Source organism: Engystomops pustulosus, chromosome 8, assembly GCF_040894005.1.
Source record: "Engystomops pustulosus chromosome 8, aEngPut4.maternal, whole genome shotgun sequence".
Taxonomy (NCBI): domain Eukaryota; kingdom Metazoa; phylum Chordata; class Amphibia; order Anura; family Leptodactylidae; genus Engystomops; species Engystomops pustulosus.
In genome coordinates this window covers 10,658,892-10,730,980 of record NC_092418.1, presented here as the reverse complement: position 1 = coordinate 10,730,980, position 72,089 = coordinate 10,658,892, and the positions used below count along the sequence as shown (strand labels likewise).

The 72,089-nt window shown below is 41.5% G+C and overlaps 1 protein-coding gene and 3 pseudogenes across 1 annotated transcript; all 4 read right to left on the bottom strand.

Moving 5' to 3' along the window:
* Positions 1-25,382: 25,382 nt before the first annotated feature.
* Positions 25,383-26,876, bottom strand: LOC140076098 (E3 ubiquitin/ISG15 ligase TRIM25-like; annotated as a pseudogene).
* Positions 26,877-30,640: 3,764 nt separating this feature from the next.
* On the bottom strand, positions 30,641-38,999 carry LOC140076097 (E3 ubiquitin-protein ligase TRIM39-like; annotated as a pseudogene).
* A 6,519-nt stretch (positions 39,000-45,518) lies between these two features.
* On the bottom strand, positions 45,519-47,446 carry LOC140076096 (nuclear factor 7, brain-like). The gene is given in 2 exon segments (XM_072122602.1): positions 45,519-47,340; positions 47,342-47,446. Coding segments are annotated over 2 exon segments (1,494 nt in total). The 3' UTR covers positions 45,519-45,951.
* Positions 47,447-66,082: 18,636 nt separating this feature from the next.
* On the bottom strand, positions 66,083-67,576 carry LOC140076095 (nuclear factor 7, ovary-like; annotated as a pseudogene).
* Positions 67,577-72,089: the final 4,513 nt, after the last annotated feature.

The window sequence follows — 72,089 nt, the reverse complement described above, 5'->3', positions numbered from 1 at the left end:
TCTGTGTGTAAATGATGTATGATGTGTATATACTGTATGTGTGTCTGTATCTATGTGAGTAAATGATGTGTATATACTGTATGTGTGTCTGTATCTGTGTGTAAATGATGTATGTGTATATACTGTATGTGTGTCTATATCTGTGTGTAAATGATGTATGATGTGTATATACTGTATGTGTGTCTATATCTGTGTGTAAATGATGTATGATGTGTATATACTGTATGTGTGTCTGTATCTGTGTGTATATGATGTATGATGTGTATATACTGTATGTGTGTCTATATCTGTGTGTAAATGATGTATGATGTGTATATGCTGTATGTGTGTCTGTATCTGTGTGTGTAAATGATGTATGATATGTATATACTGTATGTGTGTCTATATCTGTGTGTGTAAATGATGTATGATATGTATATACTGTATGTGTGTCTATATCTGTGTGTAAATGATGTATGATGTGTATATACTGCATGTGTGTCTGTATCTGTGTGTGTAAGTGATGTATGATATGTATATGCTGTATGTGTGTCTGTATCTGTGTGTGTAAATGATGTATGATGTGTATATACTGTGTGTGTCTATATCTGTGTGTGTAAATGATGTATGATGTGTATATACTGTGTGTGTCTATATCTGTGTGTGTAAATGATGTATGATGTGTATATACTGTGTGTGTATCTATATCTGTGTGTGTAAATGATGTATGATGTGTATATACTGTGTGTGTCTATATCTGTGTGTGTAAATGATGTATGATATGTATATACTGTATGTGTATCTGTATCTGTGTGTGTAAATTATGTATGATGTGTATATACTGTGTGTGTCTATATCTGTGTGTGTAAATGATGTATGATGTGTATATGCTGTATGTGTGTCTGTATCTGTGTGTGTAAATGATGTATGATGTGTATATACTGTGTGTGTCTATATCTGTGTGTGTAAATGATGTATGATGTGTATATGCTGTATGTGTGTCTATATCTGTGTGTAAATGATGTATGATGTGTATATACTGTGTGTGTCTATATCTGTGTGTGTAAATGATGTATGATATGTATATACTGTATGTGTGTCTGTATCTGTGTGTGTAAATGATGTATGATATGTATATACTGTATGTGTGTCTGTATCTGTGTGTGTAAATGATGTATGATGTGTATATACTGTGTGTGTCTATATCTCTGTGTGTAAATGATGTATGATGTGTATATGCTGTATGTGTGTCTGTATCTGTGTGTAAATGATGTATGATGTGTATATACTGTATGTGTATCAATATCTGTGTGTGTAAATGATGTATGATGTGTATATACTGTATGTGTATCTATATCTCTGTGTGTAAATGATGTATCATGTGTATATACTGTATGTGTGTCTATATCTGTGTGTAAATGATGTATCATGTGTATATACTGTATGTGTGTCTTTATCTGTGTGTGTAAATGATGTATCGTGTATATACTGTATGTGTGTCTATATCTGTGTGTGTAAGTGATGTATCGTGTATATACTGTATGTGTGTCTATATCTGTGTGTGTAAGTGATGTATGATGTGTATATACTGTATGTGTGTCTGTATCTGTGTGTGTAAATGATGTATGACGTGTATATACTATATCTGTGTCTATATCTGTGTGTGTGTAAATGATGTATGATGTGTATATGCTGTATGTGTGTCTATATCTGTGTGTAAATGATGTATGATGTGTATATACTGTATGTGTATCTATATCTGTGTGTAAATGATGTATGATGTGTATATACTGTATATGTCTATATCTGTGTGTAAATGATGTATGATGTGTATATACTGTATGTGTGTCTATATCTGTGTGTAAATGATGTATGATGTGAATATACTATGTGTGTCTATATCTGTGTGTGTAAATGATGTATGATGTGTATATACTGTATGTGTGTCTATATATGTGTGTAAATGATGTATGATGTGTATATACTGTATGTGTGTCTATATCTGTGTGAGTAATTGATGTATGATGTGTATATACTGTATGTGTGTCTATATCTGTGTGTAAATGATGTATGATGTGTATATACTGTATGTGTGTTTATGTATATGCTGTATATGTGTGTATATGATGTATGGTGTGTATATATACTATATGTATGATTTCTATGTTATTTTAGTAAGCAGCTTCTAGTGCCTTTTTATTGGTGACAGGTTCACTGTAAGAGTGTATCAATGTGTGTATGAGAGTAAAACTTTATGCGTGTGTATAAGTTGTGAGACACTGAAGGGGTTAACTGTGGATGGGCGGTATGTTTCCCCTAGGTTTTGCTATTATGCAAGGCCTTAGTGCTGAGGTGGTGTTGTCCAGCACCTTGGACACAGGTGATGGGAGCAGCCTAATCAGTGTGCATAAAGTGGCTGAGCAGAGCTAAGAGTGTGGTCTCTCTCTGGAAGGAGGCTGGAGAGCACACAGCACTGACCTCTGTGCCTGGAGCAGCCAAGTGATTTTCTTAGTGGTGAGTCAGAGAACCATTGTTTAGTTAGCACCCTGACGGGTAGGATATTATTTTGTTTTGGATGCCTGAATGTGAAGGCTGTTTTATTTTGATTCCTGCTGAAATAAACGCAGGCTAGACCTGTTTTGGACTAAACCCTGGTGTCACTGTCTTGAACTGCATCACAGCACCCCGCTATCACGGTCTCTACTGGGCCAAATCTCCCACATATGGTGGAGGATGCGGGCAGTTCAAAAAAGACACACACCTGAAAGGCTCGCTACATCCTGCAACATTGCATGGCCTGGGTGAAAGCAGCAGGCAAAGTGCAGGATAAAGCCAAGATGGAGGACTTTATTAAATACCTGCAAGAGGAGGCCAGGGCTAATCGACAGCTGCAGCAAGCCATGCTCCAGCAGCAGGAGGAGAGGTCCCGCCAGCAGCAGGAAGAGTCCCAGGCTAATCGACAGCTGCAGCAAGCCATGCTCCAGCAGCAGGAGGAGAGGTCCCGCCAGCAGCAAGCCATGCTTCAGCAACAACAGGAAGAGTCCCGAGCCATGTTCCAACTGATGATGGAAAAATTTTCTGCCGTTATGGCAGCACCACAAGCGACGACTACTGAGGGGTCCCATACTGGTCTGCAAGGGTACCCGGTTGTCCAGCGTTCTGCACGGGCTGCAGTACAAAAGGCCTTACAAAAAATGGCGACGACCGACGACGTGGAGGCGTATCTCACTGTGTTCGAGCGAGTAGCTGAGCGAGAGGAGTTACCGGCTGAGCAGTGGGCAGATGTCCTGGCACCGTTCCTGACCGGCGAGTCGCAGAAGGCTTACTACGACCTGAGTGAAGCGGAGGCCCGTAAGTACCCCCAGCTAAAGGCGGAGATTCTGGCTCGTCTTGGGGTCACCGTTCAAGTTCGCTCCTGCCGGGTCCACCAGTGGGCTTACTCAGAAAAATTACCCCCACGCTCCCAAATGCATGACCTGATCCATCTTGTCCGGAAGTGGCTACAACCAGAGGACTGCACCCCAGCACAGATGGTAGAGAGAGTGGTCCTCGACAAGTTCACCCGTTCTCTGCCCTCTCGGCTCCAGCGGTGGGTTGGACAGGCCGGTCCCACAAAAGCTGAGGAGCTCGTGTCCCTAGTAGAGAGGTATCGGGCTACGGAGGACCTTCTACTTACCTCTCCCACACGAAGCAGTGCCAGTGACAGGGTCACCAAACCATCTGGTAAGACTGCTACTGCGGAAAAGGGGAGACATGTCAGGTTGGGAGGGGGTTCATTGGGGGGCGTGGATTCCCAGAAACCCAGTGAGGCTCGTGACAGAGGTCATGGCCGTATCCAGTGCTGGCGATGCCATGAAATGGGCCATATTGCTGCCAACTGTCCACTGTCAGTGGAGCCAATGGACTGCAACCAGACCCGGCGAGTGTCACTGTTTGCCCGGCCGGTTCTGGCAGCCGAGTCGATCACGGATGCAGAACCCCAAGTGTGTATGGTCACAATCGGGGGTCACACAGTGGAAGCCTTGCTAGACTCAGGGAGTCTGGTCACCCTGGTGCGGGGAACTTTGGTTGATCCTGGACTATACAGTGGGCGGAAAGTGGGAGTGTTGTGTATACATGGGGACACTCGCGAATATCCCACTGCTGTCATCAACCTACATACCCCTTGTGGTACTATTACCCATGAAGTGGGGGTGGTGGGGACCCTCTTTCATGAGGCTATTATCGGCAGAGACTTACCGGTGTTTTGGGACCTCTGGAGACGAAGACCCACCGCAGGTGCTGTTGCAGATAATGGACATCACGTGTGTCCGGCCTTGGCCCCTGAACCCTTTGAGGCCAATGTACCCACACCAGCAGTAGGGGTGACCCCATGTGATGAATTCTCTCCCCTAGAGGTCCTAGCTGGTGAGGTCGAGGGCCACGAGGAGGTGGCCAACATGCCGGACCTTGAGATTTCCCATGAAAATTTTGGGGCTGCACAGCTACAGGACCCTACCTTGTTTAAAGCACGGGAGAATGTTAAGGTGATAAATGGGGTACTCCAAATACCAGGGGCTGACAAAATATACCCCCGAATGGTGATTGTTGGGGAACTGTTGTACAGGGTCGACCAGATACGGGGTGAGGAGGTTGAGCAACTTGTAGTACCCCAATCTCACCGTAGGCTGGTGCTAGAGTTGGCACACAAACATGTGCTGGGAGGGCACTTAGGTGCTGAGAAGACCCGAGAGAGGATCCTGCAGAGATTTTTCTGGCCCGGGGTGTGGGAGGAGGTAAGCCGGTATTGTAGCTCCTGCCCTGAGTGTCAACTTACTGCCCCGGTGTCCCACTTCAGGAGTCCTTTGGTCCCGCTACCAATCATAGAGGTGCCATTTGAACGGATTGCCATGGATCTGGTTGGCCCCATAGTCAAATCCTCAAGGGGGCACCAATACATCCTGGTTATCCTGGACTACGCTACGCGGTTGTGATACAAATGTGAAGCATTTGGAGTGTGAATGATAATTACATCAATTAGAATGTGACAATGTGGCCTATTAAGTTTCTAATAAAGACTTTACAAAATGGAGTAAAACCTTGTTCTTTGTCTCATCCATGATGTGATCACGCAGTGTTAAAAGCGAGAATCACGCGCTGCACATACCAGCGCGTGATCATTGATACATATGTTACAAAATGATGATGTGACAGTATCTAGTACGGAATAATACCTTTGTTCATTTCATGTTACAAAATGATGATGCGGCAGTATCTGAAATAGATGGTGCCTTTGTTTATGAAATGATATAAAAGCAAGGGGATCCTGACAGGGGGCAGGGACTTTTCCAGACTCTCGAGTGGACGCACTTCGGTCTGTGATGTTGATCCGGAATTTTCCTTGCCCTGTCGAGGTCCCCCGTCAGGATAAGTGATGCTACAATATCCGGTAATGTATTGATGCTTACTTTCTAATTAATATGTACTCAGTATATAAGCAATAATTGTTAATCTGTTATTCAGCAAATAAAAATATTACTGTTTAAGATTAAATTTGTATTGACCGTAGTTCCTTCCTAATTAGTATATTAGTGAGCGCAGTAAGTAGGACGCTAGGTCCACCTTATTTTTGACAGGCAATACATTAATTGGCGTAGTCGGCAGGATTCCGTATAAAAACGCTGTGTTAACGGTCTGTGAGAACAGGCCCAGGCTGGATATTCCGCAAAACTGTCCAGAAACTTTACCGTATGCAGCCCTATTGCACGGGTCGGTGGAGTTGAAGGATAGGTGGGATTGAAGGAGCGAGTGGAGTGGGCTCACGGATAACACAACAATATACGGGAGACTGTAACAAAAGAACCAAAGCCTTTGCAAACATTCTGAGATTATAGGGTGGTTGTAAAGAAGGTAGGGAACCCCTGTGCAAAATTTGACCTCTTGGCAAATTGCCAAAATTTTCGATCTTTTGGCACCGAGCCAAAACATCAGAAAATGTTCAGGAAGCGAAAAAATCACACCCCAGAGAGAATAGAAGTGCCCGGCTGGTCTGAGGCACCATATTCTATCTTAGCACAAGAATTAGGAACATCAGGGTTAGCTGAACCCTGGGAAAGTAAACTCAAAACCTGTGAACCCGTAGATCTAGTGAAAACGCTAGAAGGGGTCCCCGCAAAGGTGGGTGATGCAGTAGCGTTGGGAAGACGCATATCGCGCGGTGCATCAAAAGAATCAACTTCTGTTAAAGAAGTGCTCTCAGCTAGAACAGAAAATAATCGAGCTGGGAGGTCAGAAGGTGGTGTTAGAATGTAATACCAGGCTTCTGAAAGATAAGTTGGAACACTATCAAGGAATAGCTGAAAAGGCAGCAGTTAAAGTAGCCCAGAATAAATATAAGAAAAGAAGAGGGAAGGTGAACAAACAGAAGGTACACAAAAGCATTGCAGTAGCATCAGTAGGAGATTGGGATCCCGATAAATGGGATGGTGATATATGGGATTCATCTTCCTCAGGAGAAGATTTCCCGGAGTGGGAAGATCCCCCAAATCCCATCATTGATCTCCCTGGATTAAAAGCTAATCCAGTAAGAAAACGTTCAGAAAGAACTGAACACGGGATGGAGCAGGCAAGAGATGCCGGAGGAAATTTAATGTTTGATGAAAATGGGGTCGCTATTTTGGTGCCTGTCCCACCGCAGACCCGAGCTCGGACGTTTGTAGAGGATTTCTCTCAGTCCGAGGTGGATAGTATACTCAACCAATTCAAACAGAAAACAGGAGAAAGTGAGATAGCATGGATGGTGCGTATCAATGAGCAGGGGGCAGCGGGAGTCACCTTTGACCCCCAGGACATTGTGAAGTTTCTTACTTTACCAAGAGACCCTACGATACAAAGGGCAATGAAAACATATTTTGCTTCAAACCCCCAGGAAAATAACCAAAGCTTACTGATACTGATGGCAAGATGTATGATGGATAAGTATGTGACTGAGGCAGACATACCAGTGCCAGATAAACCCTGGTTTTCCCTGAAAGATGGTATAGAACGCCTCAAAGAAGAAGCGATGCGCAGCGCATTGCCGGTTCTGGGAGTTGATGATGACTTCTTGAATATGCCTTTAACTGCTAGCATGAGAAATAGATTGGTAAAATCTGCCCCACAAGCCTATAAAGCAGTCATCCTAACACTGACTGTGGCTATGACTGGAGAACCAGTGGGAAATGTGTTAGGCAGAATGAGAGACCTACAGGACATGGGGGACTGGAAAGAACCCTCTGCACCTACCTCTCATCCAGGTAATAAAAAACCTTACAACCCAGGATACCAAAACAAAAGTAAGGAAGGGGAGGATCGGGTATCTCGAAAAGAGATGTTCCAATCCCTCCTAAAAGCAGGAATTAAGAAAGAGACCATAGATGGAAAAGAAACTGGAGAACTTTGGCGTCTTTACAAACAAAAGGTGCTGTCTGCCAAGAAAGCATCTAAGACCCAAGAAAGGAGTGACGCCAAAGTAGCAACAAAATCTAAACTGGAAGCCCCAAAGAAAGTAACATGGGAAGATTTCCAAAATATCTACCCATGGAAAGAGATGCAGGAGGCAATGGCCATCCATGCATCGGCTCCTGTCCCGGAAGACAGTGAGGAAGAAATAGCATAGGTAGCCAGCCAAGCCCCCATATGGATAAAAAGAGATGATCGTCCATATGTCAAATTAGGAATCCATTGGAAAGGGGGCAATGTACAACATGTCCCAGCATTAATTGACACAGGGGCGGAGGCTACCTTAATACATGGAAATCCCAATAAATTTAAAGGACCAAAGGTTCCAATTGCGGGACTAGGAGGAAAAGTCATAATGGGAGTGCAAACAAAAGTTGCACTAAAAATTGGCAATCTACCCATTCGAAATTATTCAGTGCTAATAGTCCCTGTACCCGAATACATCTTGGGTATAGATGTACTCAAAGGAATGACCCTTCATCTACAAGAAGGGAAATATGCATTTGGGGTTAATAAATCCCAGATCCAGATGAGACCAATACTGGTGGGAAAAGTAAAAATGCCTCCAGTACATGTTCCTCCTGCTGCCAAAATGGTAGCAATGAAACAATACCGCATACCCGGAGGACATAAGGAAATAACTGAAACAATAAAAGACCTGGTGGAAGCAGGGGTAATGAGGCCCACCACCACTGCTTGGAATAATCCGGTATGGCCTGTCAAGAAAAGTGACGGCTCATGGCGGATGACAGTGGACTACAGGGAGTTAAACAAACAGACTCCCCCATTGACAGCCGCAGTACCAGACACCATAACAATAGTGGAGACTATTCAAAGCCACTCAGGAACTTGGTATGCTGTGATAGATTTGGCTAATGCATTCTTTACTATTCCCATTGAACAAAAAGCACAAGATCAGTTTGCTTTCACCTGGTTAGGTAGGCAATATACCTTCACCAGGTTGCCACAAGGTTGGTTGCACAGTCCAACCATCTGTCATCGAGTTGTGGCTGAACATCTGGATGAAATTACACTTCCAGCTGGAATGCAGTTTTCTCATTATATCGATGATATAATGATACAGGGGAAAAGCAAAGAGCAAGTGGAGGAACAATTGAAAATTCTTCTGGCCCATATGCGAGCAAAAGGTTGGGAAATCAATGAGGCCAAAGTCCAAGGACCGGCTGAGGTAGTGAAATTCCTTGGAATTCAATGGAACAAGGGGCATAGGGAGATCCTTCCCAAAGCCCGACAAAAAATTATTAATTTCCCGACCCCAAAGTCTAAACAAGAAACACAGTCCTACATAGGACTATTTGGATTCTGGAGACAGCATATCCCACACTTGGGACAATTACTGGCTCCCTTGTACAAAGTGACCCGGAAAAAATATGAATTTCAGTGGGAAGAAGAACAACAAGTTGCATTCGAAGCTGCTAAAGAAGCCATACAGCAGGCAGTGGACCTATGGCCTATGGCAGCTGGACAGGTGGAATTGCATGTGACAGTCCGACATATGTATGCCACCTGGTCTCTTTGGCAAAAACAGGGAGGAAAAAGAGTTCCTCTTGGATTTTGGAACAGGAAATTACCAGATGCTGGAGAAAAATACACGCCCTTTGAACAACAGTTGCTGGCATGTTACTGGGCTCTTGTTGAAACCGAACAACTGACAATTGGACATAAAGTATTGATAAGACCAACAATACCCATAATGCAATGGGTACTGTCAAACCCAAAGACCAATAGGGTAGGACATGCTCAGGAACAAAGTATCATAAAATGGAAATGGTACATTTCTGAGAGAGCCAAAGCAGGAGAAGGCGGGACCGCCTCTCTGCATGAGAAAATAGCAGAAATCACAGAAGAAGACAATCCTCCAAAAACCACACAGGTGATGGAAGAATCACCAGTGAAATGGGGAAAAAGCTATGAAGATCTCACTGAAGAACAACAACAACATACTTGGTTTACTGATGGCTCAGCCAGGTATGTGAGTGGGAAGAGAAAATGGAAAAGTGTAGCCTACAATCCCAAATTAGGTAAACATTTGACAATGGAAGGAGATGGCAAGAGCAGCCAATATGCAGAGTTATATGCTGTTTTCCTTGCACTAGCATTTGAGAAAGGTGGAATGTGTCATCTGTATACTGACTCATGGTCAGTAGCAAATGGATTGGCTACTTGGATGATGGGTTGGAAAAAATACAACTGGCTTATTCATGGGAAAGAGGTATGGGGAAAAGAAGTTTGGGAGCAAATCGAAGAGATAGTGCAGCAAACTGTAACTACTGTATTTCATGTGGATGCTCATGTGCCAACTGACTCACTTGAACGTTTGTTTAACTCTGAAGCAGATAAAGCAGCAGCAATCAGAACGGCCGAACCCGCTAGTGGAAACCACGCAAGTACCGGTGAGATTCAGGCATGGCTTCAGGGTACAGCCGTTTGGGCACACAACAAATCAGGACATTTGGGAGAGAAAGCCACTTACAGGTGGGCACAAGAGAGAGGAGTGCCCCTAACCATGGACATTATAAAAGAGACAATTTTGCAGTGCCCCATATGTCAACACTCACAGAAACGGGAGGTTCCACACACTGTAATGGGGCACATAGCCAGAGGACAATTACCAGCACAGATATGGCAAATTGATTTCATAGGGCCCTTATCAGAAAGCAGAGGGTGCAAATATGTTTGTACCGCAGTAGACACCTATTCAGGACTGATGATAGGGTTTCCCTGCAAGGCCGCAACTCAATGGAGTACGTTGCGCACCCTGGAAATGATCACACAGTTCTATGGGGTGCCTTTACAAATACAGTCAGATAATGGGTCACATTTCACAGGACAACAGGTGAAAGATTATGCCCACGAGAACAACATCCAGTGGGTGTATCACATGCCATATTACCCACAAGCTGCCGGTTTAATAGAACGCATGAATGGGATGTTGAAGGCACCAGACCGATATATCAGAAGAATATTAGTTTATGAACGTTGTATCTTTCTTTCTTTCCTTCTAATTATATATCTCCTGCCAGGTGTGCACCACCAAAGTTACGTATGTTTTAATCTTAGGGGAGAGGGAAAGTGTAGGAGAAGTGGCAGTAAAATGTAACTTTTATTAATTATAATTAAAATTAAAAGTAGAAAATAGTTGTGAACGAATTTTAACAAATAGGAAAAGTTCAAGGGATGTTTTTCCCCTTCCATGCAGAGACTGACCCCTATAAATTGACTTGCATGGATTCCCTTAAATTGAGGGATTTATTTGAGGGTATCGTGATCCAACTTCAAGGATATTATTAATGGTGTGATATCCAGTGTTGATTGTGTTTATACTTTGTTCCTCATTCACAGTGTGACAATGTTGCGACTTGTTAGTTTCACAGCCTCTTATTGTGGATAGTTAGTCTGTTATTTTGCAACAGTGTTTGTTATAAACCAGGCATGCACAGACTATTGTCCTGCACACACCGTGTATGACAGTTGCAGCGTCTGGTGTTATATTAGTGTGGCATCGATCCCAAATGTTTTAGGAACGATGTTCACACAGCTAGTTTTGCTGCTCAGCTACTGCTGTGTCCCTAAAGACAGTCAGTGTAGCAGGGGATTACTGCATTGATGTGTTAATGAACCAGCAGCACTATCTCACTCTTTCTGTAAGTGTCCGATCACTGTGTAAGATCGCGGCTGTTTCTCTCCTGCTGCTCTTATATCCTTATCTGTCACTAGGATCACTCGCTATTTCTGTGAGTGTCAGGTCACTGTGTATGATTCCAGCTTAACTATTTCTCTCCTGCTGCTCCTATATCTTAGTCTAACACTGGATTCTCTCACTGCATTTCCCTCTTAGCATATGTAGAACTTTCCCTAGTAATACCCTACGGCCGTTTCGCCGCCATGTTGCGGCTTCATCTGGGGGTGTCGGCGCCCGTTTGTTGGCGCTTTTTATTCCAACCAGAGTGATTGATGTCTCTCAGCACCAATCAGGTTAGATTGTTTTTCTAGTTCATTTTGAAGCATTTTCTTTTATTTTTAATGGCATTTTCTGATCAGAAACTGACAGTGTCTTGATAGTGGTAATCTTCTTCTGTGAATTTTTGTTACAGAAGACAGACTATAATCATAATCATAGAAGATTATGCTTTTAATGTATACTGTTTTATTAATCTGTTTTTGTATATTGCGCTCTCATCATAAGAATTTTATTGATGTTGTATATTGTATATATCTGATATTCACATTTTGTTGAGAAAATATCGAGTAGTGTGGGGATTTTCAGGAATACTCCCATTATCTGATATAAGATGGACAGAGGTTCTGCAAAAAGGAAATGTCTCCTTTTTGTTAAGCAATACTCCACTATGAAGTTACTGATGGGAGTTCATAAATGCCTTGTTGTGGTCAGAGGTTCTTATGTCAGACCTCGTACTTGGCAAATAATTACAGGAAGCATCCAAAATTAAAGGATTCGTTAAGTCCTTTTGGACTAACTGAGTTCATTTTGAAAATCCACTCGCTTTCTTTCTGAAGGAGGATCTTATCCAGATCTCCTCCTCTAATGTTTAATTTTCTCTGGCAGATGGCCCAACCTTTTAGTTCGTTGATTTTTCCTTTGTGGACCACATTCATGTGCCTGGCTACGGGTGTTGGTTGAAAAATTATTTTTTCTTTTCTGCATTTCTCTTCCTCTTTTGTATAGTTTTTTATTTTATTTAGATGTTCTCTCATTCTTATTCTGAGTTCTCTCTTAGTTTTTCCTACATAATGCAGGTTACATGTGCATTGTAGTATGTAAATGATGCCTTTAGATGCACACGTGATGTGGTCTTGTATTGGGATTAAGTTTCCTTTGTCATCAAGAAAATCTTTCTTCTTAATAAGAATTTGACACCCTGTGCATATTCCACATGGGAAGAAACCTGGGTATTTAGTTTTCTCGGGGGGTTTTTTATTATGTACAAAATGACTGCTGGTGATCTGGTCACCTATTGTAATGCTCTTCCTATATCCGCAGCTTGCTTTTTTACTTATCCACCTCTTTAGGTCTGGGTCTGATTGTAAGATCTCCCAATGTTTTCCCAAGATGGTTTTCATTTCTGTCCATTGGGTGTGGAATCGGGTGATGAATCTTATTTCTTCATCTTTTTCTTTCTCTTTTACTTTGAGTAAGGTTTTCCTATCAGTTCTTAACGCTGTGTTATACGCAGCTTTTATTGATCTATTACTGTAGTGACGTTGTATCAGGCTTTCTTTAAGGTTTTTCGCCCCTTCTTTAAATTTCTCAAAAGTGGAGCAGTTTCTCCTCAGCCTCAAGAATTCTCCTTTTGGGATGCCTTGGATAGTTCTTGGTAAATGTGCACTCTGGGCATCCAGAATGCTGTTGGTTGCCGTCTTTTTTCTGTAAAGCTCGGTTTCTATTTTTCCTTTATCCCCTTGATATATGGTGAGGTCTAAAAATGGTATTCGGCTTCTACTGGATTCTACTGTAAGTTTGATGTTAAATTCATTCCTATTCAAGGCCTGGAAGTATTCAGTGAGTTCATTTTCAGTCCCTTTCCAGATGCATACAACATCATCTATATAACGACGCCACAAAACTATATGATCTTTCCATCTTAGGTAGTTCTCTTTAAAAACAACTTCTTCCTCCCACCATCCTAAGAATAAGTTTGCGAACGTCGGTGCGCACGTGGCGCCCATGGCCGTTCCATGGATTTGTAAATAGAAACGGCCACAGAAAGTAAAAAAGTTTCGAGTCAGAACGAAATTCAGGAGTCTAAGTAAAAACTCTCTGCGGATTGGATTATAGTCAGGGTCTTTCAGGAGAAAATACTCGACCGCTTTACAGCCCAGATCATGTCCTATACTCGTGTATAGGCTTTCTACATCACAAGTTGTCAGGATTTCGTCCTCTCCTAAACTTACGCCATCCAGGTCTTGTAATACTTGCATGGTGTCCCTAGTATAGGAGGGTAACTGGTATACATAATTACGGAGTTCGTTGTCGAGCCATTGGCTTGCCTTTTCTGTAAGGCAGCCAATGCCCGACACAATGGGTCGTCCTGGGGGTCGCTCTAAATTCTTATGGACTTTGGGTAACATGTAGAACGTTGCCACTTTAGGTTGTTTGTTTTCCAGGAAGTTTTTCTCCTGTTGGGTTATAGCTCGATTTGCCATCCCTTCCGCAATTAGGATCTCATATTCTTTTAGAAATTGTGCACTCGGATCTGCCCACAGTGCTTTGTAGCATTTTTTATTGTGTAGTTGCTTATTAGCCTCTGCTATATAGAGATCTTTTGGCCACAGAACCACGTTCCCCCCTTTATCGGACTTTTTAAAAATTACACTGTCTAGGTTTTTTAACTCTTTGAGAGCTTCTCTCTCCTTCTTTGTCAGATTATCTTTAAAGTTATCTTCTTGAAGTGCCATAATGTCTGCTGTTACTATGTCCAAAAATACTTTGACATGTGGACTTTTGTCAAAAGGGGGCATTCTTTGAGATTTGGGTTTTAGTATTTTCTTTTTATATTGCTTTGAGGTTTCTGTTTCTCCATTGTCTTGGTCTGAGATCAGATTCAGTAAGATGTCTAGATCTGTATCTGTATTTTTACTGTGAAAATTTTCAGATGACAGAGATTCCAGACATTCTAAGGCTTCTCTTTCCATATCTGTTAAATTTTCAGCCTGAAATTCTTTCGATTCTGACGTGAAAATCTTTTTATAGATTAATTTTCTTCCAAAAAGATGTAAATCCTTTATACATTCGAATTTGTTGAGACGTCTGGGCAGACAGAAATTCAGGCCCTTCTTTAATAGGCTTGTTTGTGCTCCTGTTAATACATGTTTTGAGAGGTTTATTATTTGCATAATATTCATACCAAATTCTGTGTCATGATTCAATATTTCCCTCTTCCTCTCCCTCTCGATCTCCCTCTGTGGTAGTTCTGACCTCTTCTTTGTTCTCTGAAGCCCCATTTTAGACGGTCCCTTAAAAAATGTGAGGGTCCTTCTAGGGAGGAAGATATTGATTGGGTATTAGAACTATTTGTTTGTGGTGAGGGGTCTTTTGACTTTTCTCTTCTGTTGCCTTCGTTCTCTGATTCTGTATCTGTACCTGAGTAGTCGCTGGTTTCTACTTCACTAACTTCATGGGGTTGGTCTTGATCTCTTTGATGCTGCACTCTTTCAGATTTTTTACCCCAATTATAGATCTGTCCCGTCTTGTAATCTTTTTGGTCTCTTTGATATTTGCGTCTCTTCTTATCTTTAATTTTGTTTTCTGCTCTTTCTATTTGGGCCAGAGTTTTCTGCAGTTTGTCTTCAAAATTATCGGTGGTTTTACCAATGTTTTCTATTTTTTCTACTGTACTGCTAATTTGAGGTTCTATTTGTTCTAAAATGTGTTTTTCGTCTTCGATTAGAATATGCATAAGTGTTCGGGAGCATTCTACTAGGCTATTTTCCCACTTCTTTTTTAATTCTGGTTTACTAAGCTCATAAGTTGGAAAAATTGGGATTCTGAGGCCCCTCGTAGTGAGATTTTCTGTGAGATATTGCTCCAATGTCCTTTTTGTCCACCAAGCTCTCGATTGCCTAATGGACAGGTCCTTGAAATTATACAGTAATTCGTCTAGTGCTTTCTCTGGACTGTTTTCTCGATTATTGACCTCTTGTGTCGAAAAGAAGTTATTTGCTTCACTGATCTGATTCACAAATCTCTGTTTTACTCTGTCAGCTAGATTATAAGTCGCCATTGAGTTATGCAGAAATGCTATAGATAATAGTCTTCTGAAAAGGAGGTGTGTCCAAGCAGGACACTAAATGGGTAACAGACCGATATATCAGAAGAATATTAGTTTATGAACGTTGTATCTTTCTTTCTTTCCTTCTAATTATATATCTCCTGCCAGGTGTGCACCACCAAAGTTACGTATGTTTTAATCTTAGGGGAGAGGGAAAGTGTAGGAGAAGTGGCAGTAAAATGTAACTTTTATTAATTATAATTAAAATTAAAAGTAGAAAATAGTTGTGAACGAATTTTAACAAATAGGAAAAGTTCAAGGGATGTTTTTCCCCTTCCATGCAGAGACTGACCCCTATAAATTGACTTGCATGGATTCCCTTAAATTGAGGGATTTATTTGAGGGTATCGTGATCCAACTTCAAGGATATTATTAATGGTGTGATATCCAGTGTTGATTGTGTTTATACTTTGTTCCTCATTCACAGTGTGACAATGTTGCGACTTGTTAGTTTCACAGCCTCTTATTGTGGATAGTTAGTCTGTTATTTTGCAACAGTGTTTGTTATAAACCAGGCATGCACAGACTATTGTCCTGCACACACCGTGTATGACAGTTGCAGCGTCTGGTGTTATATTAGTGTGGCATCGATCCCAAATGTTTTAGGAACGATGTTCACACAGCTAGTTTTGCTGCTCAGCTACTGCTGTGTCCCTAAAGACAGTCAGTGTAGCAGGGGATTACTGCATTGATGTGTTAATGAACCAGCAGCACTATCTCACTCTTTCTGTAAGTGTCCGATCACTGTGTAAGATCGCGGCTGTTTCTCTCCTGCTGCTCTTATATCCTTATCTGTCACTAGGATCACTCGCTATTTCTGTGAGTGTCAGGTCACTGTGTATGATTCCAGCTTAACTATTTCTCTCCTGCTGCTCCTATATCTTAGTCTAACACTGGATTCTCTCACTGCATTTCCCTCTTAGCATATGTAGAACTTTCCCTAGTAATACCCTACGGCCGTTTCGCCGCCATGTTGCGGCTTCATCTGGGGGTGTCGGCGCCCGTTTGTTGGCGCTTTTTATTCCAACCAGAGTGATTGATGTCTCTCAGCACCAATCAGGTTAGATTGTTTTTCTAGTTCATTTTGAAGCATTTTCTTTTATTTTTAATGGCATTTTCTGATCAGAAACTGACAGTGTCTTGATAGTGGTAATCTTCTTCTGTGAATTTTTGTTACAGAAGACAGACTATAATCATAATCATAGAAGATTATGCTTTTAATGTATACTGTTTTATTAATCTGTTTTTGTATATTGCGCTCTCATCATAAGAATTTTATTGATGTTGTATATTGTATATATCTGATATTCACATTTTGTTGAGAAAATATCGAGTAGTGTGGGGATTTTCAGGAATACTCCCATTATCTGATATAAGATGGACAGAGGTTCTGCAAAAAGGAAATGTCTCCTTTTTGTTAAGCAATACTCCACTATGAAGTTACTGATGGGAGTTCATAAATGCCTTGTTGTGGTCAGAGGTTCTTATGTCAGACCTCGTACTTGGCAAATAATTACAGGAAGCATCCAAAATTAAAGGATTCGTTAAGTCCTTTTGGACTAACTGAGTTCATTTTGAAAATCCACTCGCTTTCTTTCTGAAGGAGGATCTTATCCAGATCTCCTCCTCTAATGTTTAATTTTCTCTGGCAGATGGCCCAACCTTTTAGTTCGTTGATTTTTCCTTTGTGGACCACATTCATGTGCCTGGCTACGGGTGTTGGTTGAAAAATTATTTTTTCTTTTCTGCATTTCTCTTCCTCTTTTGTATAGTTTTTTATTTTATTTAGATGTTCTCTCATTCTTATTCTGAGTTCTCTCTTAGTTTTTCCTACATAATGCAGGTTACATGTGCATTGTAGTATGTAAATGATGCCTTTAGATGCACACGTGATGTGGTCTTGTATTGGGATTAAGTTTCCTTTGTCATCAAGAAAATCTTTCTTCTTAATAAGAATTTGACACCCTGTGCATATTCCACATGGGAAGAAACCTGGGTATTTAGTTTTCTCGGGGGGTTTTTTATTATGTACAAAATGACTGCTGGTGATCTGGTCACCTATTGTAATGCTCTTCCTATATCCGCAGCTTGCTTTTTTACTTATCCACCTCTTTAGGTCTGGGTCTGATTGTAAGATCTCCCAATGTTTTCCCAAGATGGTTTTCATTTCTGTCCATTGGGTGTGGAATCGGGTGATGAATCTTATTTCTTCATCTTTTTCTTTCTCTTTTACTTTGAGTAAGGTTTTCCTATCAGTTCTTAACGCTGTGTTATACGCAGCTTTTATTGATCTATTACTGTAGTGACGTTGTATCAGGCTTTCTTTAAGGTTTTTCGCCCCTTCTTTAAATTTCTCAAAAGTGGAGCAGTTTCTCCTCAGCCTCAAGAATTCTCCTTTTGGGATGCCTTGGATAGTTCTTGGTAAATGTGCACTCTGGGCATCCAGAATGCTGTTGGTTGCCGTCTTTTTTCTGTAAAGCTCGGTTTCTATTTTTCCTTTATCCCCTTGATATATGGTGAGGTCTAAAAATGGTATTCGGCTTCTACTGGATTCTACTGTAAGTGAGTGATCCTAGTGACAGATAAGGATATAAGAGCAGCAGGAGAGAAACAGCCGCGATCTTACACAGTGATCGGACACTTACAGAAAGAGTGAGATAGTGCTGCTGGTTCATTAACACATCAATGCAGTAATCCCCTGCTACACTGACTGTCTTTAGGGACACAGCAGTAGCTGAGCAGCAAAACTAGCTGTGTGAACATCGTTCCTAAAACATTTGGGATCGATGCCACACTAATATAACACCAGACGCTGCAACTGTCATACACGGTGTGTGCAGGACAATAGTCTGTGCATGCCTGGTTTATAACAAACACTGTTGCAAAATAACAGACTAACTATCCACAATAAGAGGCTGTGAAACTAACAAGTCGCAACATTGTCACACTGTGAATGAGGAACAAAGTATAAACACAATCAACACTGGATATCACACCATTAATAATATCCTTGAAGTTGGATGTTGAAGGCAGCCTTGAAAAAATTAAATCAATCAGATACCTCATATGGCCAATGGAGAGATAATTTGAGTGAGGCTCTTCAAGTGTTAAACAACAGACCAATCACTGATTCCATGACCCCTTTAATGAGGATGCTCACTCCCAATTTACAGGTACATGCTAATCAGGTCATTCCCACCGCACTCTGGTGGAAAGTGCATGAGGAAGCAAGGATCCCTGAAAGGGCTACCCCACAATCAGCAGGGTTAGATCTCTGTTCTGTTGAGACCTGGGTAATCCCATCGGGAAAAGTCCAGATGGTGGCCACTGGTTTGGGATGTAGCATACCACCGGATCACTATGGCCAGATAGCTACCCGATCTAGTATGGCACTAAAGGGAGCTATAGTGGTGGGAGGAGTAATTGATGCTGATTATCAGGGAGAAATCAAAGTGTTGATCAACAATCAAGGTCAGGAGTCCTTACTTATTACAAAAGGGGAAAGGATAGCACAAATGTTGTTAATTCCCATAAACCTATCTCTGGCCCAAGAGGGAACTGCCCCAACTGAAGTCACACAACGGGGAGACAAAGGTTTTGGCTCTAGCAACATAACAAATGTAGGAGCAAAAGTTTGGGTCCAGAATAATCAAGGACCACCATCACCAGCAGAGGTGATAGCTGTAGGAAAGGACCGCACACTTCTTATAATGCGACCTGGTAGCGAAAAATGGGAATATATCCCACAGGAAAAGTGTTATTTGCGGGAATAATGCTATTTTCTTGCTAACAGGTTCTATGTGTGCTAACATTTGGAATCCTTGGAGGCGGGTATTTGGGTGTCGATGGATGGACACCAGGAAGACATCTCACTACGGAACAGGTGTGGCCGCACAGACGTCCAGGAGATTGGAATGTATACAACCTCACGGATAAGGGACCAAGTTGGAACCAGATCCTATTCTCAGTTAATCTTAGTTTGACGGATGAAAGAATATGGTATTATGGGCCTCCTAATGAAGATTTATGGAACTATCCGGGAAGATATAAATGGCCTTATATGGTGTTCACCAATGGATCTGGAACTGTGACAATACAGGCGGAGGACGCAATATACTGTTGGACAGAAGGGATTGATAAAGCTACAGGGTTGGGGAAAGTAAATAATTCAATATGGAACCATTACATGAGTAAGGCACATAATACTACAGAACATACCTTTAATCTGACGGGAAGTATGATAATAGCTTGTGCCAATGCTACCAACCGACAAGTAAACTTTCCTCCCAAACAGAGATATCCACCCTGTGATAATTCAACAGGAGCTTATAATGGCACTGGACCTTGTTCCGGAAAATGGGGAGGAATTCCCGGATGGAGGGATTGGATGTTGGTATACTTGAATCAGGCCTATAAGACTGATCCAGGACACATGAAAAGGATTCCATCATCATGTGTGAAAACTGGAACTCAATCTCGAAAGACTGTGGTTTCAGTGATAGTGACATTTCCATCTGATGTTATTTGCCCTGTCCGGAGAAGAAGGGCATGGTATGACACCATATTGGGAGGGGTGGGAGCTGTCACTGGAACTTTGAACTCTTTTGATATAGAGACTTTAGCAAATAGAATGAGTAATGCGGGAAAAGGTATACAAGATGTTTTAACTTTGCAAGGACATGGATGCCTACAATATGGCGTCCATGGAACCAAGCTTTGGGGATAGATGCATTTTTGTTACAAATGAAAACTGCTTCTGATTCTTTTATGTTTGAAGTTGATTCTAATGTATCTAAAGTTTTTAATTGGACGGTGTGTACATTGCAGACTATGTATCAAATGCAACAAAAGACGAAAATGCAAACTCAGTTAATGACTGGGAATGAACAGGTATGGAGGACCGTGTTTAATAACACTATACCCAACACCTCATGGTTAAAAATAGAAACATCTAAAATGATATGCAATAACACAGCTTGCCAAGGTATTATCAATATATATAATGTAACCAATCAACAGATAATGTGTAGATATGTAGTGTTACCATTTATATTGGGAGCTCCAGGTCATCAATGGTTCTGGATGCCTAAGATGAATGGTTTATATCTTGATGATAATAATAAGACTTATGATTTAAGTTTGTGTGATGATACTCTGGACGGTAAGATATGTCGATTACACTCAACAGTGTATGAACCATGTCTCTTACAGAGTACAGTAAATGTATGTGAATTTACTATTTTGCCTACTACCTTCAAAATGTTGGTGGAAATAGGATCCCAAGAGATTTGTGTGATTACAGATACTCCAGTTATAGCAGGTATGAAGGTTCCCTTTGCTGGGTGTTTACAAAATGTTTCCACCTTACAGTGGGAAAACCAAACATTCCTGTTAACACATGATTTAGATATACAAAAGACGGTTTATTGGAAACCTAATATATTAACAACAAATAACTGGGATCTGAATCTCACTAGATTACAGAATATTATTACTAATTCTGAAGAAGGTCAAAAGATGATAAAGTCATTGAATAAAACTATACAGCAACATGTAATTAGCACTACAATTGTAGCAGGAAAGATTGTTAAGATGGGTTCTTCCATCCAAGAAGCTACATCACATCACTGGTGGGACATTTTCCTGGGATATTCTCCATCTGCAGAGAGGATGTTAAATTGGTTGATACATCCTGTGCTTGTAATTGCCATTATTGTAATTACATTATTTACCAGACCACGAGTTGTCATGGTCAACTACAGAAACGTTAAATAGTCTACATTGTCAAGGACCGATTGTGATACAAATGTGAAGCATTTGGAGTGTGAATGATAATTACATCAATTAGAATGTGACAATGTGGCCTATTAAGTTTCTAATAAAGACTTTACAAAATGGAGTAAAACCTTGTTCTTTGTCTCATCCATGATGTGATCACGCAGTGTTAAAAGCGAGAATCACGCGCTGCACATACCAGCGCGTGATCATTGATACATATGTTACAAAATGATGATGTGACAGTATCTAGTACGGAATAATACCTTTGTTCATTTCATGTTACAAAATGATGATGCGGCAGTATCTGAAATAGATGGTGCCTTTGTTTATGAAATGATATAAAAGCAAGGGGATCCTGACAGGGGGCAGGGACTTTTCCAGACTCTCGAGTGGACGCACTTCGGTCTGTGATGTTGATCCGGAATTTTCCTTGCCCTGTCGAGGTCCCCCGTCAGGATAAGTGATGCTACAATATCCGGTAATGTATTGATGCTTACTTTCTAATTAATATGTACTCAGTATATAAGCAATAATTGTTAATCTGTTATTCAGCAAATAAAAATATTACTGTTTAAGATTAAATTTGTATTGACCGTAGTTCCTTCCTAATTAGTATATTAGTGAGCGCAGTAAGTAGGACGCTAGGTCCACCTTATTTTTGACAGGCAATACAGCGGTATCCAGAGGCGATTCCATTAAGGAACACCTCCTCCAAAAATATTGCTAGGGAGCTGTTCCAGGTATTCTCACGCACAGGCCTCCCCAAGGAAATCTTGACTGACCAGGGTACCCCATTCATGTCTAGGGTAATGAAGGAGATGTGTAAGTTACTGCAGGTTAAACAGCTCCGCACCTCTGTGTATCATCCTCAGACAGATGGCCTGGTCGAGAGGTTTAACAAGACCTTGAAGGGGATGCTAAAGAGGGTGGTCAGCAAAGATGGGAAGGACTGGGATTGTTTGTTGCCCTATTTGATGTTTGCCATACGTGAAGTTCCCCAGTCCTCCACGGGTTTCTCACCCTTTGAGCTGTTATATGGCCGTTCCCCACGTGGGCTTTTGGATGTAGCCAAGGAGACCTGGGAACAGGAGAGGACCCCCCACCGTAGTGTGATAGAACACGTCTCCCTTATGCAGGACCGCATAGCGGCGGTAATGCCCCTTGTAAAGGAGCACATGACAAGGGCACAAGAGGCCCAGTCTAGGGTCTACAATAGGTCAGCCAGACTCAGGACCTTTAACCCAGGCGACAGAGTGCTAGTTCTGGTGCCCACCGTTGAGAGCAAGTTCTTGGCAAAATGGCAAGGTCCATATGAGGTCATGGAGAAAGTGGGGGAGGTAAACTACAAGGTATCTCAGCCGGGGAGGAGGAAACCCGAACAGATATACCACGTGAACCTCCTAAAGCCATGGAGGGAAAGAGAGTCCCTGATGGCCGTGGGAGTAGAAAAAGCGTCTGTCCCCAAGAAGGGGACACCGGAGGTAGGTGTACCCGATGCCAAGGCGCCTGAAGTACGGATCTCGGAGTCCCTCTCCAGGGCCCAGATTCAGGAAGCGAAGGAGTTTGTGCTCCGAAATGTGGATGTGTTCTCTAAGTTACCGGGACGTACTTCAGTCATCAAGCATGACATCATAACCGAACCCCACATCCGGGTGCACCAAAAACCCTACCGGGTCCCTGAAGCGCGCCGGCTTGCCATATCCGAAGAAGTCAGGCAGATGTTAGACCTGGGGGTTATCGAGGAGTCTAAAAGTGACTGGTCGAGTCCTATTGTGTTGATTCCCAAACCTGATGGTTCCGTACGGTTCTGCAATGATTTTAGGAAGTTGAACGAGGTGTCCAAATTTGATTCTTATCCCATGCCCAGGGTTGACGAGTTGATAGAACGACTTGGACAGGCTAGGTTCTTCTCCACCCTTGACCTGACAAAAGGGTATTGGCAGGTACCCCTTACTGACGGGGCCAAAGAGAAGACCGCTTTTGTTACCCCTGACGGGCTTTTTCAGTACGTGGTACTCCCCTTTGGGCTACATGGGGCTCCCGCCACATTCCAGAGGTTAATGGATCTCGTGCTAAAACCTCACCGGAGATATGCCTCGGCCTACCTGGATGACATCATAGTTTATAGTAACGATTGGGAGAGTCACCTGGCCAAGGTGCAAGCAGTGGTAGACTCCCTGAGGGCAGCAGGGTTGACAGCGAACCCCCAAAAATGTGCACTGGGTCTGGAAGAGGCCCGTTACCTGGGGTACCGTATTTGGCGAGGTGTCATCAAACCCCAAGTAAATAAAGTGGAGGCGATCCAGCAGTGGCCACGACCTATGAGCAAGAAGCAAGTGAGGGCTTTCCTAGGCATAGTGGGCTATTATCGCCGATTTATCCCCGATTTTGCTACCATAGCGGCACCCCTGACTGACCTGACCAAGGGTAGAAGGGCGGTGATGGTAAAGTGGAGTGAAGAGGCTGAGGGGGCGTTTCAGCGACTTAAGACGGTTTTGTGCGAGGGACCGGTACTGATCAAACCTAACTTCACCAAGACCTTTATTGTGCAGACTGACGCTTCTGACGTGGGCTTAGGGGCTGTCCTATCCCAAGTAGTGGAGGGTGAGGAACATCCCGTGACCTTCCTGAGCCGCAAGCTCACACCTCCTGAGAAGAACTATAGCATAGTTGAGAGGGAGTGCTTGGCGATCAAATGGGCTCTGGAATACCTGAGATATTACTTGATAGGGCGACAGTTTACACTAGTGACCGATCACTCTCCCCTCACCTGGATGAGTCAGGCTAAAGAGAGGAACGCCAGGGTCACAAGGTGGTTCCTAATGCTGCAGAATTTCAAGTTCACGGTGGAACATTGAGCAGGAAAGCTGCATGGGAATGCCGATGCCCTGTCTCGTACCCACTGTCTGATGGCCAAAAGTGTTCGCCCCCACAGGGTCAAACAGAGGGGGAGGGTATGTGAGACACTGAAGGGGTTAACTGTGGATGGGCGGTATGTTTCCCCTAGGTTTTGCTATTATGCAAGGCCTTAGTGCTGAGGTGGTGTTGTCCAGCACCTTGGACACAGGTGATGGGAGCAGCCTAATCAGTGTGCATAAAGTGGCTGAGCAGTGCTGAAAGTGTTGTCTCTCTCTGGAAGGAGGCTGGAGAGCACACAGCACTGACCTCTGTGCCTGGAGCAGCCAAGTGATTTTGTTAGTGGTGAGTCAGAGAACCATTGTTTAGTTAGCACCCTGACGGGTAGGATATTATTTTGTTTTGGATGCCTGAATGTAAAGGCTGTTTTATTTTGATTCCTGCTGAAATAAACGCAGGCTAGACCTGTTTTGGACTGTACCTTGGTGTCACTGTCTTGAACTGCATCACAGCACCCCGCTATCATGGTCTCTACTGGGCCAAATCTCCCACAAAGTATATAAATGTGCATGATTTTACAAATATGTATATATATTTTTTTTAAGGTGAGGGGGGGCCCCATGCAGAAATCTGCTGTGGGGCCCAGCCTCTCCTAGTTACGCCACTGTATGACAGTTTGACGCCCAGTCCTGCTCCCACCATTAGCGTGGGAGCAGGAGAAACTACAACGACATCTAAAGACGTTGTTCTAGATTTGGGAACTGTGTCTTCTGATGTCTGAAGTCAGCGGCCAGTCCTAAACAAGTTGATACTGGAGGAGTAATCACATGGGCACCATACAGATTACATGAATTGCTGACATCAGTCAGGTCCGGCTATTCAGAATTGAACAGAAGTTTATTGAAATATAATAAATCAAATCACACAATCAGATCTCATAGAAATATTTTATTGGAATTAAAATAAAGAAGAATTTAGTAATCACATAATACAAAATAGATCTGATCAGGATGAACCCCCACGCACTAGTAACGCTCCAGCAGCATATCTGGCTTCTGATGTCCATCAATAAAATATTTCTAAATTTTTAGATGGTCAAATAAATTAAGAAAACTCATTACTTTCAATAATAAGAATTATGTAGTCATTGGTTATTTCATCTTATTTTGTACTTTTGTGGGGATCTGTAGTTTAAACATCATCAGATCTTTGAGAAAAAATATTATAACCTGCAGCCACCCCAATGCTGATCCCTCACAAAATGCTCTGATCTCAGCATTGCCCTGCACAACAAGCCCCTCCTCCTTCATCTGAGTGACGGCTGTCACAGTCTCCCGATTGGACAGCATAAGAACAGACCAAACTGCTATAAAACATATATTTAGTAAAACTTCAGCAAACAATTCTAGACAAAGCTATTAAAGAATCTAGGAAGGTAGAGATTCACTTTAAGGCTTAACAACTAACATTTTACTGTAATTATTTCACGATCCTGACAGTGCCATTCTTCTCCACATAGAAAGCGGCATATAGCGGCTCGGTGAAGGAGGCGGTGAAGGTGTGTAAGTGTCTGATGGGGTCACACAGCTGATAGAAGGACAGACGCCCGGCCTCATAGTCCAGATAGATCCCAACAACCTTCACAGGAGACTCTGATTCTAGAGGTGTATGGATATTATTATGACTTGCACATAGGGTTTGAGAGAAATTAACAGCCCAGGATTTCTTATTGTAACCAATAAAGGATTCTTCACCCCTCCACTTCCTCTCCAGACTTTCCCCGGCCACTCCAATGATCCATGTCTTGACTTGACTCACATCCACCTCCCAGTAATGTCTCCCAGAGGAGAAGCAGCAGGAGCTGAACACCTGACCAGACGTTGACCTCTTGGGCCCATCGGGTCTGATCTGTGACGTTGCGTTATATGAAGCAGATCTGAGACTCCTTGAAACAACGATGTTATTATGAGCTGAGTTTTTATCCAGTAATACCTCAGATTTTTTAATCACTGGGAACTGTTGTTTTCTTCTCATATTATTCAGATCATCAGCAAAGCGCAGCAGTCCTCTGTATAATATCTGTGACACTATGACATCATCCAGACTCTGAGCTTTTCTTTTAGCACCGAGAACATCCCAGCTCTGATCAATGATGTGACCTTTGGTTAAATCATCTCGTAAGAAGGCCAATGGATCTGTGATATTACATGACTCCTCAAATTGATGAATTTTCTTGGTCAGCTCATCCTTGTGTAGCTCCATCTGCCGGATCATGTTAGAGACTGAGGTTGACACTTGATACTTCTGTCTGGAGATCTCACCCAGGACTCTCCTTTCTAGATCATCCAGCTTCTTCCTCAGATCAGTAAACAGATTAGTGACTTTCTCAGTGAGTCCAGATAATTTATTTTCTTCTTCTACCCCATGATCTGTGAGATTCTGGATTCTTCTTCCTGCTTCCATTTTTTTAGAGTTCATTTTCTCAGCAGCAGATCTCAGGTTCTCCTTCTTCTTCTCAGAGGCCACATCCAATATCTCCACCTCATGTCCCTTGTGGTCTCCAGCCACCCAGCAGGACACACAGATACAGGTGGAATCCATAGGACAATAGTATTTCAGCGCCTCCTTGTGTGTGGAGCATTTTCTTTTTCCCAGTTTAACATCAGGATCAACCAAAATATGTTCTGAGGACTTACTGTGTCTATGTAAGTGTTTCTCACAGAAAGAAGCCTCGCACTGCAGACATGTTCTCACAGCCGGTTCAGGAGAATCGCAGTAGGTGCAGCAGACTCTGGTCTCCTCCATCTTAGGCTGAGTAGATAAATTCTCCATTATATTCCCAAGATTCCTGTTCTTCTCCAAGATCGGACGTCACAGATGCTTCTTTCTGCAGTCAGGACAGGAATATCCTCCAGCCGCCTCCTGTACATCCAGCGCACTCACAATACACGAGCAGCAGAAGTTGTGTCTCATCTGAAGGATTCAGGAGTGAAACATCATCTTATATACAGTAAGAGGGCGGAGAGTCCTGCAGAAGCACCAACCCCTGCGGTCCTGGGTGTGACTGTCAGACCTATTCATAATGAAAGGGATTTACATTCTCATTGTCTTTATGTGTATTTCCCCCATTCACCTGCACTGAGAGCCGGGGGAGCAGCATCAGCACCTGAATGACTGGAGACGTTACTATTGTGAGGGTAACGTCAGGGCGGGGGTCTCACACCTTTTCAGGGTGTGGTGGAGAGTTTCACTTTCATCTGATTTCATTAATTATAATTAACCCTTTCTGTGGGAAGATTGAGAAAAAAAACTTTAACTACACCTTGTTATTGTGTTTTAAGTATTGTGACATTGAATGACCTTTTCCTTCTTCTACAGGTCACTACGATTATGGAGATACCAAATATGTGCAGATTGTACATAACTTTATATTATTTGGTCTCTATACCCGTGTCGTTGCCTATTTTAGTGGATGAGATGGAGTTTATATTCATTCTACTTGTTGTTTTATTGGAATTTTTTATTATATTTCAATACTTTTTATTTATTATATTAGAGCCATTATAGTCCTGAAACCCCCCCCCCCCCCCCATTTGTTTTCTTTATGTGTTTTTTCCCTTAAATTTTTTGGACTGTTTTTGTTGTCTAACAAGTAGAATACATTTAAAAAATCTAAGCAAAAACATACAAGATACGTGAAATGTTATTTTGGGGGTCATTATGGTTGTGGTGATTTCGTAAATGTATACATTTATTTTTAAAACTTAAAAGCCTTTTTATCACCAACACTTGTTTTCAGCGTCACTTTAGATGATAATAACTTTGGAGAACTTTAATTTAAAAAAGTGATTTTGATATTGTTTTTTCATGGCACATTGAACTTTATGTTAGCAAAAAAATTTGAGTGATATTTATTAGTCATTTATTAATGAAAACAGGGTGAATGTGGTGAAAACAAATTAAATATTAACATTTATCATACGTCTGCTTTATGTGGGGTTCACTTTTCCCACTATCCTTTTATCTTATGAGGTTGGTAGAAGGGTTGTAAGTCAAACTGCAATTTTCTGCATTTTAATAAAATTTCAAAAGCCATTTTTTAGGGACCAATGCAGTTGTGAAAGGGCTTTGTAAGGCCTAAATTTCACAAATTTCCCAAAAAATCAGCAAGTTTTCAAAACTGCTCATCTTACACTATTCAAAAAACGTATAGAAAATTTGTAAAACCTTTAAGTTTTTCACGATAGTTAAAATACAATATTGATAAAATTTAGAAAAATTTTCAAGAAAAATTGGGTGACACATTTTTCATGTTTTTATTAGTGATTTTCCTTTTTCACTTACTCCCACAATTTACACACATACACTAATGAAAACTTGAATATGTCAGTATTATATTTGTGGCCCTAAACTGCTGTAGGAGCACATGGGGGGAATAACAGCACAGTGGAAACGCCAAACAAGTGACCCCATTTTGCAAACTGTACCCCCCAAGCAATTTATAAGTGGGTATAATGATCATTTTTACCTTTTTGCAGAATTATACAACAAAAAGAAAAAATATTTATTTTTCCAAAAAGCTATTTTAACCCCTAATTTTTCATTTTCACAAGGGGTTAGAACAGGAAATGCAGACCCAGTTTATTAGAAAATTTCTCTCAAATATGGCAATGCATATAGGGTCATAACCTGCTGTACGGCCCATGGCGCGGCTCAGAAGGCAATGAGCATTATTTTTAAAAACTGCAATTTCTCTGTAATGGCGCCGTTTCTGGGCACAGCATGTGGAGCACATCTAGTATTCATCAGGGGTATAAGGGGTATTTTGAAGAAAAAAATGAGGATGATAAATTGCTGCCGCAAATCAAATTTTCCAATGCAATTAATACAATTTTACTCTCCCGAAAGTAAACATTTTTTAATAATGTGGGACTGTGTGGAAAATTTCAAATCAGGGATAGTTACAGAGACCAGGGTCAGAGGAGCAGGGAGGGCAATAAAACGGTGTCTCCCTTCGTATGCCATTTTTGCTGCATACCAGCAAATGAGCAGGATAATACACATTGACCGTCTTATATACTAATACATAGAAAACTAATGTCTTACACGTACCAGCGTTTCAGAGTGAAACTTCCATCTCTGCACATGCGCACCTAACCTAATATGAGCCGGAAGTTCCACAAGTCGTTTGTTTTCTATGTATTAGTATATAAGACGGTCAATGTGTATTATCCTGCCCATTCATCGTCCTATGTTTGAGAAAGGGTCGAGTACCCGAAATGCGTCACAGAGGACCATTATATTAAGCATGTCCTTAATTTTTTTCTTTGATAAAATCAATAATAAAATAACAAAGTAATCAGTATTTTTTTTACTATTTGGAGTATGTGAATTTCTGGGGAAGTGCACTGTCAGCGCCCCACGACAGCTCTTGCCTTTTGTCCACTTTGTCTTATGCCATTTACTGGACCCCCAGTGGTGCCTCCGCATTTTGAGCTGTGGGAGCTGCACAGACAGTGACACCCCCTACAAATACACCTAGCAGATTGGACCCACGTTGTCTATATTACTGATCCCCATGCTTGTCTGAATTCACCAGGTGAGCACCTCTAATTCTCCCTACGATACAGCTGGAAACAGCAGACGTTATCACCCGAGGCGCCGTCCTCTGTTGTCTCCTTTTTTCTGCTATGTCCTGACATTGGATGTACATAGTAAAGAGCCTTGCAACGGCTTGCTCAAGATTGATACCCATAATCTAACACTTATGGAGGACTGTGGGGATGCATCGCTCTCTATCTGTATCCAGTGTTTTTTAACATTTAACATCACATAGTAACATAGTAGGCAGCAGCCCCCCCACTGGTGATCCTTCATGAAGTGCCCTCAGCTTTTGTCAGTGACTTCCCACACAAACCCCCCTTCCTGCTCTGAGCGACAGCTGTAAAAGTCTCCTTATTGGCCACAGCCATCACTCAGAGCAGAAGGCAGTAATGGTGGATAAACCCTCTGCAGAGAGCTGAGGGGTCTACACTGTCCATGACTGCATTCTCAACAAAATCCCTGTTATTATCCCAGTACATATCCCATGAGAATTGATGAAACACTTTCCTGGGTTTGATGACCTTTTCCCTATCTTTCTGTGCATGCAGCTCACAGGTAGATCTATGTGTATCCATGGTAACTGACAATAAATAAACCTTGTGTGTTCTGATTTAGCCGTCATCCCTCCTTTCACCTTCTTCTACAAGGAGGGACAGATGGAAGAATATGGAGTAGGATAAAGATTTTTTTGTTTGTTGTCTGATACCATAGAGACACATAATTCTAAGAAAGTGAATCCATCAGTCAGACACATGGAAAAAATAAATTGGGCTTTAAAACTTTTTATTGTTTAACTGTTTATTTCATCTTGTTAAAACCATTATTATGGGACCATAGAAAGGATATAAATCTAAACAGACAAACAATAGACATTTTTATCTATTCCTCGTTAGTAGAAGAAAACTATTTCTGATCACAAGGCAACAGTAATCACATAAGACATCAACAGCAAATTAATAAAGTACAAGTGAGAAGAACAGTATTATCTATCACTTATTTTTACATCTATGGAGGAAATCTGGAGCTTTGGCACCAAAAGAAATGTCCATTAATATATATTCAGTAATGAATCAGCACAGAAATAGAAATGAGAAGATCTTAGAAGTCGGATATTTAGTTTTACATTTTACAGCCACAATTTTGCTAAATTATTTTAAGATTGTGAGGATACAATTGTCATACATACAGAGGGCGGCATAGAGCGGCTCGGTGAAGGAGGCGGTGAAGGTGTGTAAGTGTCTGATGGGGTCACACAGCTGATAGAAGGACAGACGCCCGGCCTCATAGTCCAGATAGATCCCAACAACCTTCACAGGAGACTCTGATTCCAGACTTGTAAATATATTATTATGAAGCACACCAAGGCTATTAATAACCATCAAACCCCAGGATTTCTCATTAAAACCAATAAATGACTCGGTACCAGTCGCTTTCCTCTCCAGACTATCCCCGGCCACTCCAATGATCCATTTCTCCGCCTGACTCACATCCACCTCCCAGTAATGTCTCCCAGAGGAGAAGCTGCAGGAGCTGAACACCTGACACGACTCGAACATCTTGGGTCCATCAGGTCTGTTCTGTGACGTTGCAGTATAAGAAGCAGATCTAAGACTCTGTGATATAATGATGTTATCATGAGCCGAGTCTATATCCAGTAATACCTCAGATTTCTCCATCACTGGAAACTGGCTCGTTCTTTTCAGATTATTCAGATCCTCCACAAAGCGCAGCAGTCCTCTGTATAATATCTGTGACACTATGACATCATCCAGACTCTGAGCTTCTCTTACATCTCCAATGACATCACAGCTCCGATCACTGACATCAACTTTGAATAAATCTTCTTGTAAGAAGGATAATGGATCTGTGATATCACATGACTCCTCAAATTGATGAATTTTCTTGGTCAGCTCATCCTTGTGTAGCTCCACCTGTCTGATCATGTCAGAAACTGAGAGTGACACCTGATCCTTCTGTCTGGAGATCTCACCCAGGACTCTCCTTTCTAAATCATCCAGCTTCTTCCTCAGATCAGTAAACAGATTAGTGACTTTCTCAGTGAGTCCAGATAATTTCTTTTCTTCTTCTACCCCATGATCTGTGAGATTCTGGATTCTTTTTCCTGCTTCCATTTTATCCAAGTTCATTTTCTCAACAGCAGATCTCAGCTTCTCCTTCTTCTTCTCAGAGGCCACATCCAATATCTCCACTTCATGTCCCATGTGATCTCCAGCCACCCAGCAGGACACACAGATACAGGTGGAATCCATAGGACAATAGTATTTCAGTACCTCATTGTGTGTGGAGCATTTTCTTTCCTCCAGGTTAACATCAGGATCAACCAAAATATGTTCTGAGGACTTACTGTGTCTCTGTAAGTGTTTCTCACAGAAAGAAGCCTCGCACTGCAGACATGTTCTTACAGCCGGTTCAGGAGAATCGCAGTAGGTGCAGCAGACTCTGGTCTCCTCCATCTTAGGCTGAGTAGATAAATTCACCATTATATTCCCAAGATTCCTGTTCTTCTCCCAGATCGGACGTCACGGATGCTTCTTTCTGCAGTCAGGACAGGAATATCCTCCAGCCGCCTCCTGTATATCCAGCGCACTCACAATACACGAGCAGCAGAAGTTGTGTCTCATCTGAAGGATTCAGGACTGAAACATCATCTTATATACAGTAAGAGGGTGGAGAGTCCTGCAGAAGCATCAACCCCTGCGGTCCTGGGTGTGACTGTCAGACCTATTCATAATGAAAGGGATTTACATTCTCATTGTCTTTATGTGTATTTCCCCCATTCACCTGCACTGCGAGCCGGGGGAGCAGCATCAGCACCTGAATGACTCGAGACGTTACTATTGTGAGGGTAGTGTCAGGGCGGGGGTCTCACACCTCTCCAGGATGTGCTGGGATGGAAACTAGACCTCAGTTTCATCTTGGCTTATTGAATAATGTTTATTAACACTTTCTGTGGGAGAATTGAGAAAAAATAACTATGTTTGAGCCTTGTTGTTGTATTTTAAGTATTGTGATATTGAATGACCTTTTCCTTCTTCTACAGGTCACTACGATTATGGAGATACCAAATATGAGCAGATTGTACATAACTTTATATTATTTGGTCTCTATACCCGTGTCGCTGCCTATTTTAGTGGATGAGATGGAGTTTATATTTATTCTACTTGTTGTTTTATTGGAATTATTTATTATATTTCAATACTTTTTTTTAATAGAGAAGGAAGAAAATATTTTACTTTGTTGGAGGTTTTTATTTTCCAGGGTTCATTGTGCAAGTTTTGGGTCTCTGTCCTGCTATAGAAATCTAAATATGGGATTATTCTCCCTGCAGTATAATATGTCCCATCACTATAGATTTATTATATTAGAGCCATTATAGCCCTGAACCCCCCCCCCCCCCGTTCTTCTACACTCTGAATTTAGATGTCTATTAATGCTACAAGTGCCATTTGTTTTCTATGTTTCATTTTTCCTCTACTTTTTTGGACTATTTTTGTTGTCTAAAGCTGTAAAAAAAAGTAGAATACATAAAAAAATATACATACAAGATATGTGAAATTTTATTTTGGGGGTCATTATGGTTGTGGCGATATTGTATATTGTATATATTTATTTTTAAAAGTTACCCAAAAAAACCCTTTTTATCACCAACACTTGTTTTTATCTTCACTTTAGATGATAATAACTTTGGAAAACTTTAATTTACCAAGTGATTTTGATATTGTTTTTTCATGTTTATTATGTTGTATTTATGAAAACAGAGTGAATTTGGTGAAAATTTTGAAAAAATAGCTATTTTCAAAATGTGAAATTTCTGCTTTTCCGACAGATATTCATACCACCAAACAAATGAACTTATTAACATTTATCATACGTCTGCTTTATGTGGGATTTACTTTTCCCACTATCCTTTTATCTTATGAGGTTGGTTGTAAGTCAAACTGCAATTTTCCTCATTTTTAATAAAATTTTAAAAGCCATTTCTTTAGGGACCAATGCAGTTGTGAAAGGGCTTTGTAAGGCCTAAATTTCCCAAAAAATCATCAAGTTTTCAAAACTGCTCATCTTACACTATTCAAAAAAACTTATAGAAAATTTGTTAAACCTTTAAGTTTTTCACGATAGTTAAATTACAATATTGATAAAATTTTGAAATTTCTATATTTTTTTATATATGGTATTGATATATTCAAGAAAAGACAATTTACACATATACACAAATAAAAAAATGAAAAATGTTGTCACCCACTTTTTCTTAAATATGTCAGTATTATATTTGTGGCCCTAAACTGCTGTAGGGGCACATGGGGTTTGAAGGAACAGAGCGCTGTTTGACTTTTAGAAGCAGATTTAGTTGGGATTGTTTTCGGGGACTATGTGGCATTTGGAAAGCCCCTGGAATAACAACACAGTGGAAACCCCAAACAAGTGACCCCATTTTGAAAACTATATCCCCAAGGAATTTATAAATGGGTATAATGATCATTTTTACATTTTGATTTTTTGCAGAATTATACTACAAAAAGCAAAATTATTTATTTTTCCCAAAAAAATCTATTTTGACAAATTTTTCATTTTCACAAGGGGTTAGAACAGGAAATGCAGACCCAGTTTATTAGAAAATTTCTCTCAAATATGGCAATGCATATAGGGTCATAACCTGCTGTAGGGGTCCAGGTGCGAATGCAATGAGCATTATTTTTTAAAACTGCAGCATGTGGAGCGCTTCCAGTATATATCAGGGGTATAAGGGATATTTGGAATAAAAAATGAGGATGATAAATTGCTGCCGCAAATCAAATTTTCCAATGCACTTGGGTCAGAGGGGCAGTTAGGGCAATAAGACGCCGTCTACCATCGTATGCCGTTCTTTCTGCAGACCAGCAGTTCTGTGAGAAAGGATGTTGTTAGTTTGAAAATATTTTCCCAGGAAATGTCGTCAACAGAAATGTAAAGGTCCAGCTCACATTGCTCCAGACATGGTGAGGCTTCTGTATGCCACATCCCCTCTATAGCTTTATATGCTAGAGATATTCCTTTCGTTGCTTTAAGTCTATTAAAGATAGATATTGATTGGGGACCCCAACATTTCTCTGGTACCACAGTTAGAAAGTGTCTAATGTGTAGGTACTTCTAAAATTCTTTTACAGAAATATCTAATTTTTCACAAATAATTTTGAATGGTAATAAATGGGTTTTACCCCATATATCAGCTATAGAGTTTATTCCATGTTCTATCATACATTGTAGGTCCAGATCTTCCAAAAAACCTGTAAAATTTTGCAAGGAAGGTCCCCAATTTTCAGAGTAAATAGTGAAGGTTTCTCTGTGTATAAATCCCATATCTTCAGCGCTGCTTCGGATGTACATAAGACAAAGTGGAGAAAAGGCAAGAGCTGTGGTGGGGCGCTGACAGTCACTTCCCCAGAAATTCACATACTCCAAATAGTCAAAAAAACATCTGATCACTTTGTTATTTTATTTAGATTTTATCAAAGTAAAGAATAAAAGAAATTCTTAATATAATGGTCCTCTGTAACGCATTTCGGGTACTCGACCCTTTCTCAAACAAAGGACGACGAATGAGCAGGATAATACACATTGCAAGTCTTATATACTGTGATAATATTACACTCTACAGTTTTACAACCAGCCAGGAAGAGTCACTGGACAGTGCGTCTCTGCACCCCAGTGAGTGTGTTTGATCAGAGAAACGTGCAAAGGTGACGAAATTAACACCTTAGGCCAGAGTGGTTCAGGAACAACGGGGGGTTAAATAACCAGCAGACTTTGGTTTTTCCTCCAAAACCTCGACAATGGGAATCTCATAGCTGTCCATAACTGGGGCATAATTCATAATTATGGGTCCCCAGTTACACAGGACAGTTATGGGGTCTAGACACACTCCTGGAGCGAAAATCTGAATGTTAGCAGCCAATAGCAGAACACCCCTGATATTAGGCTAAGACACCCCGAGTTTGGTATGTGGTTGATGGGAATAACGTACCCCTTTTATTTGAAAGCCATGGCACAATTGTGCCATCTTCTAATCAAAAGTTATGTTGATAAAAACCCAGACCCAAAAAGTACCTCACTGATAGGAGGGGGATAGAAAATCCCCTGGGGGGTCAAAAATCCCCTGGGTTTAAATTAGTGAAGCAGCCACATGGGGTTATTCAGTCTGGAGGACTCTATAAACACTAGAAGACTGGATAGATGTCTATGCCCAGTCCTCACACAAACTTAAACTCCCACGGTAGTCAGCTCCAAACTTCTCCCACCTGACAGTGGACCGGCCAGCTGCGCTTGGAGTGCCCAAGGCAAAGGCATATCCTTGCAGAGAAGAAAACAGAAGAAAACTCCAGCGCAGGCTCCTTGGTCTTTATAAAATCAACTTTATAAAATCAGATCAAGACTAAGGCTTTTTAGCCAAAACGCGTAGATCAGAAACTATTGGGGCAGATTTACTTACCTGGCCCATTCACGATCCAGCGGTGCGTTCTCTGCGGTGGATTCGGGTCTTCCGGCGATTCACTAAGGCAGTTAGTGACATCCACCAGGTGTCGCTGCTGCGCTGAAGTCCGCCGAGGCCCGCCAGAGTTCACGATCCTATACTTGGTTAAGGTAAGTGCGTGTCCCGCGACACTTTTTTTAAAAAAATGCGGCGGTTTCTCCGAATCCGTTGGGTTTTTGTTCGGCAACGCCCCCGATTTCCATCACATGCATGCCGGCGCCGAGGCGCCACAATCCGATCACGTGCGCCAAAAACCCGGGGCAATTCAGGGAAAATCGGCGGAAATATTCGGGTAACACGTCGTGGAAAACGTGAATCAGGCCCTTAGTAAATGACCCCCATTGTGTTTTACCTGATGTACGTCTATGCTGTATGCTGAATAAAGAAAAGTTGATTTTATAAAGACCAAGGAGCCTGCGCTGGAGTTTTCTTTTGTTCTCTTCTATGCCCAGTCCTCGGGTCAAAGAATTTCTTATTATTTCACTAGCAAGAGTTTTTTGTTTCCTTTGTCCTAACTGTAAGTATCGTATGTGTATTGTTTTTAATCTTTTTCATTTTATCTGACAATTTTATTCTTTGAGTGTTATTTTAATAAGTCTCTGCTTGTAGCCTTAAAGAATCTGAGTCTCTGAAGGGAATCACGTTACCAGAGGTCACTGTTAGTATAATCCATGTAGTAAGCGTTTGCATGTTCTGTGTGAATTTATAGTTGTAAAAGTTATAAGTAGTGAGTGCATGTGCTGTGTAATCATCAGGGTGCATTGTCTGTGTGGTTGAGGTGCCTACGGCCTTCTTTGCGTAAGCAACTCCTGGTGGTGGCAGTGGATTGGCTGGGTGCTGAGATTGTGTGGAGTAAATTTTGCGTTAGGAAGCCATTTTGTGGAAGTGGGCGGAGCTTAAGGGCTAAATTCTTGGACTCCATAGAGTAGGTATACATATACTAATACATAGAAAACAAATGATTTACACGTACCAGCTTCTCGGAGTGAAACTTCCATCTCTGCACATGCGTACCTAACCTAATATGAGCCGGAAGTTCCACTCCAAAACGCTGGTAAGTAATTTGTTTTCTATGTATTAGTATATAAGAATGTCAATGTGTATTATCCTGCTCATTCGTCGTCCTATGTTTGAATTTCTGTGGAGGTGTACTGTCAGCACCCCACGACAGCTCTTGCCTTTTTTCCACTTTGTCTTATGCCATTTACTGGACCCCCAGTGGTGTCTCTGGATTTTGAGATGTGGGAGCTGCACAGACAGTGACACCCCCTACAAATACACCTAGCAGATTGGACCCACATTGTCTATATTACTGCTCTCCATGCTTGTCTAGCGGTTCTATGAGCCTACTAATCAAGGATTCACCAGGTGAGCACCTCTAATTCTCCCTACGATACAGCTGGAAACAGCAGACGTTATCACCCGAGGCGCCGTCCTCTGTTGTCTCCTTTTTTCTGCTATTTCCTAACTTTGGATGTACATAGTAAAGAGCCATGCAACGGCTTGCTCAAGATTGATGCCCATAATCTAACACTTATGGAAGACTGTGGGAATGCATCGTTCTCTATCTGTATCCAGTGTTTTGTAACATTTAAAATCACATAGTAACATAGTAGGCAGCAGCCACCCCACTGGTGATCCTTCATGAGGTGCCCTCAACTCTTGTCAGTGACTTCCCACACAAACCCCCCTTCCTGCTCTGAGTGACAGCTGTAGGAGTCTCCTTATTGGCCACAGTCATCGCTCAGAGCAGAAGGGAGTAATGGTGGAGAAACCCTCTACAGAAAGCCGAGGGGTCTACACTGTCCATGACTGCATTCTCAACAAAATAACAGTTATTATCCCAGTACATATCCCATGAGAAATGATGAAACACTTTCTGGGTTTGGTGACAATTTCCCTATCTTTCTGTGCATGCAGCTCACAGGTAGATCTATGTGTATATTTAGCCGTCATCCCTCCTTTGACCTTCTACTACAAGGAGGGACAGATGGTAGAATATGGAGTAGGAAAAATATTTTTTTGTTTGTTGTCTGTTACCATAGAGACACATAATTCCAAGAAAGTGAATCCATCAGTCAGACACATGGAAAAAATAAGTTGTGCTTTAAAACTTTTTATTGTTTAACTGTTTATTTCATCTTGTTAAAACCATTATTATGGGACCATAGAAAGGATATAAATCTAAACAGACAAACAATAGACATTTTTATCTATTCCTCGTTAGTAGAAGAAAACTATTTCTGATCACAAGGCAACAGTAATCACATAAGACATCAACAGCAAATTAATAAAGTACAAGTGAGAAGAGCAGTAATATCTATCACTTATTTCTACATCTATGGAGGAAATCTGATTGAGAGGATCTTAGAGGCAGAGAGTCATTTTAACATATTACTGCCACAATTTTGCTAAATTATTTTAAGATTGTGAGGATACAATTGTCATACATACAGAGGGCGGCATAGAGCGGCTCGGTGAATGATCCATTTCTCCGCCTGACTCACATCCAACTCCCAGTAATGTCTCCCAGAGGAGAAGCTGCAGGAGCTGAACACCTGACAGGACTCAAACCTCTCGGGTCCATCAGGTCTGTTCTGTGACGTTGCAGTATAAGAAGCGGATGTAAGAGTCTGTGATATAATGATATCATGAGCCGAGTCTATATCCAGTAATACCTCAGATTTCTCCATCACTGGGAACAGGCTCGTTCTTTTCAGATTATTCAGATCCTCCACAAAGCGCAGCAGTCCTCTGTATAATATCTGTGTTACTACCACATAATCCAGACTCTGAGCTTCTCTTACATCTCCAATGACATCACAGCTCCGATCACTGACATCAACTTTGAATAAATCTTCTCGTAATAAGGTTAATGGATCTGTGATATCACATGACTCCTCAAATTGATGAATTTTCTTGGTCAGCTCATCCTTGTGTAGCTCCACCTGTCTGATCATGTCAGAAACTGAGAGTGACACCTGATCCTTCTGTCTGGAGATCTCACTCAGAACTCTACTTTCTAAATCAACCAGCTTCTTCCTCAGATCAGTAAACAGATTAGTGACTTTCTCAGTGAGTCCAGATAATTTCTTTTCTTCTTCTACCCCATGATCTGTGAGATTCTGGATTTTTTTTCCTGCTTCCATTTTATCCAAGTTCATTTTCTCAACAGCAGATCTCAGCTTCTCCTTCTTCTTCTCAGAGGCCACATCTAATATCTCCACCTCATGTCCCATGTGATCTCCAGCCACCCAGCAGGACACACAGATACAGGAGGCATCCATAGTACAATAGTATTTCAGTACCTCATTGTGTGTGGAGCATTTTCTTTCCTCCAGGTTAACATCAGGATCAACCAAAATATGTTCTGAGGACTTACTGTGTCTCTGTAAGTGTTTCTCACAGAAAGAAGCCTCGCACTGCAGACATGTTCTTACAGCCTGTTCAGGAGAATCGCAGTAGGTGCAGCAGACTCTGGTCTCCTCCATCTAAGGCTGAGTAGATAAATTCTCCATTATATTCCCAAGATTCCTTTTCTTTAGGTGATTACGGACGCCACGGATGGTTCTTTCTGTAGTCAAGACAGGAATATCCTCCAGCCGCCTCCTGTACATCCAGCGCACTCACAATACACGAGCAGCAGAAGTTGTGTCTCATGTGAAGGATTCAGGACCAAAACATCATCTTATATACAGTAAGAGGGCGGAGAGTCCTACAGAAGCGGTCCTGGGTGTGACTGTCAGACCTATTCATAATGAAAGGGATTTACATTCTCATTGTCTTTATGTGTATTTCCCCCATTCACCTGCACTGAGAGCCGGGGGAGCAGCATCAGCACCTGAATGACTGGAGACGTTACTATTGTGAGGGTCATGTCAGGTAGGGGCTCTCACACCTCTCCAGGATGTGCTGGGATGGAAACTAGGCCTCAGTTTCATCTTGGTCTACTGAATAATGTTTATTAACACTTTGTGGGAGAATTAAGAAAAAAAAACTATGTTTCAGCCTTGTTGTTGTGTTTTAAGTATTGTGATATTGAATAACATTTCACCTTCTTCTACAGGTCACTACGATTATGGAGATACCAAATATGTGCAGATTGTACATAACTTTTTATTACTTGGTCTCTTTACCCTTGTCGCTGCCTATTTTAGTGGATGAGATGGAGTTTATATTCATTCTACTTATTGTTTTATTGGAATTATTTATTATATTTCAATACTTTTTTTTACTAGAGATGGAAGAAAAGATTTTACTTTGTTGGAGGTTTTTATTTTCCAGTGTTCATTGTTCATGTTATGGGTCTCTGTCCTGCTATAGAAATCTAAATATGGGATTATTTTTCCTGCAGTATAATATGTCCCATCACTATAGAATTATTATATTAGAGCCGTTATAGCCCTGATCCCCCCAGTTCTTCTTCACTCTGACTTTAGATGTCTATTAATGCTATAAGTGCCATTTCTTTTTTTCTTGTGGTTGTTCCTTTGAACCCTTTCACGACCATTGTGTCGCCGGTCGGCTTCGGGTGCATGGGGAGGGCTCACGGGCTAGTATTGTGATGTCATCGGGGAGCAGTGACCGGTTGCCATGACAGCCTCGGGTCTTTCGAAGACCCGAGGCTTTCTGGATTTAACCCATTCATTACTATGTGCTAATTGCACATTGTGATGTATGACGATGAAAATCCCCATATACTGCCATACTGTAGTATGGCAGTATATGACAGAATCAATCCGACTACCCAGGGTTAAAGTGCCATAGGGAGTCTGATAAATAGTAAAAGTAAAACTAAAAAATTATAATTAAAAATTCAAATCACTCCCCTTTCCCTAGAACTGATATAAATAGTAAAAAAAAAGTAAAAATCACAAACACATTAGATATTGCCGCATCCGAAAATGCCCGATCTATCAAAATATAATAAGGTTTTTTCCACTGTGTTTAACCCCGTAAAGGAAAATAGCGCCCTAAGTAAAAAATGGCACTTTTTTGAAAAATATAAAAAAATCTATAAAAAGTGCTCAAAAGGTTGTGCAGTCTTAAAAATGGTAGCATTGAAAACTTCATCAAAAGACGCAAAGAAAGATACCACCCACAGCTCCGTACACCAAAGTATATAAAAGTTATTAGCACCAGAAGATAGCAAAATAAAAAAAAATTCTACACGAGTTTTTAAGTTTTGTAAAAGTATGAAAACATTATAAAACCTATAGAAATGTTATATCCCTGTGATAGCACTGACCCAAAGAATAAAGTAGACATGTCATTTATGACGCACAGTGAATGCTGTAAATTCCAACCCCACAAAAAAACGCAGCAAATGCGTTTTTTAACAAATTTTACTGAATTTTGAATTTTTTTCCCCCTTCCCAGTACACAGCATAGAATAATAAATACCGTCACTATGAAGTGCAATTTGTTACACAGAAAACAAACCATCACAGAGCTCTTTACGTGTAAAAAAAAAAAGTTATAGATTATTGATTGTGGGGAGTGAAAAATAAAAATGAAAAAAACAAAAAAGGGCCTGGTCCATAAAGGGTTAAACTTTTTTCTATTTTTTTGATGTGTAAAGCTAGTTTGGTATTCATTACGTGAGTAGGACTTGCAGGTGGTGAGCACAGCTTACTTGGTCAGTACACGGAAAGTTGTAAAAACAAAATCATATCTACACACTGTGGATATGACTACAGTATATTGGAGTATTATCACCTCACACACTGTAGGTATGGCTGATGTATATTGGAGTATTATTACCTCACACACTGTAGATATGACTAAAGTATATTGGAGTATTATTACCTCACACTGTAGATATGACTGATGTATATTGGAGTATTATTACCTCACATACTGTAGATATGACTGATGTATATTGGAGTATTATTACCTTACACACTGTAGCTATGACTGCTGTATATTGGAGTATTATTACCTCACATACTGTAGATATGACTGATGTATATTGGAGTATTATTGCCTCACACACTGTAGTTATGGCAGGAGTATATTAGAGTATTATTACCTCACATTCTGTAGATATGACTGATGTATATAGGAGTACTATTACCTCACATACTGTAGATATGACTGATGTATATGGGAGTATTATTACCTCACATACTGTAGATATGGCTGATGTATATTGGAGTATTATTACCTCACATACTGTAGATATAGCTGATGTATATTGGAGTATTATTACCTCACATACTGTAGATATAGCTGATGTATATTGGAGTACTATTACCTCACATGCTGTAGATATGACTGATGTATATTGGAGTACTATTACCTCACATGCTGTAGATATGACTGATGTATATTGGAGTATTATTACCTCACACACTGTAGATATGACTGATGTATATTGGAGTATTATTACCTCACACACTGTAGATATGACTGATGTATATTAGAGTATTATTGCCTCACACACTGTAGATATGACTGATGTATATTAGAGTATTATTGCCTCACATACTGTAGATATGACTGATGTATATTGGAGTATTATTACCTCATATACCAGTGATGGCAAACCTTTTGGAGACAAAGTGCCCAAAGTACAACCAAAATCCACTTATTTACCGTGAATTGCCAACATGGCATTTGAAGCAGCAACTTATTGCTACCTGTTATTCCAAATCTTTCAATCGTATTGGCCCCCTGAGGTCACCAATGCAGTTGAAAGAAGAAGGGCAAATTCAGACATCATTGTAGCTTCTCTACAGGGTCCCTCAGTAGAGGAAGAAGCTGTTGGGTCCAGCAGGATGACCTCCAAAGATATTGCAGTTCTGTCCGCACCTTCTCACTTCACAGCCAATGAAGTGTCTCTTTAAAATAGCGCTGAGAGCAGCATCTCTTAAGTTTCCTGGGACTGCAGGAAGTTTTTTTGGATTTGGTCCTATTTGGTGAACTCTGTCCTGGGGCAATGGTCTGAGTGCCCACAGAAATGGCTCCGAGTGCCACCTCTGGCACCCGTGCCATAGGTTCGCCATCACTGTCATATACTGTAAATATGGCTGATGTATATTGGAGTATTATTACCTCACATACTGTAGATATGACTGATGTATATTGGGGTATTATTACCTCACATACTGTAGATATGACTGATGTATATTGGGGTATTATTACCTCACACTGTAGATATGACTGATGTATATTGGAGTATTATTACCTCACATACTGTAGATATGGCAGGAGTTTTACCTCATGAATTCCTGTAGTCACTGTGTCTCCTCATGAATCTGCTCCATTTACCTCCCTCGCTGTAGATACATCGCCCTGTGATCACTTACTGCAGACATGGCTGATATATGACATATTACTGCTCTGTACTGCAGCGTCTTCATGAGCCCTGGTGTGCTGGAGCTGTGTGATAGGGAGGACAGATAACCACCATTACTGTGTGAGGGGCTGGAGTGTCCCCTCATATGTGTATATCACCTCTGGGCTCCTGCTTGTGGATTTTGTTGGCCTTGGTATAATGTGTCATAGATTGTGTTGGAGCACATGACAACCAAGCTTAGCTAGGAGAGCTGCCAATCTTGTTAGGTCATGCTCATTGCTCCTCCCCTCTGGAATAACTGGCCAATGAGAAGAGAAGTGAGAGGTAGAGATGAGCTGAGGGAGATGAGAGAGAAGGGAGATAATAGGATCCTGAGGTAAAAGATGGAGAAGATAATAAGAAAAAGGTCCAGAGATGAAAGAGAAGAGAAGTTTCATCAGGAGAAAAGAAATATGTGACAAAAATCTCTGTAGAAATAATGGAGATAGTTCCCTGCACTATAACTATAAAGCCAAAGTCTGCTGACAGGAGGAGAGATACAGAGATAAAGAGATGTGTGAGGTAAAAGGCTGATGCATCTTTATTTATAACTGTATATAGAAGTGTTATTTTATATTTATACGGCCTCCATATACAATCATGTGCAAGCGGCCTAAGGCTATATTCACACTAACGTGTGCCCGCTGTACCGTAATACGGCTGGCACACATCGTTGCAGGGGAGAGGAGGAGGGCGAGCGCTGCTCTCCCCCGCCCCTCACCATAGTGATAATATGGCGCATATTGGTGCACTGTCCCGTTGCCGTGGGGGGGAACGTATACATGGCGTATATATATATATATATATATATATATGTCAGCCGTATATACGTCCCCCCATACAGCAGTGTGAATGTAGCCTTAGTGTGATATATACTGACCCAGGGGCGGCCATCTTTGTATATCCCCTTCATGTGGAGACCAGGTATGACCAGGCCTGTAATGTATTAGAATTTTTGAATTCACATAGGGCTAGTTAATAATTATTATTTTTGTTTTACATTTTTAGTTTTATTTGGCACATAAGGAAACGCACGATTCCAGCTTCCAAATGATTGCACAATGCAAAAGTAAAGTGCAAGGCTTTAATCCATTACATAAAAAGACTCAGTGCCAGAGATGTAGCCAGGTAGACTACTTGCTTGCTGTATCCCCTGTATCTTTTTTATTTATGTGATGGAATAAAGCTTTGCATTTTACTTTTGAATCGTGCAATCATTTGGAAGCTGGAATCGTGCGTTTTCCTATGTGCCTCAGTAATCTCAAGCCGGAGTGATCGTTGCTCGTGATCTGCACGGGTGTTAATGGCCACATAATCGGGGGGAACGGAATTTCCACTCTTCGTAATTTTATTTGAAGATAATATTACAAAAAATGAAAAAAGCTTTTTCACTGTATAGTTTTAATTGAGGTTTTCCTTAAATCATAAAATTAACACAAAAAGAACACAAATAATACAAACATTGTTCTTTTGTGGTTTTGATATACAGGCAGTCCCCGGGTTACGTACAAGATAGGGTCCGGAGGTTTGTTCTTAAATTGAATTTGTATGCAAGTCGAAACTGTATATTTTACAATTGTAGATCCAGACAAAAAAGAAATTTGGCCCCAGTGACAATCAGAGTTTGAACATTTTTTGCTGTAATGGGACCAAGGATTGTCAATAAAGCTTCATTACAGACACCTTACAGCTGATCATTGCAGCCTGGGACTTAAGTAAAGCATTCAGAAAGCTTCACCAGAGCTCAGAGGGGTCTGTCTGTAACTATGGGTTGTCTGTAAGTCGGGTGTCCTTAAGTAGGGGACCGCCTGTATAACATTTATAGTCCTGTACAAATGGAGCAACTATAGAGATCCAGTATGTGGGCCAGGGATTTTTAAATCGAGATGGAGAATTAATATATACTACTAGTAGTTATATTGGAATTATTAATAATAATTGATCATCTTTCCATCTTACCAAAGTGGTTTGTGACATGGATTGTCTATATCCGGTCACTAAGTATAGAAATTTATTACGATTTTGCAAAGTGACAAAAAAAGAATTTCACAATCAGATTTCATAGAAATGTTTTATTAGAGCTAAAGAAGAATTAAGAAATTACATTTTACAAAAATAGATTTGATCAGGAAAATCAGACACACAATCCTAATACACCAATACTATATCTGGAATCTTATGTCCACTAGTGAAAAATGTATGGTTCCAAAAAATCAAGAAAACCTCATCATATTTTACAACAGGAGCCAGTTTATAATTTGTTCAGATAATTTTCTTGTAAACCACAATTTTATGGGGTAATTTCTCTATTGTTTCATCATCTGAAGCTTTTTACATCTGCCCAATGGTGATTCCTTATAAAGTGCCCTCAGATCTTGACTGTGACCTACACCACAAACCCCTCCCATCTGCTCTGAGTGACGGCTGTCACAGCCTCCTGAGTGGACAGCATGAGAAGAAACGGTGATAAAAATACATTTAGTAATAAATCATTACATTATTTTTGTCCAAAAGTGAAAGTATCTAAGACCAAAAAATCACCTTAACTATTTACAGCCGCTTGTGGATGTTCATTATTTTAAGATTCTGATCCCAGAATTCTTAAGCACATAGAAAGCGGCATAGAGCGGCTCGGAGAAGGAGGTGGTGAAGGTGTGTAAGTGTCTGATGGGGTCACACAGCTGATAGAAGGACAGACGCCCGGCCTCATAGTCCAGATAGATCCCAACAACCTTCACAGGAGACTTTGATTCCAGACTTGTAAATATATTGTTATGACGCACACCAAGTGTACTATATACATTTAACACCCAGGATTTCTCATTATAACCAATATAAGATTCATTACCATCCACCTTCCTCTCCAGACTTTCCCCGGCCACTCCAATGATCCATTGCTCCGCCTGACTCACATCCACCTCCCAGTAATGTCTCCCAGAGGAGAAGCTGCAGGAGCTGAACACCTGACAGGACTTGAACCTCTTGGGTCCATCGGGTCTGTTCTGTAATGTAGAAGTATAAGAAGCAGATCTAAGATCCTTTGAAATAAAAATCTTTTCAGAAGCCGAATCTTTATCCAGTAATACCTCAGATTTTTTCATCGCTGGGAACTGTTGTTTTCTTCTCATATTATTCAGATCATCAGCAAAGCGCAGCAGTCCTCTGTATAATATCTGTGACACTATGACCTCATCCAGACTCTGAGCTTTTCTTTTAGCACCGATGACATCACAGCTCCGATCACTGATGTCACCTCTGGTTAAATCATCTTGTAAGAAGGCCAATGGATCTGTGATATCACATGACTCCTCAAATTGATGAATTTTCTTGGTCAGCTCATCCTTGTGTAGCTCCATCTGTCTGATCATGTTAGAGACTGAGGTTGACACTTGATACTTCTGTCTGGAGATCTCACCCAGGACTCTCCTTTCTAGATCATCCAGCTTCTTCCTCAGATCAGTAAAAAGATTAGTGACTTTCTCAGTGAGTCCAGATAATTTCTTTTCTTCTTCTACCTCATGATCTGTGAGATTCTGGATTCTTCTTCCTGCTTCCATTTTTTTAGAGTTCATTTTCTCAACAGCAGATCTCAGCTTCTCCTTCTTCTTCTCAGAGGCCACATCCAATATCTCCACCTCATGTCCCTTGTGGTCTCCAGCCACCCAGCAGGACACACAGATACAGGTGGAATCCATAGGACAATAGTATTTCAGTGCCTCCTTGTGTGTGGGGCATCTCCTTTTCCCCAAGTTAACATCAGGATCAACCAAAATATGTTCTGAGGACTTACTGTGTCTATGTAAGTGTTTCTCACAGAAAGAAGCCTCGCACTGCAGACATGTTCTTACAGCCGGTTCAGGAGAATCGCAGTAGGTGCAGCAGACTCTGGTCTCCTCCATCTTAGGCTGAGCAGATAAATTCTCCATTATATTCCCAAGATTCCTTTTCTTTAGGTGATTACGGACGTCACGGATGCTTCTTTCTGCAGTCAGGACAGGAATATCCTCCAGCCGCCTCCTGTACATCCAGCGCACTCACAATACACGAGAAGCAGAAGTTGTGTCTCATCTGAAGGATTCAGGACTGAAACATCATCTTATATACAGTAAGAGGGCGGAGAGTCCTGCAGAAGCACCAACCCCTGCGGTCCTGGGTGTGACTGTCAGACCTATTCATAATGAAAGGGATTTACATTCTCATTGTCTTTATGTGTATTTCCCCCATTCACCTGCACTGAGAGCCGGGGGAGCAGCATCAGCACCTGAATGACTGGAGACGTTACTATTGTGAGGGTAATGTCAGGGCGGGGGTCTCACACCTCTCCAGGATGTGCTGGGATGGGAACTAGGCCTCAGTTTCACTTTTTCCTAAATTAATAATTATTATTTAACCTTTCTGTGTGAGAATTTTCAAATAAACTGCAATTTAGTTCTGGTTTTTATGTCTCATATTACATCATTGAATAACATTTTACCTTCTTCTACAGGTCACTACGATTATGGAGATACCAAATATTTGCAGGTTTTTATGGTTTTATGACATTTGGACAATAAAATAATTTTCGTAATAAACCATTAGATATAAAGAACCAGAAGTTTTTCTTTTATTATTTGGTCTATCTGCCCATATTGTGGCTTGTTTTTTAGCAGATGAGGTGATGTTTTTATTTATACTACTGGTTTTATTGGAATAATTGATTATATTTTTATATGATTTTTATTAGAGATGGAAGGAAAGATTTTATTTTGTTGGAGGTTTTCTTTTATAGTGTTCAGCTACAAGTTATGGATCTCCCTTTGTCCTGTTCTATTTATGGGATTATTTACCTTCTCCGGCCGTACAAGATCACTTACATATCAATTGCCGCTAGTGAGCGTATAGGAAAGAATTGGAAATCCATGGATCTCCCTGGAAGATCTTTGCACTAAAATAAAAACTTTCTGGTTTTACCACTTAAAGTTTCCTCAAAGTAGGGGAGAAGAGGAGTCGGGTCGTCTCTCGTAGAGGAGCTCGTGCCATGTTAGTCACGTTTTGACAGTAAGAGGGTGGAGAGTCCTGCAGAAGCATCAACCCCTGCGGTCCTGGGTGTGACTGTCAGACCTATTCATAATGAAAGGGATTTACATTCTCATTGTCTTTATGTGTATTTCCCCCATTCACCTGCACTGAGAGCTGGGGGAGCAGCATCAGCACCTGAATGACTGGAGACGTTACTATTGTGAGGGTAATGTCAGGGCGGGGGTCTCACACCTCTCCAGGATGTGCTGGGATGGAAACTAGGCCTCAGTTTCATCTTGGCTTTATTAACACTTTCTGTGGGAGAATTGATTAACCCCTACGGGACGCAGCCTCTTTTGGCCTTAAGGACGCGGTCCCATTTTTCAAATCTGACCTGTGTCACTATAAGTGGTTATAGCTTTGGAACGCTATAAGATATCCAGGGGATTTTGAGATTGTTTTCTCCTGACACATTGTACTTCAAATTAGTTTAAAAATTTGGATGAAATCTTTTGCGTTTAGTTATGAAAAAAACCAAAATTTGGCAAAAATTTGGAAAAATTCTTTATTTTCAACATTCTAAATTCTCTACTTTTGATGCAGATAGTCATAGCACCCAAATAAATTCATAACTTACATTTCCCAAATGTCTGCTTTATGTTGGCATGGTTTTTTAAGATTCCACATATTTTACTAGAATGTTATGAGGCTCAGAATTTAGGTATCATTTTTCACATTTTTTGTAAAATCACCAAAACCCGTACTTAGATGGACCTGCTCAACTTCTAATTGACACCGAGAGGCCTAAATAATAGCGAGACTCATAAATTACCCCATTGTGGAAACTACACCACTCAATGTATGAACAACCACTTTTAAGAAGTTTGTTAACCCTTTAGGTGTTTTATAGGGGTTAAAACAAAATGGAGGTGCAGTCTGCAAATTGTAATATTTTTTCACAATACACTCATTTTGGGTGGAAAATTAAACATTTACAATGGATTAAATTAAAAAAGGCTCCACAAAGTTTGTTACCCAATCTCTCCCGAGTACACGGATACCCCATATGTGGTGGTAACCTGCTGTATGGGCGCACGGCCGGGCATAGAAGGGAAGGAGGCGCCATGCAGATCAGATTTGCTATGTCACATTGTACAGGCTAAAATTTTTTTCTTTTTTTAATGTGGACCTATAGGGGCTTATTTCTTTTGCCACATGAGATGCACTTTTCTGGTACGTAATTTCGGGGAATCTATAGGCTGATTGGTGAGATTTTATTAACTCTTTGTTGGTGGAGGAAATGAAAATCATCACTTTTTAGGAAGATTTTTGTTTGTTTTTTTTTGGCCGTTTACCATACCATAAAAATAGTATATTATTTTTATTCTATGGGTCGCCACGATTACGAAAAGACCTCATTTATATAGATTTTTTATTTTTTCCCATTTTTACTGAATAAAAAGTAATTTGGCAAAAATGTTGTTAATTTTAGCATCACCGACTTTCATATGCATAACTTTTTTATTTTTCGCCTCACAAATCTGTTTAAGGGCTTATTTTTTGCGAGAAGGATGGTTCTTTTTAGTGGTCTTATTTTAGATTGCATAACATTTTTTAAATTAATTTTTAGAGCATTTTTTATAGGGTATTAATTGAAAATTGTCTTTTTTTTGGAGCTTTTTTTGGGTTTTTTTTAACGGGGTTCACTTGGCGAATCTAATAATGATTCTGTTTTATTATTCAGATTGTTACGGACGCAGGGATACCAAATATGTGGGGGTTTTGTGTATTTTATTCAATTGTACTGAATAAAAACCAATTTGGAGAAAATCTTGTTCATTTTAGCATCACCATCTTTTCATATGCATAACTTTTTTATTTTTCGGCTGACAAATCTAGTTAGGGGCTTATTTTTTGCGAGAAGAGTTGTTCTTTTTAGTGGGCTTATTTTGGAGTGCATAACATTTTTTAAATCACTTTTTAGAGCATTTTTTATAGGGTATTAATTAAAAATTATCTTTTTTCGGAACGTTTTTGCGTTTTTTTTTCTACGGCGTTTACCGTGCGGGTCCAGTAACGATTCGGTTTTATTATACAGATTGTTACGGACGCGGCAATACCAAATATGCGGGTTTTTTTTGTGTTTTTGTGTTTTTTATACTTTATTAAGTGTTTTTATAGGAAAGTGACATTTTAGGGGCTTATATTTTAATGTATTTATTTTTTATTTATTGTAATGTGATAACTTTAGTGTTTTTTACTTTTTTTTACTTATACATACTTGAACTTAAACCAGTGATGCTCTGATCACCGGTTTAAGTTCAATACACTGCTCTACAATACTATTTTATTGTAGAGCAGTGTAAACTGTCTGAGCAAGCTTGCGCATGCTCAGACAGTTTACAGTCAGACCCGGAAGGGGTCTGGCTGCCATGGCAACCGGGCAGCTCCGAGGCACATGCCAGTCCTCGGAGCTGCCCAGAAGTGGATCGGATCCCCCGGTAAGCGGCACGGGGGATCCGATTCACGGCGCAGACACCCTTACACGCCGCGGTCATGCTTGACCGGGGCGTGTAAGGGGTTAACACCCGCGATCGGAGCCGGCTCCGAACGCGGGTGTTAGCGCAGGCTGTCAGCTGTACTAGACAGCTGACAGCCGCTGCTTCTGGTGCCGGCTCCGTTCGCGAGCCGGTGCCAGAAGCAGGACGTTATAGAACGTCCCCGTGCGCTAAGCATCTAGCCCCGGGGACGTACTATAACGTCCTGGTGCGCCTAGGGGTTAAAAAACGATGTTTCAGCCTTGTTGTTGTGTTTTAAGTATTGTGATATTGAATAACATTTCACCTTCTTCTACAGGTCACTACGATTATGGAGATACCAAATATGTGCAGATTGTACATAACTTTATATTATTTGGTCTCTATACCCGTGTCGCTGCCTATTTTAGTGGATGAGATGGAGTTTATATTCATTCTACTTGTTGTCTTATTGGAATTATTCATTATATTTCAATACCTTTTTTTACTAGAGATGGAAGAAAAGATTTTACTTTGTTGGAGGTTTTTATTTTCCAGGGTTCATTGTGCAAGTTATGGGTCTCTGTCCTGCTAAATATGTGATTATTTTCTCTGCAGTATAATATGGCCCCTCCCTATAGATTATTTATATTAGAGCCGTTATAGCCCTGAAACCCCCCCCCCCCCCCCAGGTCTTTGTTCCTTTTAACCCTTTAAAAGGGTAATAGCACATCACGGGTCGGGAGAGGGCTCACAGGCTGAGCCGGTAAGTCTTTGCTGCATATGGCAGAAAAGACTTACCAGTAAAAAGTGATCAAAAGGTCGCACAGTCCTAAAAATGGTAGCATTGAAAACTTCATCAAAAGTCGCAAAAAAAGATAACACCCACTGCTCCGTACACCGAATTATAAAAAAGATGGCAAACTAAAAAAAAAAATTTGTAAATGTACAGGCGGTCCCCTACTTAAAAACACTTGACTTACATACGACCCCTAGTTACAAACGGACCTCTGGATATTGGTAATTTATTGTGCTTTAGTCCTAGGCTACAATGATCAGCTGTAACAGTTATCACAGGTGTCTGTAATTAAGCTTTAGTGTTAATCTTGATTCTTATGACAACCCAACATTTTAAAAATCCAATTGTCACAGAGACCAAAAAAGTTCTGGCTGGGGTTACAATGATAAAATATACAGTTCCGACTTACATACAAATTCAACTTAAGAACAAATCTACAGACCCTATCTTGTATGTAACCCGGGGACTGCCTGTATAATGAAAACATTATAAAACCTATACAAATTTGATATCTCCGTGATTGTTCTGACCCAAAGAATAAAGTAGACCTGTTATTTGTGGTGCACAGTGAAAGCGGTAAATTCCAAGCCCACAAGAATACGCTGCAAATGCGGTTATTCACCAATTTCACTGCATTTTGAATTTTTTTCCCGCTTCCCAATACAGGGCATAGAATAATAAATGCCGTCACTATGAAGTGCAATTTGTTGTGCAGAAAACAAGCCGTCACAGAGCTCTTTATGTGTAAAAAAGAAAAGTTATACATTTTTGATGGGAATGAAAAATAAAAATGAAAAAAACAAAAAAGGGCCAGGTCCTTAAAGGGTTAACTTTTTTCTATTTTTGATGTGTAAAGCTAGTTTGGTATTCAGTCCATGGATGGGACCTGCAGGGACTTGTTAGGTGGTGAGCACAGCTTACTTGGTCAGTATACGGAAAGTTGTAAAAACAACATCATATCTGCACAGTGTGGATATGATTAAAGTATACTGGAGTATTATTACCTCACATACTGTAGATATGACTGATGTATATAGGAGTATTATTACCTCCCATACTGTAGATATGACTGCTGTATATTGGAGTATTATTACCTACCATGCTGTAGATATGACTGATGTATATTGGAGTATTATTACCTCACATACTGTAGATATGACTGATGTATATTGGAGTATTATTACCTCCCATACTGTAGATATGACTGCTGTATATTGGAGTATTATTACCTCACATGCTGTAGATATGACTGATGTATATTGGAGTATTATTACCTCACATGCTGTAGATATGGCTGATGTATATTGGAGTACTATTACCTCACACTGTAGATATGACTGATATATATTGGAGTATTATTACCTCACACACTGTAGATATGACTGATGTATATTGGAGTATTATTACCTCACACACTGTAGATATGACTGATGTATATTGGAGTATTATTACCTCACATACTGTAGATATGACTGATGTATATAGGAGTATTATTACCTCACACTGTAGATATGACTGATGTATATTGGAGTACTATTACCTCACACTGTAGATATGACTGATGTATAATGGAGTATTATTACCTCACACACTGTAGATATGGATGATGTATATTGGAGTATTATTACCTCACATACTGTAGATATGACTGATGTATATAGGATTATTATTACCTCACATACTGTAGATATGGCAGGAGTGTTACCTCATGAATTCCTGTAGTCACTGTGTCTCCTCATGAATCTGCTCCATTTACCTCCCTCGCTGTAGATACATCGCCCTGTGATCACTTACTGCAGACGTGGCTGATATATGACATATTACTGCTCTGTACTGCAGCGTCTTCATGAGCCCTGGTGTGCTGGAGCTGTGTGATAGGGAGGACAGATAACCACCATTACTGTGTGAGGGGCTGGAGTGTCCCCTCATATGTGTATATCACCTCTGGGCTCCTGCTTGTGGATTTTGTTGGCCTTGGTATAATGTGTCATAGATTGTGTTGGAGCACATGACAACCAAGCTTAGCTAGGAGAGCTGCCAATCTTGTTAGGTCATGCTCATTGCTCCTCCCCTCTGGAATAACTGGCCAATGAGAAGAGAAGTGAGAGGTAGAGATGAGCTGAGGGAGATGAGAGAGAAGGGAGATAATAGGATCCTGAGGTAAAAGATGGAGAAGATAATAAGAAAAAGGTCCAGAGATGAAAGAGAAGAGAAGTTTCATCAGGAGAAAAGAAATATGTGACAAAAATCTCTAGAAATAATGGAGATAGTTCCCTGCACTATAACTATAAAGCCAAAGTCTGCTGACAGGAGGAGACATACAGAGATACAGATATGTGTGAGGTAAAAGGCTGATGCATCTTCATCTATAACTGTATATAGACGTGTGGACAGAAATATTTATACAGCCTCCATATACAGGAATGTGCAAGGAGTCTTAGTGTGATATATACTGACCCAGGGGCGGCCATCTTTGTATGTCCCCTTCATGTGGAGACCAGGTATGACCAGGCCTTGTCCTGTTTTTTCATTTCCATTTTTCACTCCCCACCTTCAAAAATCTATACGTACAGAGCTGTGTGATGGCTTGTTTTCTGCGTAACAGATTGCACTTCATAGTGATGATATTAAATATTCCATGCCATGTACTGGGAAGCGGGGGAACAAATTCCAAATTCAGTGAAAATGGTGAAAAAAAACCGTATTTGCGCTGTTTTCTTGTGGACTTGGATTTTACGGCTTTCACTATGCGCCCCAAATGATAGGTCTACTTTATTCTTTGGGTCAATACGATTATGGGGATAACAAATTTGTATAGGTTTTATAATGTTTTCATATATTTACAAAAATTAAAACCTCCTGTACAAAATAGTTTTTTTTATTTTGCCATATTCTGGCACTAATAACTTTTTCATACTTCGTTGTACGGAGCTGTTAGTGGAGTCATTTTTGCGGCTTTTGATTGTGTTTTCATTGCTATCATCTTTAGGACTGTGCAAACTTTTGATCACTTTGTATAGATTTTTAAAATATTTTTCAAAATTTCAAAAAAGGGCAATTTTCCGTTACAGGGTTAAATGCAGTGAAAAAACTTTATTATATTTTGATTGGGCATTTGATTTATTTATTTGGCACATGGGAAACGCACAATTCCAGCTTCCAAATGATTGTGCCAAAAAGGCCTCCAAACTTTGTGCTTGTGGAGAGCCATTGCACCAACCCCCTTCTGCCACAGGGAGCGCTGTTCAGGGAGATATATATGATATGGCATGAGAGGAGCATACAGACCTCATATATACAAACATATAGCTTACTGTAATACGTGAAATGTCCCCCTGTATTCTACTTATTATCTTCTTAACCAACGAGTGTCAGATTTTTATATTTTCCAGTTATCAGTGGGTGCAGGATGTCACAATAATTACAATCAGGTTATATGATATAAAAGGAGTCTGTCAGCAGTGACCACACAGATCTGCTACTAGCACCGTGTACTGCAGGACCCAGACTACAGGGACATTCATCATCACTTCTACTACAATAGGTCAGTGAGGAAGAATGTGTAATATCTGGTTGGAGAGGTCCTCCTCCTGTATGTATTATACTCATTGTTCACCCTGATTCTCACATCAGTAGACATTCCTCATGTCTCTTATAGATGATGTGTCCACCCTGCCATTATACTGGGTACATATGACACAATCCCCAGATGCCATGAAATACTACACGATGGAGAATAGATCTGCCCACTGATATGGTCAGACGTCTAATCTGAGGTCACATGCCCAGGAGCGTCTAATAGCAAACCAGTCACATTGTTCAAAACGTGGCCCCGGATGATCATGACGATTTCTACCAAAGTGGTTTGTGACATGGATTGCCTATATCCAGGTCACTAAGTATAGAAAAGTGACAAAAAAAGAATTTCACGATCAGATTTCATAGAATATTTTATTAGAACTAAAGATGAATTAAGAAATTACATTTTACAAAAATAGATTTGATCAGGATAATCAGACAAACACTACTATTACACCAGTGCAATATCTGGAATCTTATGTCCATTAAAGGAAACCTACCACTTCAAAGTGGTAGGTTTATACACATATACATGGCACCAGCTCAGTGTGAGCTGGTGCCAGAGCATATTTTTGTTAAGGGAACAAAGCCCCTATCTTAGAATTATAAGTTATATTAACTTATAACTCGGCGCACCATGCGCGCGCACGGGGAAACAGGCCGTGCTAAGTTGCGCAGGCGCGCGTGTGCTGGAGAGCTCGGTGACGTCACCGGCTCTCCTGCTCTTCAGAATCTGGCGCACGCACGGGCGTGCGCCAGGGGCTTTGTTCCCTTAACAAAAATATGCTCTGGCACCAGCTCACACTGAGCTGGTGCCATGTATATGTGTATAAACCTACCACTTTGAAGTGGTAGGTTTCCTTTAATGAAAAATTTATGGTCACAAATAAATTGGGAAAAACTCATCAAATTTTACAACAGGAGCCATTTCATCATTAGTTTTAATAATCCTCTTGTACACCACAATTTTATGGATGTTCTGGATTTGGGGGGAAAATTGTCTATTGTTTCATCATCTGAAGCTTTTTATAGACAACCCAATGGTGATTCCTTAAGCTTCCTGAGTAGACAGCATGAGAAGAGTCAAACTGTAATAAAAATATATTTAGTAATAAATCAGTACATCATGTTTGTCCAAAAATGAAAGGCTCTAAGACAAGGAATCAGCATAATTCATATACAAATGGGTCCTTAAAATATAAGCTAATATGTAATCAGTTGTTATTTAAAATTTTGCTCCCGTTAGCAGAAAAATGCTGATGACATAGACTGAATAAAGAAATAAAATGCTACCGGCCCTTTAATCAGTCCGTTAATTTCCTCCGCGCGGTCCGTTGCAGAGCATACACAGGACAGAAGATGGCCGCTGGTCACATGTCCACATCACATGTCCTGAACATGCCTGGGCAGGTCATGTGATCACCGCTATGTTTGGCTGTAGTCGGTTGGTTGCGCTGCATCTAGTATGGCCAGTGTTGTGGTGATGGCAGTTACACATCATTACTATGGTAACAGAGCAGGAAAGTCTATTACATCCCCGGGCACTACAACGATCCATTCCTTGGCCTGACTCACGTCCACCTCCCAGTAATGTCTCCCAGAGGAGAAGCTGCAGGAGCTGAACATCTGATTACATTTGAACCTCTTGGGCCCATTGGGTCTGTTCTGTGGTGTAGAAGTATAAGAAGCAGATCTGAGATCTTTTGAAATAACTATGACAGCAGTGGCGTAACTCCAGCAGTAGCAGCCGTAGCGGTTGCTACGGGGCCCGGGAGGTGCAGGGGCCCGCGCCTGACTGTGCCGCAACTTCACTTCAGGATCCACCACAGAGAGGAGAAGGGAGTGTGCCACCTCTAGCCTCAGGCAGAGGTGGATGATGGTCCCTGCCGGGCCACATACATTGGCACAGGTCCAGCGGTCCGTACGCTGGAAGTCCCCGTGAGTTCCTGCAGCCGGCTCTCCTCCTCCCTAGAGTACCCACTGTTCTCCCGGCCAGTGCTCATACAGCAGCGAGGCCCGGCTGCTACCTGCTGTACTGTATGGACACAGCTCCCTGCTGTACTGTATAGATACAGTGCTGCTGAGCCTCTGGAGCTTTGAGGCAGCTGCAGCCCCAGGGAGACAGCATGTAACACAGGCCGGGCAGAGAACTGTGGCCTCCCGGGGACTGAGGAGCAGAGAGACTAGGCCCCAGGAGGAGGGAGTTCCCGAGCAGCACAAACTATCATCAGAGGAGGCTGCAGAGAGGAAACATCTTTTGGTAAGTATATTTATAAGTGTGTGTATGTATATGCTGTATATGTGTCTAAATCTGTGTGTAAATGATGTATGATATGTATGTACTGTAGGTGTGTCTGTATCTGTGTGTGTAAATGATGTATGATGTGTATATACTGTATGTGTGTATGTATCTGTGTGTAAATGATGTATGATGTGTATGTACTGTAGGTGTATCTGTGTGTGTAAATGATGTATGATGTGTATATACTGTATGTGTGTCTATATCTGTGTGTGTAAATGATGTATGATGTGTATATACTGTATGTGTCTATATCTGTGTGTAAATGATGTATGATGTGTATATACTGTGTGTGTATCTATATCTGTGTGTGTAAATGATGTATGATGTGTATATACTGTGTGTGTATCTATATCTGTGTGTGTAAATGATGTATGATATGTATATACTGTGTGTGTGTCTGTATCTGTGTGTGTAAATGATGTATGTGTATATACTGTATGTGTCTATATCTGTGTGTAAATGATGTATGATGTGTATATACTGTATGTGTGTCTATATCTGTGTGTAAATGATGTATGATGTGTATATGCTGTATGTGTGTATGTATCTGTGTGTAAATGATGTATGATGTGTATATACTGTATGTGTGTATGTATCTGTGTGTGTAAATGATGTATGATGTGTATATACTGTGTGTGTATCTATATCTGTGTGTGTAAATGATGTATGATATGTATATACTGTGTGTGTCTGTATCTGTGTGTGTAAATGATGTATGATGTGTATATACTGTATGTGTCTATCTGTGTGTAAATGATGTATGATGTGTATATACTGTGTGTGTCTATATCTGTGTGTGTAAATGATGTATGATATGTATATACTGTATGTGTGTCTGTATCTGTGTGTGTAAATGATGTATGATATGTATATACTGTATGAGTGTCTGTATCTGTGTGTGTAAATGATGTATGATGTGTATATACTGTGTGTGTCTATATCTCTGTGTGTAAATGATGTATGATGTGTATATGCTGTATGTGTGTCTGTATCTGTGTGTAAATGATGTATGATGTGTATATACTGTATGTGTATCTATATCTGTGTGTGTAAATGATGTATGATGTGTATATACTGTATGTGTATCTATATCTCTGTGTGTAAATGATGTATCATGTGTATATACTGTATGTGTGTCTATATCTGTGTGTAAATGATGTATCATGTGTATATACTGTATGTGTGTCTTTATCTGTGTGTGTAAATGATGTATCATGTGTATATACTGTATGTGTGTCTATATCTGTGTGTGTAAGTGATGTATGATGTGTATATACTGTATGTGTGTCTGTATCTGTGTGTGTAAATGATGTATGATGTGTATATACTGTATGTGTCTATATCTGTGTGTAAATGATGTATGACGTGTATATACTATATCTGTGTCTATATCTGTGTGTGTGTAAATGATGTATGATGTGTATATGCTGTATGTGTGTCTATATCTGTGTGTAAATGATGTATGATGTGTATATACTGTATGTGTATCTATATCTGTGTGTAAATGATGTATGATGTGTATATACTGTATATGTCTATATCTGTGTGTAAATGATGTATGATGTGTATATACTGTATGTGTGTCTATATCTGTGTGTAAATGATGTATGATGTGAATATACTATGTGTGTCTATATCTGTGTGTGTAAATGATGTATGATGTGTATATACTGTATGTGTGTCTGTATCTGTTTGTGTAAATGATGTATGATGTGTATATACTGTGTGTGTGTCTATATCTATGTGTAAATGATGTATGATGTGTATATACTGTATGTGTGTCTTTATCTGTGTGTAAATGATGTATGATGTGTATATACTGTATGTGTGTCTATATCTGTGTGTAAATGATGTATGATGTGTATATACTGTATGTGTGTCTATATCTGTGTGAGTAAATGATGTATGATGTGTATATACTGTATGTGTGTCTATATCTGTGTGTAAATGATGTATGATGTGTATATACTGTATGTGTGTTTATGTATATGCTGTATCTGTGTGTATATGATGTATGGTGTGTATATATACTATATGTATGATTTCTATGTTATTTTAGTAAGCAGCTTCTAGTGCCTTTTTATTGGTGACAGGTTCACTGTAAGAGTGTATCAATGTGTGTATGAGAGTAAAACTTTATGCGTGTGTATAAGTTGTGAGACACTGAAGGGGTTAACTGTGGATGGGCGGTATGTTTCCCCTAGGTTTTGCTATTATGCAAGGCCTTAGTGCTGAGTTGGTGTTGTCCAGCACCTTGGACACAGGTGATGGGAGCAGCCTAATCAGTGTGCATAAAGTGGCTGAGCACAGCTAAGAGTGTGGTCTCTCTCTGGAAGGAGGCTGGAGAGCACACAGCACTGACCTCTGTGCCTGGAGCAGCCAAGTGATTTTGTTAGTGGTGAGTCAGAGAACCATTGTTTAGTTAGCACCCTGACGGGTAGGATATTATTTTGTTTTGGATGCCTGAATGTGAAGGCTGTTTTATTTTGATTCCTGCTGAAATAAACGCAGGCTAGACCTGTTTTGGACTAAACCCTGGTGTCACTGTCTTGAACTGCATCACAGCACCCCGCTATCACGGTCTCTACTGGGCCAAATCTCCCACATATGGTGGAGGATGCGGGCAGTTCAAAAAAGACACACACCTGAAAGGCTCGCTACATCCTGCAACATTGCATGGCCTGGGTGAAAGCAGCAGGCAAAGTGCAGGATAAAGCCAAGATGGAGGACTTTATTAAATACCTGCAAGAGGAGGCCAGGGCTAATCGACAGCTGCAGCAAGCCATGCTCCAGCAGCAGGAGGAGAGGTCCCGCCAGCAGCAGGAAGAGTCCCAGGCTAATCGACAGCTGCAGCAAGCCATGCTCCAGCAGCAGGAGGAGAGGTCCCGCCAGCAGCAAGCCATGCTTCAGCAACAACAGGAAGAGTCCCGAGCCATGTTCCAACTGATGATGGAAAAATTTTCTGCCGTTATGGCAGCACCACAAGCGACGACTACTGAGGGGTCCCATACTGGTCTGCAAGGGTACCCGGTTGTCCAGCGTTCCGCACGGGCTGCAGTACAAAAGGCCTTACAAAAAATGGCGACGACCGACGACGTGGAGGCGTATCTCACTGTGTTCGAGCGAGTAGCTGAGCGAGAGGAGTTACCGGCTGAGCAGTGGGCAGATGTCCTGGCACCGTTCCTGACCGGCGAGTCGCAGAAGGCTTACTACGACCTGAGTGAAGCGGAGGCCCGTAAGTACCCCCAGCTAAAGGCGGAGATTCTGGCTCGTCTTGGGGTCACCGTTCAAGTTCGCTCCTGCCGGGTCCACCAGTGGGCTTACTCAGAAAAATTACCCCCACGCTCCCAAATGCATGACCTGATCCATCTTGTCCGGAAGTGGCTACAACCAGAGGACTGCACCCCAGCACAGATGGTAGAGAGAGTGGTCCTCGACAAGTTCACCCGTTCTCTGCCCTCTCGGCTCCAGCGGTGGGTTGGACAGGCCGGTCCCACAAAAGCTGAGGAGCTCGTGTCCCTAGTAGAGAGGTATCGGGCTACGGAGGACCTTCTACTTACCTCTCCCACACGAAGCAGTGCCAGTGACAGGGTCACCAAACCATCTGGTAAGACTGCTACTGCGGAAAAGGGGAGACATGTCAGGTTGGGAGGGGGTTCATTGGGGGGCGTGGATTCCCAGAAACCCAGTGAGGCTCGTGACAGAGGTCATGGCCGTATCCAGTGCTGGCGATGCCATGAAATGGGCCATATTGCTGCCAACTGTCCACTGTCAGTGGAGCCAATGGACTGCAACCAGACCCGGCGAGTGTCACTGTTTGCCCGGCCGGTTCTGGCAGCCGAGTCGATCACGGATGCAGAACCCCAAGTGTGTATGGTCACAATCGGGGGTCACACAGTGGAAGCCTTGCTAGACTCAGGGAGTCTGGTCACCCTGGTGCGGGGAACTTTGGTTGATCCTGGACTATACAGTGGGCGGAAAGTGGGAGTGTTGTGTATACATGGGGACACTCGCGAATATCCCACTGCTGTCATCAACCTACATACCCCTTGTGGTACTATTACCCATGAAGTGGGGGTGGTGGGGACCCTGTTTCATGAGGCTATTATCGGCAGAGACTTACCGGTGTTTTGGGACCTCTGGAGACGAAGACCCACCGCAGGTGCTGTTGCAGATAATGGACATCACGTGTGTCCGGCCTTGGCCCCTGAACCCTTTGAGGCCAATGTACCCACACCAGCAGTAGGGGTGACCCCATGTGATGAATTCTCTCCCCTAGAGGTCCTAGCTGGTGAGGTCGAGGGCCACGAGGAGGTGGCCAACATGCCGGACCTTGAGATTTCCCATGAAAATTTTGGGGCTGCACAGCTACAGGACCCTACCTTGTTTAAAGCACGGGAGAATGTTAAGGTGATAAATGGGGTACTCCAAATACCAGGGGCTGACAAAATATACCCCCGAATGGTGATTGTTGGGGAACTGTTGTACAGGGTCGACCAGATACGGGGTGAGGAGGTTGAGCAACTTGTAGTACCCCAATCTCACCGTAGGCTGGTGCTAGAGTTGGCACACAAACATGTGCTGGGAGGGCACTTAGGTGCTGAGAAGACCCGAGAGAGGATCCTGCAGAGATTTTTCTGGCCCGGGGTGTGGGAGGAGGTAAGCCGGTATTGTAGCTCCTGCCCTGAGTGTCAACTTACTGCACCGGTGTCCCACTTCAGGAGTCCTTTGGTCCCGCTACCAATCATAGAGGTGCCATTTGAACGGATTGCCATGGATCTGGTTGGCCCCATAGTCAAATCCTCAAGGGGGCACCAATACATCCTGGTTATCCTGGACTACGCTATGCGGTATCCAGAGGCGATTCCATTAAGGAACACCTCCTCCAAAAATATTGCTAGGGAGCTGTTCCAGGTATTCTCACGCACAGGCCTCCCCAAGGAAATCTTGACTGACCAGGGTACCCCATTCATGTCTAGGGTAATGAAGGAGATGTGTAAGTTACTGCAGGTTAAACAGCTCCGCACCTCTGTGTATCATCCTCAGACAGATGGCCTGGTCGAGAGGTTTAACAAGACCTTGAAGGGGATGCTAAAGAGGGTGGTCAGCAAAGATGGGAAGGACTGGGATTGTTTGTTGCCCTATTTGATGTTTGCCATACGTGAAGTTCCCCAGTCCTCCACGGGTTTCTCACCCTTTGAGCTGTTATATGGCCGTTCCCCACGTGGGCTTTTGGATGTAGCCAAGGAGACCTGGGAACAGGAGAGGACCCCCCACCGTAGTGTGATAGAACACGTCTCCCTTATGCAGGACCGCATAGCGGCGGTAATGCCCCTTGTAAAGGAGCACATGACAAGGGCACAAGAGGCCCAGTCTAGGGTCTACAATAGGTCAGCCAGACTCAGGACCTTTAACCCAGGCGACAGAGTGCTAGTTCTGGTGCCCACCGTTGAGAGCAAGTTCTTGGCAAAATGGCAAGGACCATATGAGGTCATGGAGAAAGTGGGGGAGGTAACCTACAAGGTATCTCAGCCGGGGAGGAGGAAACCCGAACAGATATACCACGTGAACCTCCTAAAGCCATGGAGAGAAAGAGAGTCCCTGATGGCCGTGGGAGTAGAAAAAGCGTCTGTCCCCAAGAAGGGGACACCGGAGGTAGGTGTACCCGATGCCAAGGCGCCTGAAGTACGGATCTCGGAGTCCCTCTCCAGGGCCCAGATTCAGGAAGCGAAGGAGTTTGTGCTCCGAAATGTGGATGTGTTCTCTAAGTTACCGGGACGTACTTCAGTCATCAAGCATGACATCATAACCGAACCCCACATCCGGGTACACCAAAAACCCTACCGGGTCCCTGAAGCGCGCCGGCTTGCCATATCCGAAGAAGTCAGGCAGATGTTAGACCTGGGGGTTATCGAGGAGTCTAAAAGTGACTGGTCGAGTCCTATTGTGTTGATTCCCAAACCTGATGGTTCCCTACGGTTCTGCAATGATTTTAGGAAGTTGAACGAGGTGTCCAAATTTGATTCTTATCCCATGCCCAGGGTTGACGAGTTGATAGAACGACTTGGACAGGCTAGGTTCTTCTCCACCCTTGACCTGACAAAAGGGTATTGGCAGGTACCCCTTACTGACGGGGCCAAAGAGAAGACCGCTTTTGTTACCCCTGACGGGCTTTTTCAGTACGTGGTACTCCCCTTTGGGCTACATGGGGCTCCCGCCACATTCCAGAGGTTAATGGATCTCGTGCTAAAACCTCACCGGAGATATGCCTCGGCCTACCTGGATGACATCATAGTTTATAGTAACGATTGGGAGAGTCACCTGGCCAAGGTGCAAGCAGTGGTAGACTCCCTGAGGGCAGCAGGGTTGACAGCGAACCCCCAAAAATGTGCACTGGGTCTGGAAGAGGCCCGTTACCTGGGGTACCGTATTTGGCGAGGTGTCATCAAACCCCAAGTAAATAAAGTGGAGGCGATCCAGCAGTGGCCACGACCTATGAGCAAGAAGCAAGTGAGGGCTTTCCTAGGCATAGTGGGCTATTATCGCCGATTTATCCCCGATTTTGCTACCATAGCGGCACCCCTGACTGACCTGACCAAGGGTAGCAGGGCGGTGATGGTAAAGTGGAGTGAAGAGGCTGAGGGGGCGTTTCAGCGACTTAAGACGGTTTTGTGCGAGGGACCGGTACTGATCACCCCTAACTTCACCAAGACCTTTATTGTGCAGACTGACGCTTCTGACGTGGGCTTAGGGGCTGTCCTATCCCAAGTAGTGGAGGGTGAGGAACATCCCGTGACCTTCCTGAGCCGCAAGCTCACACCTCCTGAGAAGAACTATAGCATAGTTGAGAGGGAGTGCTTGGCGATCAAATGGGCTCTGGAATCCCTGAGATATTACTTGATAGGGCGACAGTTTACACTAGTGACCGATCACTCTCCCCTCACCTGGATGAGTCAGGCTAAAGAGAGGAACGCCAGGGTCACAAGGTGGTTCCTAATGCTGCAGAATTTCAAGTTCACGGTGGAACATTGAGCAGGAAAGCTGCATGGGAATGCCGATGCCCTGTCTCGTACCCACTGTCTGATGGCCAAAAGTGTTCGCCCCCACAGGGTCAAACAGAGGGGGAGGGTATGTGAGACACTGAAGGGGTTAACTGTGGATGGGCGGTATGTTTCCCCTAGGTTTTGCTATTATGCAAGGCCTTAGTGCTGAGGTGGTGTTGTCCAGCACCTTGGACACAGGTGATGGGAGCAGCCTAATCAGTGTGCATAAAGTGGCTGAGCAGTGCTGAAAGTGTTGTCTCTCTCTGGAAGGAGGCTGGAGAGCACACAGCACTGACCTCTGTGCCTGGAGCAGCCAAGTGATTTTGTTAGTGGTGAGTCAGAGAACCATTGTTTAGTTAGCACCCTGACGGGTAGGATATTATTTTGTTTTGGATGCCTGAATGTGAAGGCTGTTTTATTTTGATTCCTGCTGAAATAAACGCAGGCTAGACCTGTTTTGGACTAAACCCTGGTGTCACTGTCTTGAACTGCATCACAGCACCCCGCTATCATGGTCTCTACTGGGCCAAATCTCCCACAAAGTATATAAATGTGCATGATTTTACAAATATGTATATATATTTTTTTTAAGGTGAGGGGGGGCCCCATGCAGAAATCTGCTGTGGGGCCCAGCCTCTCCTAGTTACGCCACTGTATGACAGTTTGATGCCCAGTCCTGCTCCCACCATTAGCGTGGGAGCAGGAGAAACTACAACGACATCTAAAGACGTTGTTCTAGATTTGGGAACTGTGTCTTCTGATGTCTGAAGTCAGCGGCCAGTCCTAAACAAGTTGATACTGGAGGAGTAATCACATGGGCACCATACAGATTACATGAATTGCTGACATCAGTCAGGTCCGGCTATTCAGAATTGAACAGAAGTTTATTGAAATATAATAAATCAAATCACACAATCAGATCTCATAGAAATATTTTATTTGGAATTAAAATAAAGAAGAATTTAGTAATCACATAATACAAAATAGATCTGATCAGGATGAACCCCCACGCACTAGTAACGCTCCAGCAGCATATCTGGCTTCTGATGTCCATCAATAAAATATTTCTAAATTTTTAGATGGTCAAATAAATTAAGAAAACTCATTACTTTCAATAATAAGAATTATGTAGTCATTGGTTATTTCATCTTATTTTGTACTTTTGTGGGGATCTGTAGTTTAAACATCATCAGATCTTTGAGAAAAAATATTATAACCTGCAGCCACCCCAATGCTGATCCCTCACAAAATGCTCTGATCTCAGCATTGCCCTGCACAACAAGCCCCTCTTCCTTCATCTGAGTGACGGCTGTCACAGTCTCCCAAATGGACAGCATAAGAACAGACCAAACTGCTATAAAACATATATTTAGTAAAACTTCAGCAAACAATTCTAGACAAAGCTATTAAAGAATCTAGGAAGGTAGAGATTCACTTTAAGGCTTAACAACTAACATTTTACTGTAATTATTTCACGATACTGACAGTGCCATTCTTCTCCACATAGAAAGCGGCATAGAGCGGCTCGGTGAAGGAGGCGGTGAAGGTGTGTAAGTGTCTGATGGGGTCACACAGCTGATAGAAGGACAGACGCCCGGCCTCATAGTCCAGATAGATCCCAACAACCTTCACAGGAGACTCTGATTCTAGAGGTGTATGGATATTACTATGACTTGCACATAGGGTTTGAGAGAAATTAACAGCCCAGGATTTCTTATTGTAACCAATAAAGGATTCTTCACCCCTCCACTTCCTCTCCAGACTTTCCCCGGCCACTCCAATGATCCATGTCTTGACTTGACTCACATCCACCTCCCAGTAATGTCTCCCAGAGGAGAAGCAGCAGGAGCTGAACACCTGACCAGACGTTGACCTCTTGGGCCCATCGGGTCTGTTCTGTGACGTTGCGTTATATGAAGCAGATCTGAGACTCCTTGAAACAACGATGTTATTATGAGCTGAGTTTTTATCCAGTAATACCTCAGATTTTTTAATCACTGGGAACTGTTGTTTTCTTCTCATATTATTCAGATCATCAGCAAAGCGCAGCAGTCCTCTGTATAATATCTGTGACACTATGACATCATCCAGACTCTGAGCTTTTCTTTTAGCACCGAGAACATCCCAGCTCTGATCAATGATGTCACCTCTGGTTAAATCATCTCGTAAGAAGGCCAATGGATCTGTGATATTACATGACTCCTCAAATTGATGAATTTTCTTGGTCAGCTCATCCTTGTGTAGCTCCATCTGCCGGATCATGTTAGAGACTGAGGTTGACACTTGATACTTCTGTCTGGAGATCTCACCCAGGACTCTCCTTTCTAGATCATCCAGCTTCTTCCTCAGATCAGTAAACAGATTAGTGACTTTCTCAGTGAGTCCAGATAATTTCTTTTCTTCTTCTACCCCATGATCTGTGAGATTCTGGATTCTTCTTCCTGCTTCCATTTTTTTAGAGTTCATTTTCTCAGCAGCAGATCTCAGGTTCTCCTTCTTCTTCTCAGAGGCCACATCCAATATCTCCACCTCATGTCCCTTGTGGTCTCCAGCCACCCAGCAGGACACACAGATACAGGTGGAATCCATAGGACAATAGTATTTCAGCGCCTCCTTGTGTGTGGAGCATTTTCTTTTTCCCAGTTTAACATCAGGATCAACCAAAATATGTTCTGAGGACTTACTGTGTCTATGTAAGTGTTTCTCACAGAAAGAAGCCTCGCACTGCAGACATGTTCTCACAGCCGGTTCAGGAGAATCGCAGTAGGTGCAGCAGACTCTGGTCTCCTCCATCTTGGGCTGAGTAGATAAATTCTCCATTATATTCCCAAGATTCCTGTTCTTCTCCAAGATCAGACGTCACAGATGCTTCTTTCTGCAGTCAGGACAGGAATATCCTCCAGCCGCCTCCTGTACATCCAGCGCACTCACAATACACGAGCAGCAGAAGTTGTGTCTCATCTGAAGGATTCAGGAGTGAAACATCATCTTATATACAGTAAGAGGGCGGAGAGTCCTGCAGAAGCACCAACCCCTGCGGTCCTGGGTGTGACTGTCAGACCTATTCATAATGAAAGGGATTTACATTCTCATTGTCTTTATGTGTATTTCCCCCATTCACCTGCACTGAGAGCCAGGGGAGCAGCATCAGCACCTGAATGACTGGAGACGTTACTATTGTGAGGGTAACGTCAGGGCGGGGGTCTCACACCTTTTCAGGGTGTGGTGGAGAGTTTCACTTTCATCTGATTTCATTAATTATAATTAACCCTTTCTGTGGGAAGATTGAGAAAAAAAACTTTAACTACACCTTGTTATTGTGTTTTAAGTATTGTGACATTGAATGACCTTTTCCTTCTTCTACAGGTCACTACGATTATGGAGATACCAAATATGTGCAGATTGTACATAACTTTATATTATTTGGTCTCTATACCCGTGTCGTTGCCTATTTTAGTGGATGAGATGGAGTTTATATTCATTCTACTTGTTGTTTTATTGGAATTTTTTATTATATTTCAATACTTTTTATTTATTATATTAGAGCCGTTATAGTCCTGACCCCCCCCACCCCGTTCTTCTACACTCTTAATTTAGATGTCTATTAATGCTACAAGTGCCATTTGTTTTCTTTATGTGTTTTTTCCCTTAACTTTTTTGGACTGTTTTTGTTGTCTAACAAGTAGAATACATTTAAAAAATCTAAGCAAAAACATCCAAGATACGTGAAATGTTATTTTGGGGGTCATTATGGTTGTGGCGATTTCGTAAATGTATACATTTATTTTTAAAACTTAAAAGCCTTTTTATCACCAACACTTGTTTTCAGCGTCACATTAGATGATAATAACTTTGGAGAACTTTAATTTAAAAAAGTGATTTTGATATTGTTTTTTCATGGCACATTGAACTTTATGTTAGCAAAAAAATTTGAGTGATATTTATTAGTCATTTATTTATGAAAACAGGGTGAATGTGGTGAAAACAAATTAAGTTATTAACATTTATCATACGTCTGCTTTATGTGGGGTTCACTTTTCCCACTATCCTTTTATCTTATGAGGTTGGTAGAAGGGTTGTAAGTCAAACTGCAATTTTCTGCATTTTAATAAAATTTCAAAAGCCATTTTTTAGGGACCAATGCAGTTGTGAAAGGGCTTTGTAAGGCCTAAATTTCACAAATTTCCCAAAAAATCAGCAAGTTTTCAAAACTGCTCATCTTACACTATTCAAAAAACTTATAGAAAATTTGTAAAACCTTTAAGTTTTTCACGATAGTTAAAATACAATATTGATAAAATTTAGAAAAATTTTCAAGAAAAATTGGGTGACACATTTTTCATGTTTTTATTAGTGATTTTCCTTTTTCACTTACTCCCACAACTTACACACATACACTAATGAAAACTTGAATATGTCAGTATTATATTTGTGGCCCTAAACTGCTGTAGGAGCACATGGGGGGAATAACAGCACAGTGGAAACGCCAAACAAGTGACCCCATTTTGCAAACTGTACCCCCCAAGCAATTTATAAGTGGGTATAATGATCATTTTTACCTTTTTGCAGAATTATACAACAAAAAGAAAAAATATTTATTTTTCCAAAAAGCTATTTTAACCCCTAATTTTTCATTTTCACAAGGGGTTAGAACAGGAAATGCAGACCCAGTTTATTAGAAAATTTCTCTCAAATATGGCAATGCATATAGGGTCATAACCTGCTGTACGGCCCATGGCGCGGCTCAGAAGGCAATGAGCATTATTTTTAAAAACTGCAATTTCTCTGTAATGGCGCCGTTTCTGGGCACAGCATGTGGAGCACATCTAGTATTCATCAGGGGTATAAGGGGTATTTTGAAGAAAAAAATGAGGATGATAAATTGCTGCCGCAAATCAAATTTTCCAATGCAATTAATACAATTTTACTCTCCCGAAAGTAAACATTTTTTAATAATGTGGGACTGTGTGGAAAATTTCAAATCAGGGATAGTTACAGAGACCAGGGTCAGAGGAGCAGGGAGGGCAATAAAACGGTGTCTCCCTTCGTATGCCATTTTTGCTGCATACCAGCAAATGAGCAGGATAATACACATTGACCGTCTTATATACTAATACATAGAAAACTAATGTCTTACACGTACCAGCGTTTCAGAGTGAAACTTCCATCTCTGCACATGCGCATCTAACCTAATATGAGCCGGAAGTTCCACAAGTCATTTGTTTTCTATGTATTAGTATATAAGACTGTCAATGTGTATTATCCTGCCCATTCATCGTCCTATGTTTGAGAAAGGGTCGAGTACCCGAAATGCGTCACAGAGGACCATTATATTAAGCATGTCCTTCATTTTTTTCTTTGATAAAATGAATAATAAAATAACAAAGTAATCAGTATTTTTTTTACTATTTGGAGTATGTGAATTTCTGGGGAAGTGCACTGTCAGCGCCCCACGACAGCTCTTGCCTTTTGTCCACTTTGTCTTATGCCATTTACTGGACCCCCAGTGGTGCCTCCGCATTTTGAGCTGTGGGAGCTGCACAGACAGTGACACCCCCTACAAATACACCTAGCAGATTGGACCCACGTTGTCTATATTACTGATCCCCATGCTTGTCTGAATTCACCAGGTGAGCACCTCTAATTCTCCCTACGATACAGCTGGAAACACCAGACGTTATCACCCGAGGCGACGTCCTCTGTTGTCTCCTTTTTTCTGCTATGTCCTGACATTGGATGTACATAGTAAAGAGCCTTGCAACGGCTTGCTCAAGATTGATGCCCATAATCTAACACTTATGGAGGACTGTGGGGATGCATCGCTCTCTATCTGTATCCAGTGTTTTTTAACATTTAACATCACATAGTAACATAGTAGGCAGCAGCCCCCCCACTGGTGATCCTTCATGAAGTGCCCTCAGCTTTTGTCAGTGACTTCCCACACAAACCCCCCTTCCTGCTCTGAGTGACAGCTGTAAAAGTCTACTTATTGGCCACAGCCATCACTCAGAGCAGAAGGCAGTAATGGTGGATAAACCCTCTGCAGAGAGCTGAGGGGTCTACACTGTCCATGACTGCATTCTCAACAAAATCCCTGTTATTATCCCAGTACATATCCCATGAGAAATGATGAAACACTTTCCTGGGTTTGATGACCTTTTCCCTATCTTTCTGTGCATGCAGCTCACAGGTAGATCTATGTGTATCCATGGTAACTGACAATAAATAAACCTTGTGTGTTCTGATTTAGCCGTCATCCCTCCTTTCACCTTCTTCTACAAGGAGGGACAGATGGAAGAATATGGAGTAGGAAAAAGATTTTTTTGTTTGTTGTCTGTTACCATAGAGACACATAATTCTAAGAAAGTGAATCCATCAGTCAGACACATGGAAAAAATAAGTTGTGCTTTAAAACTTTTTATTGTTTAACTGTTTATTTCATCTTGTTAAAACCATTATTATGGGACCATAAAAAGGATATAAATCTAAACAGACAAACAATAGACATTGTTATCTATTCCTCGTTAGTAGAAGATAACGATTTCTGATCACAATGCAACAGTAATCACATAAGACATCAACAGCAAATTAATAAAGTACAAGTGAGAAGAACAGTAATATCTATCACTTATTTCTACATCTATGGAGGAAATCTGGAGCTTTGGCACCAAAAGAAATGTCCATTAATATATATTCAGTAATGAATCAGCACAGTAATAGAAATGAGAAGATCTTAGAAGTCGGATATTTAGTTTTACATTTTACAGCCACAATTTTGCTAAATTATTTTAAGATTGTGAGGATACAATTGTCATACATACAGAGGGCGGCATAGAGCGGCTCGGTGAAGGAGGTGGTGAAGGTGTGTAAGTGTCTGATGGGATCACACAGCTGATAGAAGGACAAACGCCCGGCCTCATAGTCCAGATAGATGATCTGTGAGATTCTGGATTTTTTTTCCTGCTTCCATTTTATCCAAGTTCATTTTCTCAACAGCAGATCTCAGCTTCTCCTTCTTCTTCTCAGAGGCCACATCTAATATCTCCACCTCATGTCCCATGTGATCTCCAGCCACCCAGCAGGACACACAGATACAGGTGGAATCCATAGTACAATAGTATTTCAGTACCTCATTGTGTGTGGAGCATTTTCTTTCCTCCAGGTTAACATCAGGATCAACCAAAATATGTTCTGAGGACTTACTGTGTCTCTGTAAGTGTTTCTCACAGAAAGAAGCCTCGCACTGCAGACATGTTCTTACAGCCGGTTCAGGAGAATCGCAGTAGGTGCAGCAGACTCTGGTCTCCTCCATCTTAGGCTGAGTAGATAAATTCTCCATTATATTCCCAAGATTCCTGTTCTTCTCCAAGATCGGACGTCACGGATGCTTCTTTCTGCAGTCAGGACAGGAATATCCTCCAGCCGCCTCCAGTACATCCAGCGCACTCACAATACACGAGCAGCAGAAGTTGTG